Source organism: Taudactylus pleione, unplaced genomic scaffold (assembly GCF_031769625.1).
Source record: "Taudactylus pleione unplaced genomic scaffold, aTauple2 ptg001032l, whole genome shotgun sequence".
Classification (NCBI taxonomy): domain Eukaryota; kingdom Metazoa; phylum Chordata; class Amphibia; order Anura; family Myobatrachidae; genus Taudactylus; species Taudactylus pleione.
The window spans coordinates 2194055-2266143 of NW_028285433.1; positions in this window are offsets into that span (position 1 = coordinate 2194055).

The following is a 72089-nucleotide window of genomic DNA, read 5'->3' on the forward strand; positions in this document are numbered from 1 at the left end:
TCATATTGTCAAATTGCTCTGGCATTTAGAACATATTTTTATTTTACCAATAGGGCAACCAGCCCAGGGTTATACTGAGATTACTGTCAATATCTGGATTAATTGAGTTTACTCAGAGTGATAACCCATTAGGATTTGTTTGTCCTTTTTTTCTATGTTTGTCTGTTATAAGTCTGTAGGTCAAAACCTTTACTTAATAAAATGTAATGTCATAGACCTTGTAATATGCTATGATGTAATGTTTTGTGTGCTCCACTTTAGAAGCACTTGTCACACCTACAGTATGTGTGATTTTGTGTATACAGATATGTCCTCATACATCTAGCCTAAATATGCCGCACGGCATGAGATGCCTGGTGTGAGTGAGCCGCCAGGTTCCGTGAAACTCTGCTACCGTCAGATGACATTTTTGGGCTGAAAGTGCGTCTTAAGCACAATGCGACTGGGATGCACCAGGAGACTTACTGCCCTGATTAATTTGATATGAAACACAATTACTGTATATCAGTGTGCAACTGTATGTGTAAAAAGAACTTGGCATAGAAAAAAGCTGAGGCCACTGCACTGTAGCACTTCGTATTCAGAGACTCAGTCGCACACAGATATACGAGTTTTGCATAACAAATTAATCAACACAGTCTCTTGGTGCATCCTAGTCACATCACATTGCGACTTATATGCAATTACCACAACAAAAGACACAAAAAATATCTGGCACCATGGCCGTAGCTAGGGTAGTGCGGCCGGTTCCATCGCACAGGGCACCACAGGACAGGGGGCGCTGTTTGGGCCTGTCAAATTTCTGTTTATTATCATTCTTGCTTGTTGCTTCCTCTTATTTCATGCCCAGCATCTCCAGGCCTCCCTTATCTCTTCCCTGGCCCTTCCACAAGAAGCCATGGCCCTTTTTTGGGTGCATTATGTCCCTTTGAAAAATGAGGAGGGCACCAATGCTCTTTCTGGCACAGGGCACCAAAAAGTCTAGTTACGGCTCTGTCTGGCACTATAAGAAACTCACAGGAGATGGTGCGCTGAGAAGGAATGTTTGGCGTGACTGCAACACATCTGTATATCTGTTTGACTTTTATAAACTTTCTGGTATCTTCATAAGGTGGTAGACATAATACCCTATACCAGTGCCCCAGTGTAAGGTGTCATGTGCCCCTCAGCCAGAGGCAAATCCAGGTAGGGGGCGCGATGAGTTTGATCGCTCACCCCACACAGCCAGAGGAGACTGCTGCTGCTAATCAGTGGCAGCAGCCTACCTGGTTCCACCGCAAGCCCAGCCAACAGCAGCATGGTGCTCCGGTGGACTGGAGAGACACAGAATGCTGCCGCTGACAGGTAAGGGATGGGGGCGGACCCCGGCCCTTCCATCAAGCCCAGGCCTGGGTAATTAGTAGTTGCCTGCCTCCCCTCTTGGCGCCCCTGGATCTAATGGAATGCAGTCATAATATGGACTGCAGGGATTCCGGCACCGGAATCCCGATGCCTGTCAGAATCCCGGCACTGGCATCCCGACCACCAGCATCCCGAAAGTAAGTAGCGGGGTATTGGGAAGTGTTAGTCACTAAGGGGGAAGGGTTGGGTTTAGGGTGCGGGGAGGGGGAGGTTAGGTTTAGGCACTAGGGGGAAGGTTAAGTGTAGGCACTGGGGTGGGAGCATTAGGGGCAGGGGTAGGGAGAGGGGGATGGTTAGGATACCAACCGATGGGTGTTGGTAACCTAACTCTGTCAGGATGCCGGCATCAGGATTCTGACCACCGGGATCCTGGGTGCCGGCATCCCATACCCATCCCAATCTAAAGTGTGCTGTTACCATACCACACTGTGATTGAGTACTGTAAGTAACAATGGGGGGAATTCAATTGAACGCGCTATTGAATAGTGATGGGAGGGACTCCCAAAGCTATTCATTACACTGCGTTGTGTGGTCGGAGAATTGCTGGTTAACACGCCTATTGCGCCTTAACAAGGGTGTTCAGACGAGTTAACTGACATTCTCTGACCAAAGTGCCGGGCACGCAGCTGTTAGCGCAGCGCTATGCAGAAAAACTGCTGTGTGCCCGGCACCTTGGTCGGATTTCTCCTTGCAACCCCAGGGGGGTGCGAGAAGAGATCCTTAGCATGACCAAACAGCGCAGTGTATTGAATAGCTTCGGGAGTCCCTCCGTTCAATTGAATTCCCCCCAATGTTCTCAACAACACATCAGTGAAAATTCATAAGAACATTCTTCTTAAGAAATTAAGGCATTGCTGTGCCTACCCTACCAAAGAAGACATGTTTGATGACCATGATTAACTCACAAAGATGGGAACACCAAGGAATATAAAGCTACTCACCATCTCCACCTCCATGTTATTCAAGCATAGAGACTGCAGGTTTGAGTTCTTTAGCCTTTTGCTATTAAGGATCAAATGATTTGCCTCACCCTGGTTTTCATGTCAAATTGCCAGAATTGACTAATAGTTGGTTTTGATGTCTATACATAATCCATTGTCAATCCCTGGTGGATTACAAATGGCAACCCGCGGCATGTTCTATATGGGGTAGTTTCTATTGAACACCATTATGGAATGGAAGCTATTCTATTCATACAGTACTCACTTTCTTGCGCTATTCTGTTTGTTATAGTAAGCACCATTCCATTGATATCAGAAACAAACCACATTGAACTAGATTATATTCATATTAATCTAATGGTGCTTTTTTATAAATAAACATTCAATTGGGGGAGATGTATCAAACCTTGGAGAGAGATTAAGTCGAGAGAAATAATGGACAAGATTTATCTATGAGTGAACTGAACTGAAAACTTGAACACAGGAGTTGAACTGAATACTTGAACACAGGCAATGAACTGAATACTTGAACATAGGAGTTGAACTGAAAACTTGAACACAGGAGTTGAACTGAGTACTTGAACACAGGAGATGAACTGAATACTTGAACACAGAAGATGAACTAAAAACTTGAACATAAGAGTTGAACTGAAAACTAGAACACAGGAGATTAACTGAATACTTGAACACAGGAGTTGAACTGAATACTTGATCACAGGCGATGAACTGAATACTTGAACATAGGAGTTGAACTGAAAACTTGAAAACAGGAGTTGAACTAAGTACTTGAACACAGGAGATGAACTGAATACTTGAACACAGGAGTTGAACTGAATACTTGAACACAGGAGTTGAACTGAACTGGAGGGAAATATCCGAACTCGGAATGCAAATTCGAACCTATCCGAGCCTGCACATCCCTACTACCAACCTATGTTAATTTCTCTCTAAAAGGCCTATTCATCAACACTAAATGGCCCGGTAACCATGCGGACACACTAGCTTCCACATATTTTAGTTACCTGGCCATTCATCATCAGGGGTCCAAAAAAGACTCCTAATATTCAGCAAACTCCAAAAACTGAAAGTTTGCTTCGAGGAACAAGCACCATCTTCAGATGGCGCTTCTTCTCTGAACCTATGGGAAGGAGTTCTGGGGATGTGAAGAGGGATCCTAGCGGATCCCTCCGCTGTCCCCTCACTACCTTCCCGGAAGCTGTGCCCAACGTCACTCATGCATAGCCGGGACGACAGGGATGAGATAAATAACGCAGCTACATCTGTAGCTGCGATACTAACTGAGGGGACAGCTGCTTTTCGGAGCAGCTGTCCCTGTACCTGAGCAATAATTAATTGCTCCGGTGTCATGTTTCCCCTGCTATGAGTTGGATACTTAAGTATCCCTCGCAGCAAGATTATTACTTAATACATTATGCAGGCCGCACCACAAGATATTTAAAAATATGGTTTATGGAACAACACTGCAATATCATCAACAAGGTTACCACACATAGTTTATCATTACACTATTCGAAAACACATAATAGTGATCCCAAATCTTTAAATATTATAGGACTTGAACATATTTCAACCACATCAAGGGGTGGTGACAGATTCAAAATGTTCTGTCGCCAGGAGGTCTTCTGGATGTTCAGAGTGAATACCTTGCATCCAGAGGGCCTCAATGAATCAATAGAATTAAACTAATTTATATGAAGACAACAGGACAGAGGATTAGGTAGATCAAGTCCCATCATCTTTTCCTACGACCTGAGGAATTCTATATTTATAAAATGTAATATATTTATATAGGTCATGTTTTATTTTTTACATTTATTCTTCTTATTATTATCATTATTATCCTTTATTATTATTAATATTATTATTTTCAGTTTTTTTATTATTAATATTATTTTTTATTTAGCTTCATTTTCTGTTTTTGTCGTGGTCTACAGTCTTGAACAATATCACTATGATCATCAATTAGCAAAATATCAATTTCAATATTGTAAAAGACTGAGTGATTGTTTATCTGATATATTATACTATCATGTTATTAAATTATTGTTAAATTCAGAGAGATCTGCTCTTTATAGAGCATAAAAGATATGTGGTATATATCCATATATTCCCATTTAGTATTATTATATAACCTTTACTATAATTGATAAATATGAATAGTACTACCTTGGCCCTTGATCACAGATGGTGTAATGGTAGCATTACTGCCTCACAGCACTGAGGTCGTTGGTTCGATACCCACTACGGCCCTAACTGTGTGGAGTTTGTATATTCTCCCTGTGCTTGCGTGGGTTTCCTCCGGGTTCTCCGGTTTCCTCCCACACTCCAAAAATATACTGGTAGCTTAATTGGCTCCTAACAAAATTACCCCTATTGTGTGTATGTGCGTGTGCATGTGGTAGGGAATATAGATTGTAAGCTCCACTGGGGCAGGGACTGATGTGAATGGCCGAATATTCTCTGTAAAAGCGCTGCGGAATATGTGTGCGCTATATAAATAACTGGTAATAAATAAATAAATAATAAATAAATAATGTACTGCTGTTTACATTACGTGTCCTTTTTCTGCATATATATTTTTTATTTGGGTATTGTCACTTGTATGTTTGAGCCATTGTATACACTACGGCGATATGGCTATATTGATTTAGCCCAACTACGTTATCTACTATGTATGATACTTGCCCCAATATTGATGTAATACAGACCATTATTAGTATGTTTATATTAGCGTATGCTAAAAGCCTGTTTATAAGATTCTATAACAGGTTTCTGATAAAAAAACATCACGGGTTGCAATAGGCTGAGCCGGACCACATGTCTGTTGTTTACATCATGTGATGCGGAATGAACATCAAACAAATACACACTACTAATTTCAATAGGCTGAGCTAAACCACAAGATTAGTATTTAGATCACGTCATCTGGAGCCAAGAGTGTACCCAGCAGAGCCGGGTAGGTGTATTCCACACCATGTGAGCTCTGGGTAAACTTGCGTCACGAGTTCCAATAGGCTGAGGTGGATCACGTGATTTATGTTTACATCACATAGCCACATCTGGAGCCACGATTGCACCCGGCAGGACCAGGTAGGTGTTTTCTCATATGCTATAAAGATTTTTTTATTTATATCACTCCAATGTCACCAGCTCTTATAAATGAGCTTTTGTTATATAGTTATGCTTATTTCTCTGTAAGGCTTGGTTGTAGGGATTGAACGAGCTCCAGCTGCTAATCATTTACATTTGCATAATGGTATATAAAGCCACTCATTTGGACTTTGGGGATCATGCTACTGAGGAAGTTGTTGGTCATTCGACAACGAAATGCGTCTAGCACCCCACTGGCATCGACTACTGCATCATTGGAACCTCCATTTAACTTATTCTGGACCGGCACCATCAACCGATTCCAGTCATATACTCCATCCTACCCACGCCACTTGCAGTGACTCCTGCATGTCATTTGGGACGTGATCATCTGGATTAAAGACTGGTAAATACTTAATAGCTAGACTTTATCCCGGATTGATATATTGAAGCCAGTGACTGATATCATATATTGTTGTTTGCCATCCTTCTAAACTAAAACTTTTTGACAGATTCCAACATTACTTCATTTATTCACTTTTTATTATCACTATTGTGGTTGCGAATACCCTGATTGAACATTCATTTGATTTATATGTTTTTACCCTTTTTAAGATATGAACCATTAAATAGCTATTGATTATTCAACCAAGTCTTGCAGAGTCATATATTTTATTGTATGCATATAATTCTTGCATGTTAATATTCCTAACTTGTCTGCATGTTATTGCTGTATAAATTTCCAAATGACTTATCAATTCTGATTTATGACATATAACAGTTAGATCTATTTAGAGCTGTTCATCTCTTTTTTTGCTTAGCAATGTGTACTGACCCCACATGTTTTGGTTTTAGATCTGGATTCATCTTTGTGTTTTGATTTTGGTTTTGCAAAACCACCCTCAAGTGTTTTGGTTTTGAATCTGGATTTTAAAAAAAATGATAAAAAGTTTTTTAAAACAGCCAAAATTATGTCGTTTTTGCAATCCAAACCCCAAAATTCCGGTTTAAAATCCATTTCCAAACCGCTGGAAGATCAGAATCACGACTTGGACACGACATCTGGATCTCTTTAGGAGTTTAGAACTGTGAGTCCGATCTGTCCTGATTCACAAAATTCAAGTGGGTTCTGCAGAACCGAACCGCACATCTCTAGAATGTAGACCTGGGTCCTAAAGTGAAAGTATGCTTTGAAGTAATATTTTATTGTTTAAAAAGTTCAGACTAATTTTAAGGGGCAGTTCATAAAGCAGACTTTATGCATGCACCCAGGAACATTTTATAAATGTAGTGGGCCTGTGTGAAAGGTAGGAGTGTGAATAGAGCTGGAAAAGCCACGCTAATGTGCCCAAAGTGATTGTTGAACCTCAGAACACATTGGATATTATGCCTGGCTGTATCACTCTTGATGCATGGGGCTCACAAGTCAAGGAGACAGATTGGAGCAATCATGACTCATGGGTTCATGTGCACTGCACACCCTGCAACTATGGAGGATACACCATTACCTGATCTTATTCAAAAGTGAGCCTGGCAATAAGGCCTATTTGTGCAAATTAAAATGTTTTGCTTACCAAAGCATTTTGCTGTCTGTAAATAGAAAGAACCCTGTGAAACTGTGACCTCGTAGTGTATAAAATTTCCATTCTGCCATGCCTAAACAAAGCTCTTATGGTAATAACCCTGCCATGTAATCAAAATCTTATCGTTACGAAATATGAATTTTCATTAGTGCAAATGAGCCTGAAACACATAATTTCACCAATTTTTACAAGAATAAGCCTTTGAACCTCCGCATTTAAGTTACTTTTGTTTGCTGTTCTGATTATGTTATTATCAACTAATCAAGATCTCATAATCCTACTTCAAAGACTTCCTAGTAAACCCTGTTTAAATACTGTACACCTTCTGCAAAGTTTTATTAGAATCAAATACAGTGTGCAAATAAAATAATACAAATATTTTTTTTCTACTCATAACATCATTTGAAATATATGCCATCATTTTGTCATCTTTCTCCTATTCAATGCGAGGATCCTATAATTGGAGTAATCTGCAAGTTCTATGATAAAAAATTGATTATTTAAGATGAAAAATGTTCTTCTTTATAGTTGCATATAATACTTTTAAACTGAAATGCTGATTCAGTTGGGGAAGAAAGCAACAAAGACTATAGACCTGATTCAGAGTTGTAAGCTATGTCAATGTTTTACTCAGTTAAGAGTTAATTGGCTATCTGCGCATTCGTCTAAGTAGCACGACACATACAAGGTACATTACCTAATAATGGACAGGGTGATAAGCAGTCAGGGAGCATTTCAGGGAGGTACAGGGAGTTATGGAAGAGAAAGCAGATGAGTCACGAACAATTCAGAGGCATGTCACATCCTGTGACTGTGATCCCGTACATAGGCGAAACTAGACATTTGGTAGTGGGTGGTCCCAGTTCCAACCCATTGCCAGAACTTATGTTACCTTGGAAGTTTGCATGGCTTCCCTGCTCATGTCTCTTGTGGGCAGAGACACTGAGGGAGAGATACAAGGAGGGTGAAGACAGGAACACTGAGGTAATGTTAGAACGAGGGTGAAGACAGGTACACTGAGGGGGAGTTACAGGGAGGGTGAGGGCAGAGACACTGAGGGGGAGTTACAGTGAGGGTGTGGTAAGACACGTAGGAAGAATTACAGTGAGGCTGAGGCCAGAGACACTGAGGGGGAGATACAAGGAGGGTGAGGGCAGAGACACTGAGGGGAAGTTTCAAGGAAGGTGAGGGCAGAGACACTGAGGGGGATTACAGGTAGGGTGAGAGCATACACACCGAGTAGGCATTAAAGGAAGGTTGAGGATAGGGACACTGAGGGGGTGTTACAGGGAAGGTGATGACAGAGACACTGAGGGGGCACTACAGGGAGGGTAAGGATAGGGACACTGAGGGGGGTTACAGGGTGGGTGAGGAGCTGGGAAGCACTGCCCAGATCAGTATGATCTTTGCAGGCTTAATTATGTGTAAAAAAAAAAAATAGATTGATATTTTTCTTTAAAGAAAGTGAGTGCCCCAAATCCATAACCAACCCCAGACCTCTCAACCTGGTCTTCTTTTGGAAAATAGGGAGGGGAATGGTGTGGAGCTCCCCTTATACTCCAATTACCGGCATCGGGCTGAACTAGCCAGTGGGGAGGGGTTGATGCCATAACAGGTAGGCACACAGCGTAGGGTTCCCCTGACATAACATTAACAAACCCCAAACTGGTTAGCCCAGGGCTGGAATTCCTCAGAAAGTTGGGACCACATAAATAAAATTCCCCTCCAGGTTTCTCACCAGAGGAATTACCAGCCCTGGTGGCGGTGGATCCGGGGTTAATTGTTAAATAATAGATCATTTTATTATAGAAAAAAAATATTATTCAGACGCTAATAAAAGTATTGCTTATAATATCACACTCCTTGATCTCTTTGGACATTATTTACTCTGCAGCTCCTAAAGTGTACCTCTGAAAAGTACTCAACAAAACACAACACAATTAGAAGAAATTTTCTGTAAGAGCGCAATTATATGTAAATTTAAATTAACAATCATTTATTAAAATACATAGTAATAAATTAAAACATAGATATAGCTAATGCATATTTAGAGTAATCCAAAAAAATACAGCCATTCAAGTAAAGTTGTAGATATTTAATAGCAATTAGACTTAAAACACCCACAGACTAATAATCCGCTGCTTAATAGCAATGTTCCAATGGTTCCAGATTAACACATATAGACAATTGCTATAGAAAGTTATTTTGTGAAATGCACTTCACTTAATAGTAGTCAGTCACAGTAGTAATAAAGACTCCTAATAAAAGACTCCTATAGTGATCCTGTAGTAATTATAGTGTAATTGTAGAAGCTCTGATTCACCTCCCTCCTTGTTAAGGCAACCCCGTATGGCGTGATAATTACTGCTAGCCGACTCCCGGCACACAACGCCATGCGGTGAATGGAAGGTGTAATCCTATTAGTGCTCCCCGTAGCACAGTCCTCGCTGATATACAGAGTATAGGGAGAAAAGAGCAGCTCCAATGTCGGGAGGGAGGGAGTGTGCTAAAAGAGTAGAATACAAAATACGAACATTTTGTAAGAATATGTCCTATATGGACACATTTTATTTATTATCTATATGATAATATAATGCAAAGCTAACTTCTTGGGCCTCGGGTTACACAAATTCACATATTTTCACCTAAGGCACTACCTACCTATATTTTAGGAACATTTGCTGGTAGTAATCAGTCTTTCTTTGATAGGAATAATTCCAAGAAATGTATATACCTCCGGTGTGCGGTGTGGTGCAAGGTGCATTTGGAGTAATACTCCTCCTATTGCCTCAGGCTAGCTCTGCAGGTGCTGGGCAATACCTGAGAAGGGGGGCCCTTCTTTTTAAGAGTCACACAAATACAGATGGAGCCGTCTCCATCGTTGCTGCGATGCGCACACACAACGTCACGCATTGCATACGCATGTGCTCGCAAAGGACGCAGGCACAGTAGTCACACAATCCATGCCGCGATGCACTCGCATAGATGGGCGTGGCTACATCTGTAGATACATTATGCAGCAACAGCTCTTGTTGAATAACTTGGGTGCCAGACCTTCTCTTATAAAAATATACCACTTTATTTCTCTCCTCCTGCACATGACTTTAAAGAACATGAATATGGTTACAGCAGCTTCTCCTCTCCCTCCAGCTCATATACTTGGCATGTCAGATGGTATATGATAATCTCATGGATATGGTTACATTACATCTTATTCTTCTTCACCAGCACAGTTAAAATGAATGCTTTGCATTTTACACATACCGTACCACCTGACCATATGGTGGCTGGTGCCTGTAGTTCTCCACTTATACATGCAGGTCCACCTGGCCCTTTGCTGGCTGGTGTCTGTAGTTCCACAGCTTCATACATATCTCACATAAATTCTTTTGCACTCTGCCTCTTCTTTGTACAGTATCTTAGACACAGTCTGGGTAGGAGACACACTGTATCTCTGCTCCCCTTCTTGCTTTCACATGGGAGAGCAATATACAGCCTTTTCCATAGCAGCTATTACACTCTCAGCTGCAGCCCATTCCTCTCCTACAGGAATAGCTCCTATAGCCGCGGTGCAACCACAGTGCCCCCCCTTTAATGGTTACAAAGGGGCTTTTAAGCATATGGGACTCCTCTTGTCCCTTAACAGTAAGGCTCCTGGGAAAATCTCTTCCTCATCTCTCCAACATATATACTGGCATCTCTTACCCCTCTCATGAGTGCTGAAAACTTCACTGGGCTGCTCATACTGCAGGCTTCCAGCTCTTTCTCTGTGGTTTCTCACATACTTTATCTCTTTCTTTCCTTTGGCATTAGATAGGCATCGTAGGAGCCGCCACGGCCCTGCCATGCTCCCCTACCGGGGGAGTACAAGAGCTACATTACTGCTTCCCAGCTCCGTCTCTCCCCAAAGATGTCTGCACTCCTCCAACTTCTCTCTCTCACCCCTTTGTTCTCTCTCCTTCCTCCTTTCTATGCTCTGACAGTTACACACCCTGTCTTCCCACCCCTATGTGTCTATCTCTCCAGCACCTCTTTACCTGAAAACTTATCCCCAGGGTCTCAGTGTCAGGATTCGGCCTAGGATCGTTCGTTACTCACCCCAGGACTGGCTTCCCCTGACTTCTCGTGCGGTCAGACGTCAGGTGCGGCGGTAGATGACACACTGAAGATTTTGCCTTAGGTACTCTTGGACTTCCATGTGTGGCTCTGTGTGTTGGTTTCCGAGGTTGCCGTCATGAGCACCGCCATGTTAGTCTTTCTCACCTGACTGTTCCTTCAACTAATGGTAGTGTATTCTCGGTCGGCTGATGCTGATCTCTAATGAACTGCTACCATAGGGTATATAACTGGGCTCTGGACACCAGGAAGTTGCCTGTGCAATGTCGTCACTTCCAATGTATGCTAGTCATCATTCTGTTCCAGGTTCCTGTTCCTTGCTCTCAAGTGATTTCTATTACCATCTCAGTACCACTCTCCAGTGAGTCTGGATTAGCATGTTGTGTACTCGGGGCCTGATTCAGACCCGCTCGCTAGCATTGTGTACTCGCAAGCGGCCCGATTTGCATGTTGTGTATTCTGTACACACAATTGTGTACAATTGCTGAACCACTCTCCGGTGCATCCAGATTCACACACCGTGTACTCAGTACTTCTCCATTCTAATCATATCTCTCAGTCCACCTCCTGTACCAACGGTGCTCCAGTATCCGCACTTCGTGCAGCCAGTGCTCTCCCAGTCAGCTCAATCACCACCCTCCTCCAGTGCTGGCAGATCATCCTACTCCTCTGTGGATCTTCCCGTTGGTCTCCCATTGTGCCACTTCAGTAAACAGTTCCCTACTACTCTGTACCTGTGGGTATGTAATCCTTACTCCCAGTGGGCCACAGCGGTATACCTTTCTCCATTCCCACTCACATCGGATACCTAACCAAAGGACCGCGACCTGCTTGTTAGGAGCAGCTGAAACCCATATCCCGCTTGGAGGGGTCACTGGTGAACACCTTCCGGCAGGTAAGACTCCGCAACCTTGATCAGGTCTCATCAACATCTGATACTTGTGGATGAGGATAACGTACATCCAGGCCCCATGCCTCTTTCTCCCTCTACCAAGGTCCACAGATTTCAGCCCCTCAGTAGGGGATTCCACGAAGTCAGGCGTGACACTCAGGAATGTAGTATCTGCAACATCCAGCAATCTTTAATAGTGCGCAAACATGGTACAACCAGTCAGTGATAATGATATCGCTGACTGATCTCCCTGCACCTTCCCGGTGTGCAGGATGATCGATATCAATCATCCAAGATACCACCAACCCACCAATGACGGGGCAGTGACCCTCGATCAACGATCGCAGGACCCTATGTAACTTGGTTGATATCGTCAAGGTTAGCCAGCAAGCACGGCCGATGGACGATATCGTTATCGACCATACATGCCCGTGCATCACTGGTCATTTGAGGGTTGGAAGGCACCAAAAAATGAAAGCTCTGAAAGATAACGATATGAACGAATATCATTATCGTTCATATTGTGCATTTTTATCTTACCGTGTGTATGCACCATAACACTAAGAGGGGTGTATTTACAAATACCTATCCCTAGAGGGTGTTACACCTAAGTACATTACTACTCCTATCATTTTCTGAACTCATCATAATTTATGATAGTTCTGCATGAGTTATGTATCCTGTTTTGTCTTTTTAAAGACATTTGATTTTTGACCTATGCTGCAATATATTTTAAACAGATACTATTAAAAGTAGACAACCAGACCAGCCCAAACTTTGCGATCTGGTTTGGGTTTTCCCACCTGACTTGGATCCCAAAACGAGGTAAAATGTCATCCACCTGCTGTTGGATTCTCTGGGTTTTGAAATCTATAAAGGTCCCCGTTCATCGGCGCCATTTCACTCCGGCTGTGGAGAGTGTAGTGAACGGATGTCCATGGGTGCTGTGTCCATCCAGAGGTGCTGTGTCCTGCCAGGGGTGCTCTGTTGTCCATCCAGGGGTTGCTGTGGCTGTCCAAGGGTGCTTTGTTGTCCATCCAGGGGCTACTGTGTCCATCCAGGGGCTGCTGTGTCCGTAAAGGAGCTGCTGTGTCCTCCAGGGGTGCTCTGTCGGTTTAGGGGTGGTCTGCTAAAGGAGCTGCTGTGTTGGTCTAGGGGTGCTCTGTCCATCCAAGGGTGCCCAGTGTAAAAAGAAGCTAATAGTACCCCAGTGTATAGTACTATATTATTATTATTTTTTTACTGTGATACTGCCGTTCAGACCGCAGTGTAATATTCATACACATATTGTGAGTGACACTGTAAGTGGTAGTGCAGTGTAATATTCATACACGTATTGTGACACTGTAAGTGGTAGCACAGTGTAATATTCAACATTTATTGTGACACTGTAAGTGGTAGTGCAGTGTAATATTCATTAACATATTGTGGCACTATAAGGGGAAACAGTGTAATATACATAAAAAATATTGTGACACTGTAAGTGGAAACACAGTGTAATATTCATACACGTATTGTGACACTGTAATTGGAAACACAGTGTAATATACAAAAAAATATTGTGACACTGTAGGTAATTGATATTGCAGTGTAATATTTAAAATTGGTACAAATTGATATAAGTGCTGTATCCCACCGTGCTTGTGTTTGTTGATATGGAGAACGATCAGTTGAGAGGAGAGCAGGAATCACATACTAGTGCTGGAGCTGCTGCTAGTGCCACCAGTCATGATGATACTAGTGTGTCTACATAATCTACTAAAGCTGATGTTCAAGGGCATACAGGGCTTAAGTCAGGGCATCTAACATCAAAGAACCAATTTTTTTACAGTGGCAAATAAAAAAAATCAAAGGGAAAGTTAGCTGTAGATAGACATAAAATTGTCAATATGCCTTTCACCACCATGAAGTGGCAAGGAAATGCAAAGGCCTTTGCCTTTTATTTATGACTGGTGGTTCTGCCTCTTATGATGATGTAAGCACAAGTGACATGCTGATATAGAAATTGAAATTGAGGATGCTTCTGTGGAAATGTACCAGGATGAGCAGTATATTTGTGTAGCTGATGCTAAAAAGGATGTTGATGATGGTGATGTTGTTGATGAGGATGTTGTTTGTGTAAATCAGGCATCAGTGGAAGAAACAGTTGTTGCCCATGATAAGGTAAAGCCCATTGTCATGCCTGGGCACAAGACAAAAAATCCAATTCTTATGTGTGGGAATATTTATACCCAAATCCGGACAACAATTGTCAAGCCATCTGTACCCTTTGTAAAGCCAGAATAAGTAGAGGTAGGGACCTTAACCATCTAGGAACCTCCTCCATGTTACATCATCTGCAGCGCATCCATCAAATAAGGTTTTTGCAAAATTCAGTAACTTTGGCTAAAAAAGTAACAACAAGCAGTCCAGTGCCAGCTAGCTCTCTTCTATCTGCTAGATCCAAGCACCTGCCATCTTCACCACCAACATATCAACAATATCCTCAATCATGAAGTGATTGTTTTTTGGGCCCCCACAAAGCAAGCTACCAATGAGCAACTGACATTGATGGCAATGATCTCTACGTGCACAAACTGGCTTTACAGAGGCAAGAGGTTGTCGCCATTATCATCCAATTCCTCACCCTCATTAATGTGTACATAACCTTCACACAATACTTGCTCATCCCCATTGGAATCCATCATTACAAATTCCTTGTATATGTTATATACTTGGCCAATAAAGTTGATTCTGATTCTGATTTGACATACTGTATGTGCATTTGCAAGAGAACCAGCCTGGGGAATAGATGCTATCCTGCCCCAGCCCAGCCAGCTCCATGCTCAATAATTTTGATATAACCATCGCAAGTCAAGAGTATTTTGTGTTTTCAAAACAGAAAATGCTGTCAGCAAAGGTTTGCACAAGTAAAAATAGTATTATTGGTGTATTACACACGCTAAACCAAAGGTTGTAGGGAAGGTTAAGATTGAAGTTAATCACAGCTGATTTTCTCAGGTGCAGTATTGCAGATTCCAAGTAATACTGATTGATAGACAGATGGTTTTGTAATACAGGTAACAAGTCCAGAAAATAGTATTGATTAATGGAGGTCCACTGATGCAGGTAATATGAATCTAGTTGCAGAGAGTTCATAAATATTTAGCACAGAATGCCAATAAAACATGCGGAGATGTAGTCCAGAAACAGGGCAGTCGGAATGATTTTATGTTGGAGGGGGCAACATAAAAATGCTCCTCCTCCACCCAACCCCAACTTACCTGTTGCACCGGAGTACCGTGGGCATGAACCGCCTTGGTCATGGAACTTCACTTCCACCCTCACTTGACGTCATGTCACGTCCGACCCGGGCCCTCTGTAGCTGAAGGGGAGGATAAACGCAGGCCAGGACTGGAGCGGTGACTGCAGATGGTCAGGGGCTGTGCTTTTAAGTAATAGGCTGCATAGCCCCTGCACCGCACAGAGGAGGAGATGTAATGTGCAGTTTTGCAATGGTTTACCATTGGTATTGCATTCTGCAGATTTACTAAGCTCAAACCTTAAGTAAAACCACAGAAAATCACATTGTAAAATAGAACAGAACTGACAATCAATGTTTTTTTTTCATTAAAAGAATAGAAACCCCAGATTTGAAGTCGCAGCAAACCCTTAATCCTGCCCAAATAATTAACCTGCCTCTGGCAAGCGAATTTAAGGAGATCACTGCACAAATCAAAATGTTAAAATCATTTAAAATGAAAAAATAAAAAACAGCGTGGGGATCCCCTGCAATTTCATAATCAGTCTTAGGTTTTTAAGCCTAGTCTGGTAGTGAAACATTGGGAGAAATATGACATGGGTTCTCCTCTATTTATCACTACCAGCACCAGGCGGAATCAGCAGGGGGGGACACAGCATTAGGTTCCCCAAAAATAATGGCAACAAGCACTAGACTGGTGAGAGAGTGGAGACACTCTCCTATCTGTGCAGGGCTTACTGTAGATCTATTATTTGGGTGAGTTTGCTACTTTTTTTTTGTCAGTTTCAAAATCCAACACTAAGTAAATCCTGGGTTTCTATACACTTCTAATGAAAAAAAAAACATTCATGGGAACGAATGTTCAATTGTATTCAAAAGCTTGTTTTATCTGCATATTTCCATTGGTTGTGTCTTTAGCAAATCAGCAGAAAACACCAAACCAATGCTTAGTAAATTTATCTCTAGGGGCTAAGACCCAGAAAGACAATGGGCTCTATTTACTACAATCCGCATATTGAATGCGGAATGTAGTGTGATATTACAGAGTGAATTCGCATAGCGAATTCAGGCAATATCACAGGGATTTACTATAAATCCCTTGCGGTGATCTTCTCCGGGCTTCCCGATTCGGTGATCTCCCATACTGCACTGGGTCCCGATCACCTGATGACCGGGCCCCAGTGCACTGTGGGAGACCAGCTGACCGGAGAGGAGCCATCACCGGAGGCCCGAGCACCGGTCCCTGGATTCAGGTAAGTAAAAAAAAAATGTTTAAATTTTTTTTTCTTTTTTTTTACAGCAATCAGCTTGCGGTCTGTTTAGACCACACAGCTGATTACTGGTACCGGCTCCCGCCTCTGCTCTCCCCGTTAGAGCAGGGCAGGAGGCCGGTAACCGGGGGAGACCCTGGATAACGCCACCTCCAGGTGGCGTTATTATCACAGGGCTTCCCCCGGTATTTTTTTAGAATTTATTTTTAGTAACTCTGGTCGGATCACATTTCCCATTACAATTATGGGAAATGTGATCTGCTTTACTAAAAATAAGTGATACTAGGGGTTGGAGTAGAATTTTACTAATTCTACTCCAATTGCCCTGTAATAACTAGAGGTGAAACTAAAATAATGTGAAAAGGGTGTGAAAACACTCTTTTTCACTTTATTTAGTAAAAATAATGTTAATAAATAGAGCCCAATAAGACTGCAGGAAGGGCCAGGCATCAGGTTCAAGTGTTTTCCTTCTCCTATTATTATATCTATGGAAATTACTAGTTTTCACAACTTGCTAATGCCGGGAATACACTCTACAATTATCAGGGCGATCTGCCCGATATCAGCGGATCCCCCCGACAACTGTACTGTGTGTGCGAGCGACCGAGGGTAAATTATTGATTGGTCGGGCATGCCGGATTGTCCAGCATGCCCTTCCAATGCAATATTTTGTAAGTTAAATGTTGGTTGCATCGGGCAGTGTATGTTCAGCAGCGGCCGACCAACAGCCACTTCCTCTGTTCCTTTATAGGGAAAGAATGGGAAAATGTCTCCTCCCCGGGGGCAGAGCGCAGATATCGGGGCCAATACACTGTGAGATAACTGATAGTGTATGCCTGTGATATCTGCTGGGTGTCAGGCTGCCAGATAAAATGTCTGTCGGTCTGTCAGACAGTTTATCTGGCAGTGTATGCCCAGCATAAGTAATTACTTTTGGCTGTACTTATAGAACTCTATGAAGGCTGTGATTGATAGTGAGGGTTACCATTTTGTGTATAGCACAAGTGAAAAAAGTCCTATCTCCACCCAAAACTCTCACCCTTTCATAAATCTAAGTCTAGTTAAAAAAAAATATTCAGGTTTGCTGAACATGTAATCCATGTATGATACCTCAACATAACACAGACAAAATGTTACAATATCTCTAGTTTTCTCTCAGTAGTAAAGCTCACCTCTTTCATACATTATTTTTTCTGACAGATAATGTATTTTCAATTCACTTTCAAATTTTCACATTCCATGCAATAACTTGGGGGCACATCTGCTGAATGTTTACCCGTGTTACTTCAGATGTTCAGGTTCATCAAGAATATAATTTAAAATAGATTATAATTTACGTGCGTAGCAATATGTGTGACCAAACCATCCTTGCAACTTCCTTCAAATGCTCTGATTGTGATCAAGGAAACAGGAATTCTTTACAGCGGTGGTTTATAAATGTGCTGTATAAATTCATATGCTCATCCCTCTTGTGTGCTAATTCAGCTAGTACAGTATAGCTGGCTACCTGTTTACAATTGATGTAAATTATGTAAATGTACAGCAAAAAACTGTCAAGAGAAATATTCATTGTTTATGAAGACATGTTGTTATGTATTCTATGTAAATTAGCTAGTTTGTTTAGCAGCGACATAAAGGTTGTCAATCATCAGTAATTGTACTTAAAGTCAAGTTTCATTTTGTCCATTAAAAATGAAGAAATCTCTGACACTATACTGACAAGTGACACTTCTTTATTAAACAAGCATACAATATTGTTCCCTGTTCTCATTCAGATGTTGTAGTTACATTCACTTTTGTATAAAATATGTCTGTAAGAAAGGTCATTATTAAAATGTTGGCAAGAAATATTCATTGTTGGGTGACCTTAGCTTGTAACAACAAAATATAACAAAACTCAAGTCTCTTGCACAAAGAAAATTATTTTATGGGCCTGATTCAGCAAGGATCACTATTCTGCTAATAGGCAAGCAACTCAATTGCTAATATCAGCGGTGAAATGCAAATATTTGCAATCGCATTGCGATCACAGCCTAACATAAGGATGCCCACTTCCCCTTACACACATTCGTATACTTGGGCAACATAGCAAATTAATCTGTAACATTGAGTAACATCGGACCCATATGCACAGGTAAGGCAGGTCAGACCTCACTCAGGATTTGCTAGCTTCAGCGCATGCTATGAGGCCTCAGGCTGCGTTTGGTAGCGCATTGAATAATTTATGCACGCCCCTGCAACGGCGTTATGACGCACTGGCACGCCTGCATTCGCCTGACCACCCACTTCCTGTCAATCACTCTGCTCTGGGTCTGCGTAGCCTCTGCAGATGCAGTTCCCATCACAATTATAGTTCGAATATGCATACTGCAATGCATATGCATGCACAGTGCAAATTAATTGACCGATTTTGTGCGCATTAGCAACTGCGTTCCTTGCTGAATCAGACCCTATGTATTTGAAAACATTGAATGAATAAAGTCTAATTTAAAAATATCTGTACATTACAGAAGGTGAATAGTAGACCATTTTTGTTCTCAGCAACCCAGATTGTATTTTGTATAATATACCTGGGCCGGGTGTGGATTGATAGATGTACAATAAAAAGGTAGACAGTCAATATGTCAATACCAGGTCAACAGTCAATAGGTTCACAGGCCCAATAGGTCAACAGGGACATTAGGTTGACAGGTAATTGGTCGACAGTGACTTAGGTTGACAGAGCTAAAAGGTAAACCTATCATCCGGATACCTCCTTTACCACCATGAATTACCTAGACAAATTAATATGTACAGTAGCTCTGCTGTTACTGACCTCATCTCCTCGGGCTTTCTATTTTAATTTGTATTTATATATTTATTTTTTAAATCAATTAAAAAAATGTATGAATTATTTCTTCATTTTCATATTTCAATATATATGCATGCAGTATATAGATTGTTTTCAGGAAATTCAAAATGTAAAGATGGATGGATGGAAAGAAATAAAACTATGACTTTTTGTAAAAGAACTTCTAATTGTAATTTTGGTTCTTTTTCTCTCTCACCTATATATTTCATCAAGGCACTACCACACACACAGGAGCAATATCTCAGCACTCATAATAAGGATATGTCACCAGTGAGGCCAATTTCCTCACCCCAGCTTGTCCTGCACTTTCATCATATGTGCATCTCCTGGAGCTCATTGAAGAAAACATGCAGTAGGGATGAGAAACAATATGTTGAGAAAGTAACAAGATAATGTGCCGTATTCAATTAGGTTTGCCTCGGAGAAAAAGTTCCGCCTACCCGACTTTTCGCCACCTTCGCCTGTTTTGGAGGCGAAAACTTTTCGTGCATGCTCCCAATTTACTCCGTATTCAATTCTCAAACAGGCGAAAACGGGACGCGGTTAATGTGAACCAGGTGAAAAGTGCAGGTTGAATTGGGGGAATCACTCTGTACCCCAGAAAAAGATGGGCTGACTTCGGAAATCATTATGGTAGTTTAGAATTAGCCCTAATTGAACTAGTTAGGGTACTTAAGCGGTGGTAATTGTTTGCTATTAGCGTATAGGTAAAAGTGTTGAAGACTGGCATAAAGCAGTGTTTTTTTGAGAAAATAAGTAGTTCTATCAAATTTGGGGTGCTTGAAAATGAGAACTAGCATATCTTTATGTCCCTAAATTGAAGTTTTAAGAAAAGTGAAATTCCTCCGTCATACAAGCACCTGCAAACCCAAAAACATTTGGGCCCTTCTTAAAGCCCCCCCCGAAACTTATTTCACTAGTTTTTGAAGTTGTCCCCACTTTTTTCATTTTCGCCCTAAATTTCTAGGCATTTTTTGGGGTGTTCCGGGATTTTTTTTCCTTTTTTGGGGTGAATTGTCCTTTGGGGGAGGTGTACCAAGGGTTCTTGGTGGTTTCCCAACATCTGCACCCCAAAATATAGATTTTACACTTTTTTTCTCATGCCATTCAGTGGAGAAAAAGTTTCACCTATTTCAGTGCATTGACTTTTCACATAGGCGAAAAGGACTGGAATTGAATACAGAGATACATTTTCAGGCGAAATTATCTCCAAAAAAATGGGTGAAAACGGCTTTTCGCTCCTAATTGAATACGGCCCAATGAGCCTCAACCACAGGAAGCAGAGGCACAGCCATACTGTATCCTGTGCTATGTATGCAGAGGTGGAGTCTGGCAAGTAAATCTGATGTACAGTATGCATCATGTGAAGCTGAATCATTTACTGTTAGAGATCTTGATCTATTCTGACATATATCTGACTTAGCATGCACATGCAATAGCATCTTTATTTTGGATGCATTTTATTTCTGTATTAGGCCTCATTAACAATACATGAGGCCTATTCAGGGCCGGCTCTTGGGGTGTTCGACCAGTGCGGTCGAACAGGGGCGCCACCCCATAGAGGGCGCACCCCTCCCCAACATCCCGATTTCTGTCCCACTGTTCCACCAGTGGGCTGAAGTAGCCTGTGGGTGGTCAAATCGGGAGGTTGGGGACCCCCACTGCCGCAGCTGTGCGGTGGTGCCGGACCCCAGAGTAGCTGAATGGATGCCGCACGCATGTACGTGGAATCCATTCAGTGCCAGGAGAGGGCTGGGGGAAGCCCAGCTAGTGGCGGAATGCAGGGCTTACCCCCAGCCTGACGTTATTTGGAGGTGTGCCATGCAGGCACGCCTCTAAATAACGTCACTTAGGGGGCGTGGTCTATGGTAATTAGACCACGTCCCCATTTTCGGTTGTGCACGGCTTGGCCGCGCGCGAGTGTTGGGCGCTATTAACTGAGCCGGCACAGGGTGCTCCGACTCCTGGAGCCGGCCCTGGACCTAATGGACATTTGTTCACTGAACATATGTAGGAATAGACCAAGAAAATAAAACACAGTACTTAAGTTACATGGATTTAAATCAAACAATATAATTTTAAACAGATATACATCAAGCACATTTGCATACTAACACCTAATGATAGAGATGTGAGTTGACAAAGTAGCAAAAGCAATAGTGATAAAATTGATACTAGTTTGAAGCTCCCCAGCCCAAATGCAGCTTCATGAAAATCACCAAAAAACATGACCAAGAAGGACATAGATAAAAACTGTGAAGCACAAAAATGTGGAAATTAATAGTCAAATTAAAGAAAATGTATGGTAATATGGACGTTTGCATAAAAGTAATTTATTAATATGATTTACGTATAGAAAAATATACTGATATAAATGCTTGAAGTATCTTCCAAATAATATCTCAGATTCTACTGGATAGCGGAAAGTATCAATAGTGATGTAATAGATAAAAGTTCCAACAATGATTGTTGCAAGTCTGGGAATGAAGGGAAAAGGACGATTCTTAAGAGGTGCTCTTATCTCTGATAAAAAAAAAAGAAGGCATACAGTATGTAAAAACAAATAAAAAAATCTATTATATTACCTAGACATGTGCGGTTCGGTTCTCCAGAGATCTGAAGCAACCCGAGTTTCGTGAATCTGGACAGGGTCACGGGTCTGATATCCTGAGGAGATCTGGATAGATCTGAGATGCAGTTCTGATCTTCCGGTGGTTCGGAAATCAGACTTTAAATTCTAATTTCAGATTTTGGATTGCAAAAATTACATGGTTTTTAAAAACTTTTTATCAATTTAAAAAAAACAAAACCCCAGATCAAAAATCAAAACATAAAGATGAATCCAGACTCAAAACAAAAACATGGGGTTGACATACATCTCTAATATTACCTATATTGAATAATGGGAACAAAAGGTGTGAGGTTGTCAGCCCCTAAATTAAATTATCTACTGTATATCAAATTCCAGTGTGGTCCTCAGCAGGTATCAGTGGTGTAACTAGGGGAGTAGAGTAGGGCACATGCCCAGGGCGCCGCCGGGCCAGCAGCATGGAGGGGCGCTGCCAGCTGCAGTCCAGGACAGTGGTTTTAGTCAGTGTAGTGTGGACCGAACAGAGTGTGGTCCGCACTACACAGTCACATCACCGCTGGCACAGACTCTCATTGGCTGCTGCGCCCATGGCCAGAGCTGGGCTTGAGCTCTCTTATGAGCTCTGCCTTCCAGCTCCCACAGTGGGTGATGGGAGAGACTCTCCCATAGTGCCGAGCGGGAGGACAGAGGAGCGGACGGTGGTGGATGCAGGAGCGGGGAATCGGGTAACTGTTATTTTTTTTCTCTGTCTTTGTATTATATATGTAAGTGGCACTGCATAGGAGGGACCAATACTGGGGGCACTGCACAGGGGGGACCACTACTGGGGGCACTGCAAAGGGGGACTATTACTGGGGGGGCACTATATAAGTGGCACTACTGAGGGCACTGCATAGAGTAAAGACTACTGCAGCATTATATAAGGGGCACTACTGGGGTACTGCATAGGGGGACCACTACTGGGGGCACTGCATAGGGGGGACCACTTCTGGGAGCACTGTATAGGGAGACTACTACTGGGGGCACTGCATAGGGAGGACTACTAGCACTACTGGGGGCACTGTATAATGTGCACTGCATAGAGTGGACCAGTACTGGGGGCACTGTATAAGGGTGCACTACTGGGGGCACTGCATAAGGGTGCACTACTGGGGGCACTGCATAAGGGTGCACTACTGGGGGCACTGCATAAGGGTGCATTGTATAAGGGGCACTGCATAAGGGGAATTGCTGGGGCCACTGTATAAGGGGCACTACTGGGAGCACTGTATAAGGTTTCACTACTGGGGGCACTGCATAAGGGTGCACTGTATTAGGGACACTGTATAAGGTTCACTACTGTGGGCACTATAAGGGGCACTGCATAAGGGGCACTACTTAGGGCACTGCATGGGGGGACCACTACTGGGGGCACTGTATAAAGATCATTGAATAGGGGGGACCACTACTGGGGGCACTTCATAGGTGGGACTACTACTGGGGGCACTGTATAAGGGGCACTACTGGGGGCACTGCATAGGGGGGACAACTACTGGGGGCACCATATATGGGGCACTGTATTGGGGGCCGACTACTGGGGACACTGTATTAGGGGCACTACCAGAGGCACTATATTGGGATCACTAATGGGGGCACTGTATAATGGGCGCTACTGGGGGCACTGTATAAGCAGCACTACTGGGGGCACTGTATAAGGGTGCACTACTGGGGCACTGTATAAAGGGCACTGCATTAGGGGCAATAATGGGGGCACTGTATAAGGGTGCACAACTGGGGGCACTACTGGGGGCACTGCATAGAGGGAATCATTACTGGCAGCATTGTATAAGGGGCACTGCATAGGGGGGACCACTACTGGGTGCACTGCATAGGGGGACTACTACTGGGGGCACTGTATAAGGGGCAGTACTGGAGGCACTACATAGGGGGATTGCACAGGGGGGGCTACTACTGGAGGCACAGTATATGGGGCACTACTGGGGGCACTGTATAGTGGGGACCACTACTGGGGGCACTGTATAAGGAGCACTACCAGGGGCACTATATAAGGGTCACACTGGGGGCACCATATAGGGGCACTGCATTAAGGGCACTACTAGGGGCACTGTATAAGGGGCACTGCATAAGAAGCACTGTATAAGGGTGCACTACTGGGGGCACTGTATAAGAGTGCACTACTGGGGGTACTGCATAGAGGGGACCACTAATGATGGCACTACTGGGGGCACTGCATGGGGGGACCACTACTGTGTGCACTGCATAGGGGGGACTACTACTGGGGGCACTGCATAGGGGGAATGCATAGGGGGGCAACTACTGGGGGAACAGGATATGAGGCACTACTGGGGGCACTGTATAGGGGGGACCACTACTGTGGGCACTGTATAAGGGGCACTACCAGGGAACTATATAAGGGTCACTACTGGGGGCACCATATAGGGGCACTGCATTAAGGGCACAACTAGGGGCACTGTATAAGGGTGCACTACTGGGGGCATTGTATAAGGGTGCACTACAGTGGCACTGTTAAAGGGTGCCCTGTATAAGGGGCACTGCATAAGAGGCACCACTAGGGGGCACTGTGTAAGGGTGCACTACTGGGGGCACTGTATAAGAGTGCACTGTATAAGGTGCACTATATAAGGGGCACTGCATAAGAGGCACTGTATAAGAGGCACTGCATAGGGGGAACCACTACTGGGGGCACTGTATTAGGGGCACTACTGGGGGCACTGTACTAGGGTGCACTATTGGGGGTACTGTATAAGGGTGCACTACTGGTGGCACTCTATATCGGTGCACTACTGTTAGCACTGTATAAGGGGCACTGTATAAGTGTGCACTACTGGGGCACTGTATAAGGTGCACCGTATAAGTGGCACTGTATAAGGGTGCACTACTGGGGACACTGTAAAAAGGGCACTGCATAAGGGGCACTGTATAAGGGTGCACTACTGGGGGCACTATATAAGATGCACTACTTGGGGCACTGAATAATTGGCACTACTGGGGGTATTGAATATGGGGCAATACTACAGGGGGCACTGCTACTGGGGACATGGCATAAGGGGCACTACTACAGTGGGCATTGAAAGAGAGGCACTACTACTGGGGGCTTTAAGGTGCATATGGAATGGAAAGGAATGTTCCCAGAGTGACAAGAAATGGTTGTGTGCCATGTTGACACTCCCCATATTCCAGTGGGCCATGCCCACTTTTTTGTCGAGCGACAAATTCGATTGCACATACTTTGGGGGGGGGGGGCTTTATTTTTTCACTTGCCCTGGGCTCCAAAGTTACGTCACTGCCAGGTGCACTGTATAAAGGTGTGAGAACATCGGGAGTAATGATGTGAAAAAAAGATAGTCTCTAGTAAATCACATTAAGAAAACGTGATTCATTGATACAGGGCTTAAAGTTGTTCTGGAGAGGGGGTGGAACTCATCAGATGACCAGTCTCTACTGCCCCCCACTTTATATCTATTTTTTTTAATTTGGCAGTTGAGCAGACCCAGTGATCTCTGACCGGACCAAACACATCCCCATCCCTGCATCCCACCCCACCATCATTTTTTTAAATAAATTAAAGATAATAGTTCTTCTTTTAATGCTACACCCCAGCAGCACTCACACACACAACCCTAATTCACTAACACCACCCCAACAGCACCCACACCCTTCATTCTATAATAATACACCAGCAGCACTCATACCCACAACCCTAATTCACTAACAATATCCCAACAGCACCCACACCCATACAACTCATTACTAATAACACCCTGCAGCACCCACACACCTACAGTAATTCACTAATAATACCCCAGCAGTACACACACCCCCATTCACTAATAACACCCCAGCAGCACCCACATCCCTAATTCACTAATTACACCACAGCAGCACCAGCATACCTAATTCACTAATTACACCACAGCAGCACCAGCATACCTAATTCACTAATTACACCACAGCAGCACCAGCATACCTAATTCACTAATTACACCACAGCAGCACCAGCATATCTAATTGACTACCAACAACCTTCAGTCAACCTGAGAATACTATTCAGAAACAGGTAATATAAGTATACCGTTCCTCCTCCATCTCTACTTACTGTTGCTGATCAGCACAAGGCTTCAGGGACACCCCTTATGCTACTGTGTGCTCCATCCCCTGCCACATCCAGAACAGTGGTAGCAGGTCCCACTGCATACTGTATATGATAGGAGGCACCAACAGAAGATGTAGGGGCCTGGTAAGCACACTCCTTTCTGTGCACCTGTTCTTTATGTGTGCAGTGCCTGCTCCTTATGTGTCCAGCACAGTGGCTGCCAGGGGATCCACTTATGCCCTGCTCCTCTGCATGTCATGGGAATGAGACTGACCAGACATTATCTCCTTACATCACTGCGTCTCATTCCGGGCAGGCCATAGGAGGGGGGAGATGGGCCAGGTCACTTCTGCTGCCCTGCTGCAACATGTATTGATATGGGCAGTGTGGCGCACAGCGAGGCAGCTTCCTTCATCACCAGGCAACTGCCTGTACTAGTAAGTGACCTGCTGTGCAGGCTGGGCAAGGTGGGTCAGCAGAGGTGGAACGCGTTCCGCTTCAAATACAACTGACAGAATGTAGTTCCACTCTATTCAAGGCCCATTTTTAAACCTGCATGGATACATGCACATATAATGACATATAAAAACACTGGGCAAATAAAATCATGAAATCCATAAAGATAAAAAGGTTGGTACCCTACCAGAAATTGGTATAAAAACAGCCTGGGTATAAGGTTTCCAGATTAGGATAACTACAGCAAAAGAATCCATGTGACTGGGGGCACTCATTGTTTTATGAAAAGTATCTCTTCCGATACGTTACAGCAGCAATATTACTATATTATCAATAAAAACACAATGCTTTATCGGAAGAGGTAATTTACCTAGAACAGTGGTAGCCCATCAGTCACCTTGATTTTTTTGGCTGCTATTATCTGGACCTAGAAAACTTATACCCAGGCTCTTTTTCTACAACCTTTTATACCTATGGATTTCATTTTATTTGTCCTATGTTGTTATGTGTCTTTATATGTCCATGTATAAACAAATCACATATCCTCACCTGAGGTAATGCACTAGAGACCTTCTTCACTCCACATAATTACTGTCACAGTGAGGAAAACCTGGAGAGGACCAAACACATTTTCTAGCTTTATATCCTAGGAATTCAAGATTTTTATTAACAGGTCCATCTTATTGTACCATACATTTTCTTTCATTTGACTATTGATTTCCCTAGTAGTAAAAACAAAAGTCACATTACCCTCTTTGTACACATTATTATAATTTAATAAAGTATAATATTTACAAGACAGAATAATGAGTTATAATGTTACTGATTTACTGTAAATTCAAAAGTCACATTTTCCAAGTAAAATGGAAGTAAAATACAATATCTTAGATAATCCTGTCCCAGAGAACCTCGTAGTTTATAATTTTAATCCAATTGGAATCTTCTTTCCTATAGTACTCGAAATGGAAATGAGAAATAATCATACAGGTACACTAATGTAATTCATCAAAATGTAATTTGCAAAACAAAACCAGGGTAGAAACCAACTTATCATTGAAACCCATTGGAGCCACACAATCTAAATAATTCAGAATGTCAATAGGTTCTGAGTGACAACAGTCAAAATGTCTACATGAACTTTAGCTCAACAACCAATATGTCGACAGTCAAACATTTTGACATGGTTAAAACATCGACATGTTAACATTCTGGTGTCAACATTCTGACTGGATCCCTATGAATCCATCTCCCTTTACACTGTAATAATAAGCTTCTCTCTATCACAACCTCTTTTTATTGGTCCCACAGACTCTATTATTAGAAATCTTAATTACATTTACTGCAATTTAAGGCAAAAGGCACAATTCTTGGGAGTATGGGAAATAAAGTTGGCATAACATTTGTCTACATCTGCTCGGACAATCCTGTCCCTGAGTCTAGCTGATCTATGAAGTACAAAAATTTGTAGCTTTGAAAAAATTAATAATGAATCCTACTGAGGCATAAACCAATGTCTTCATTAGACTTTTAATCCTACAAGAGTACATTATAGGATGGTTAAGGATTTCCAGTCACAGTGATATTAATAGGACTTCTGATCGAGTTGTAATATCCCTGTTCCCAGCTGCCTTAATTGTTTTATTACTGTAGCCAAAATGAACAAATTTCTTTTCAATTAGATACAATATCTTTTCTTTATGTGCTAGCTACATCACAATCCACTCTACTCACCAACAATGTTAAAAAACTGTGTAGTACTTTATGTAACAAAGTGATAACATCAGTGGATTTACTGTGTACTGTCAGTTGTAAGATAAACATTACAGTTGGATATTGTGATAAAAAAACAACCTAAATTCACTATAAAATGCTGCGAATATAATGGTTCAGTGTATAGTATCAACATCTGGAAAAATTCTGTTTACATCACCAGCCCCAATGTAGCGAATATCATCAATACCTCGGCCAGGTATGTAAGCACCCTGAGAAGCTATTATTGTAGTTAGCAAAACCTTCATCATGATTTATCAGATTAAATTGGCATCATTTGATGACATGTACACTAGAACATAAGACCTTTTAATAATTATGGAGTTATATAGAAAAAAATATAATATTGTAGTACTGTATATGTTTGCTTAAAGCATTAAGGGGAAGATTTAATAAAGCTTGGAGAGAGATAAACTAATGAGAGATAGAGCACCAGCCAATCAGCTCCCAACTGTTACTTTACAGGCTGTTAGGAGCTGATTGGTTGGTACTTTATCTCTCACAATTTTATCTCTCTCCAAGCTTACTTACGGTAAATATCCCCTTTAAACCTGTATGTTAATTATGTGAATCACAAAGTGTCTGTTTATATCTCAGGGTATACAGATGTGTCCACATACACCTTTGCTCAAATTGTACCAAATAACCCCTTTTGGCATTCCCAAGTGGCTTTTTCTTTAAATACAGTATGCATCTTAGTTGCTTTTCGAATGCAACAAAAGTACATTCATGAAAAAATAAGGAATACTGTGTTTAAGTATATCTGCACACATCAATATCAGTCAAAGAACCCCATATTAATATTTGATTAGGGGGTGCTATCAAATGACACAAAAGAATAAATATTTTCAAAATACTAAGAAGGAAATAAAAGTTTTGTCTATTGTGTGGCCCACTATGTTTTTATAGTTATAATATAACATTTGAATCTTTGTTAGAAATGTATTAAAAATGTCCCTTTGAGGGACAAGGCCAACGAAATGTAAGTTAAAAATAGAAAGAGATAGGTGTATAATTAATTGAAAAATGTGAAATAAAATCGAGAAATGTCCTCGTTGTGTGTCCTCCTTATTACTTGTTACTTAAATCAATGTATTATATACTTCAAAGTTCTGGGTTAATTTATCCCTCTCCTAATTTATAGTAATGATCGTGTTTTTGACAAGTTACATCTGATTTGTGAGATCCCTCCTATTAGAGTAACTAGATGGAAGTTATGAGGTTATATTACCTTACTTGAAATTCGGTCTCTTTATACAGATGATTTGAATCTTGGCAAATTAATACTAGATAACCCTGAGTATTAGTAGGTGTTCATATAAATTGTATATCTGCGTACAGAAAAGATTGTGCACACTGCTTAAATATTGCTGTTTGTGATTGGATCTTCACACTCAGGTATGGGAATATTGATATACACTTCCCTCAATTGTTATAATAATAACACATACCAAGGTTAATTATATAGTTAATTTGGGAGTCTATTCATATTGTTCGCCAATGTGCAATAAATTATTATGAAGTGTTATTAGTCAAATTCACATTGACTCAATATAAAAATTATTTACCACAGCATCAGTTATTAGCTTAGGGGATGGGAATCCTGCAGCTTATTTATTTATAGTAGGATCTTTATTAGTATAAGGGTACATTCACAGCCTTTATTACACAACCTACAGTCAATTGCTCTGCTTCTCCCCATGTAGTCACACACTGCACCTTGTGTTAATTTTATGGATCCAAACAGTGTATCCTGGACAACTACATAGAAACAATGCTGCTGTAACGGCGATTATATGAGTTCTCTCATGTCCACACATTCGGGTACATGATAAATCGTAGGCAAAACGTCATCTTTCATGGATAAACATCATGTTCGTCCATGAAAGATGACGTTTTGCCTCTTTCTGAGACCCGATTTTTGGCGGCAAAAATTAGAATTTGGCGGGAAAATCTGAACTAATCCGAACCCACTCATCTCTAGTATAAAGAGACCGAATTCCAAGTAAGGTAATATAAACTCATAACTTCCATCTAGTTACTCCGATAGTAGGGGTCTCACAAATGAGATGTAACTTGTAATAAACATGATCATTACTATAAATTAGGAGAGTGATAAATTAACCCAGAACTTCAAAGGATAAAATACATTGATTTAAGTAACAAGTAATAAGGAGGACACACAACAAGGACATTTCTCGATTTTATGATACATTTTTCAATTCATTATTCACCTATCTCTTTCTATTTTTAACTTACATTTCTAATAATGATTAACATTTTAAATTATAACTATAAGAACATTTTCTTTCCTTCTTAGTATTTGAAAATAAAAGTACATTGCAAGGGTACATTGACTTCTGGGTCTTACACTACTTGTGTGTCTGTGTGTAACGAAGTTGCAAATCTGGGTAAAAATTGATACGAGTGGCCACACCATGACTCCCGCCACAAATCACTATGCTTAATCTGCGACTTTGTACACATTTTATACCAATTACTTTGTGACAAAAGTACTATTTAGTGTTCCTGGTACACTATAAGCGACTTTGTATGCAGCTACGATGGGAATAAGATGCAAAATTTTGGGAAAAGTATGTGCCATATGCCACGAAAACACCTGTTCAAGAGTTTACTTTGTTGGATATTGTTATGAAGATTGCCATGTACTCTAAACAATTGTATCCATCTATGATTATACATGTTTACATCTTCATGATTTAATACTTTAATTTAATAGTAACTGTGTTTAATTTTACTTTTTAATTGAGTTTATTTATATTACAGCTATGGGTTGGAACAGACATGTTTCCTCCTGGCTCAGAACTATATGATTCATATACAAAACTGGGAGATAAATCTACCCTAAGTTTGTATTAGATATTTATTGCAGATGAAGGGCTCGGTTTTGGCTTGGATCAAAATGTCATCTTTGTCCGTGAAAGATGACGTTTTGCATCGTTTTTTACCTTTATTCAAGGCACGTGGATTATTTTACTATCTGACTTGACAACCTGCCCGAGAGCATACATACAGTGTCAGAACTCACAGGAACAATAGTCTCTGTAAAGGATTTAAAAAAAAAAAAAAGTACAACATTAGCAAAATGAATCAGTCTGCAGAATAATTAGTCCCACTTAGTGCTGCTACATGTTGCTAGTAAATTGGAGGGATGATTGGATAGATAGATTTATAGACCTTTATGTCTAAAAGAGGAGAGAGGAAGTGGCTAGATCAGGGGTCAGGGAACTTTTTTACCTTTTACCCCAAAATATATTTAGATACGCCGACGTTACCCCCTTGATTTGAAGGGAAGAAAATCATATAGTAGTGCCCCCATATAATGCCCCTGTAGTAGTGCCCCCGTAGTTATGCCCCATATAATGCCCCTGTAGAAATGCCCCCGTAGTTATTCCCCTGTAGTAGTGCCCCCATAGTTATGCCCCTGTAGTAGTGCCCCCATATAAGGCCCCTGTAGTAGTGCCCCATATAGGGCCCCTGTAGTAGTGCCCCCATATAGGGCCCCTGTAGTTGTGCCCCCATATAGGGCCCCTGTAGTAGTGCCCCCATATAGGGCCCCTGTAGTAGTGCCCCCATATAGGGCCCCTGTAGTAGTGCCCTCATGTAGTGCCCTCATATAGGGCCCCTGTAGTAGAGCCCCCATATAATGCCCCTGTAGCAGTGACCCCATATAATTCCCCTATAGCAGTGCCCCCATATAATGCTCCTGTAGCTGTTCCCCCATATAATGCCCCTTTAGCAGTGTCCCTATATAATGCCCCTTTAGTAGTGCCCTCATATAGTGCCCCTGTAGTGCCGCTTGTACAAAGAAAAAAAAACACTTACCTTAATCTCCGCACATGCATCCGCCCCCATCCTGACTGCCCGGCTGCTCCTCGGAACTATGGGAGAAACGTCATGACGTCTCTCCCATAGTGCACATGCGGAGAGCCGGAGTTCAGAAGAGAACTCCAGCCTCCGGCTAACGCGGAGCTGCATGGAAGGCACCGGACGCCCGCTGGTAATAACATCTCAGTGGGCGTCCGGCTTAGAGCCTCCCTGCGGCGCTGGGCTGGAGGACGCTGGCCAGTGACCTCCATTCCTGGGGGTAATGGACGGATAGCTGGGCATGCAATGATTAATATGCATGCCCGGCTGTCCGTCCATTACCCCCAGGAATTAAATTTTTACCCCATTTGGGGTAATTTACCCTGTTCCCCGACCAGTGGGCTACATAAATGCAATCAAATCTCTAGTAATACACTCAAACTCTTTGGTGTAAATAGTTGGGAGAGGGAATATGGGTATGTGCTATAAATAAGGAGTTCTCCACCTGGTACACATAAGGTGCGTACAGACAGAGCGATCAGGAAATACGATTACGACATCATAATCATACCGTTATCGGCAGATTGATCTGCATGTTCAGGGGATGGACAATGTCAGAAACGACCAACGGGAGTGCGCATCGCTGGTCATTGCCGACATAAAAGTGCACGATTTGTGCACGATTACTGAGCGATTGCATGATTACGATGTCGTAATCTTGCAATCGCTCAGTAATATCGCCCAGTGTGTACGCACCTTTACCAAAAAATAGACTTTGTTGTTTGAAGCCATCGAGCACTACTTAGATGTTTATGTGGATAGCATCACCCACCATCACCCATCACACTCCAACACTACTTTGCTGCCTCTCAGTAACACACTATGGGCCTCATTTACTAACGAGTTTCATCACCAAAACAATTGATAAATTTTACTGTGCACGATAATGCTGCTCCAGCCAATCAACTCCCAACTGTCAACTGTTCGAAAAATGACAGTTGGGAGCTGATTGGCTGGAGCACCAATTATCATACACAATGACATTTATCACTTGTTTTGGTGATAATACTCATGTAAAATGGGGGCCTATATTTATTATTAACTTTCATCTGCATTTCTGTTCATCTTTAGATCTTATGAGTTTATAAATGAATTCATCCATGTACCTTTTTCATCCTGCTTTTACTTATAGATCTGTCTTCTTTTACAAAACTATATGCCATAATTCATGCTAGGCCTTATCGTACATCTAATTATCTACACCATTCACCATCTCAATTCTACTCCATGCCTTCTCTCACTATATGCAAACTCTGTGTAAAGAAGTTCATTTATACATTGCTACAATGAGCCTAATTGGAACAATTAAATTCTTGCATAAGCAACGTGGGGTTTTCTCATGCTTAAGCCAGAGGCAAACTGCTCTTCTGGCTATTCATAGACAGGCCACTTCTTATTCATTCTTATCACGCTCTGCTAGGAGCAAGTCTTCCATTGTCTATCAGTATTTTGTCATTTTTGTTACTTAGGTTACTTTAGGATGGAAAAAAAGAGGTTTAAATATTCAGGATTCTGATAAGATGGCACAGAGGAATCTAAGGAGTCTTAAAGTACTTCTTCACCATTTTTAGGTGGTTATAGGCCATGTGTAATTGCTGTTGGTTGCTGTTCTCAGCAGGCCCTTGCTGACAAGACTTGTTGGTGGATGTAGCTCTCTAAGCACCAGCACCAGTTAGTCTCATCTTTATAAACTGTGGTAGCTCTCAGCCACCATTGAGAGCAATATGGGCTGCATTAGAATATGAAATAAAGTGAAAAAGCTTAACATCAAATATTGGTATATGTAGTAAACAAACTACAATGCCCGGCGCTCAAAGATAAATATCTGAAATATTCCACCTGCTAGCTAGTAGCAATCTTTGATCTAGCTAAGACCAAATAATTGAGAAATCAACCTAAAAGCAACAACACGTGTAGCTACTGCGCAAGGTGGATGGTAATGGTTGGTGTCAATACAAATGTTATATGTGCTCTCTGTTCAAATGAATAGAAGACTGGATCAGTAAAATACTCTATTTAATAACAATTAAATGCACATAAATAATCACAATCCTATCACTAAAAACTCCAGATGATAATAAATATTGTAGCGACAATTGCAACTAGATAAAGAACACTGTAGTTAAACATAAATAAAATGATAAAAGGAATGCTGGCGTCCCAGCTATTAATATAAAATGCAAGAATTCACTTGATCTCTTAGTAAACAATATAGGGTGCTCTAAGCATGGCCACACTAATATACATACGGTCCCATGGAGATGTTCACAATTATGTCAAAGTAGTATCCAAATAGATATATATCTCACGGGATACAATGATGTAGATATGATGTACACATCGAAGGCACTAAATGGTATGCTCTTCTAATCTTCTAATGAAGACTGTAGACACAATTGACATATACCGCTGATATAAGACATGCAGGGCTTGCTGGGCATTAAGTCCTCCAGTGACTCCTGCCCTAGGCGCATGTTACAATGTAGCGGCTCTGGCCGCTGGATAATTCCAAGCAAGGTGTGCGCTGAAGGTCAGCTGATCGGCAAGTCCCGCTATGTGTGTAACGGGTAGGGCTTGCTGGGCAAGAAGTCCTCCAGCAGCTCCTAACCCCAGCACACCTGCGTTGGGACAATACCAATTTCTGGCTGGGTGATCCACAAGTCCTGCTAGGCAAATGCTCAATAGAGCAGCTGTAGTAGTGTTGAGTCCTCCTGGTAAGCACTTGGTGGCTCTGGTCAACGCGTTTCGTCCTATATCAAGTTAGGACTTTTTAAAGACTGAAGACATACCTCTATTTGGTCTCCTTTTAAGCTTCCAGGATTAATTTAATTGATTATTTAACTCCATGCATATGAGTTACCCTTATTTCTTCAATTAAAACATCAGATAATGAAAGGCAAAGAGAGATCAAGTAAACACCTGTATATGGATATAGATATAAATCCATATGCATAATTATTTTTCTATAATTCAGCATATTGAGAATATATATACACACACACTAGTTGATATTAGCAATTATTGCGATCTATATATAAATTAGTAATCAATAGGCCGGATTAAAAATCTGTTAACAATGTTAATACTATTCCAAGTCTCCCATATAAGGTTAAATATCTCCATAAAGGAGCATATATAAACATGTAGTGGATAATTCATTAATATATATTATACATATACACATGAACATATAATTTAATTAAAGAGTGATACATATCTATATGCTTAGTAAATATTATCTCTAAAGCACATTGAGGTATATAGGAGATACTACGGGGAAAGATCAAAATACAGAATACTAAGAAAAGAGAGACTCAATTTAAAGCACAGCTGCATATTTATGAATAATATCTTTCAGACATATTCAATTGAGAGAGATGCGAGAGGGAAGAATGGCTCTAACATGTTGTATATTGAGGTATCTAGGGATATAACACCTAATCTGACCAACATTGCAATAACATAAATTGGTTGATCCAATATGCAAAAATGTTTGAGTTGGTCAATGATTCAATTGTCTGTGTTGAATAAACAACCTTTAACAAAAATGACTAATACATATACTGGAGGGTATAACAGTAGAAGTGTGGCGACCGACGTCCCTCACACTACACTGGAATTCCCTCACTCATATCTGCAGATATTATGATAAATGAACATCAGAACTGTATAGAGCACTAAACATCCTAGCATATGTGGCCCGTATGGAATAAGTGGATAGACCATGGAAAACTATCTATGAATGATATGACCTACTATAGTGTTAGTCTAACGACATATAATCTAATGCCTCATTAAGACCTTTAGGGCTCAATGTATCTAATTTGAAGATCCAGGCTGCTTCTCCCAAACAAAGTTTGCAGAACCGATTGCCACCTCTTTTAGTTGATCCAAAATGTTCCACTGCTACCACTGTCAAGCCTTGTGGATTTCCATCATGACATTGAGAAAAATGTCATGCTACACTGTGTGTATGTACTCTATTGATAATGTTCTGTCTATGCTCCCTAAACCTGGTTTTGATTGACCTTGTAGTGCGGCCTACATACTGTAGGGAGCACGGACATTGGAGCACATACACACAGTGAGTTGTTTCACAATTCATGAATTGTTTGATTGGAAATACTCTTCCATTTGCAGTAGAAACAATATTTTTGGCTTTATTTAACATGTGTTTACACGTCAAACAAATAGGTCTATTACACTTATAATTCCCCAATGGTTTTGATGGTAGCCATGAGGTATCATTGTCATACCTCTTCGATGCAAGTTCACTAGGTGCTAGCACATTTTTTAGATTCATATTCTTTCTAAACGTAATTCTAGGCTTATCATTTATACAATTTTTTAATATAGGATCCTGTAATAAAATTGGAAAATTATTATAAATAATTTTCTTGATATTGTTAGATTTAACATTATATCGGGAAATAAATGTAACACCATTATTTGAAAATTTTTCTTTATGATCAGATTTCGATTCAGGTTCTCTATCATCTCGATTCACAAGAAGTTCCCTTCTATTAATTGATTTACCATAATCTATCGCACTTTCCAATAGATATTCAGGATAACCCCTTCTTCTAAAATGTGTCATCATCTCCATTTGAATATAAAAATCGTCATTATCGGCACAATTCCGTCTTAATCTTAATACCTGATTTTTTGGGATATTTTCTATCCAGGGTTTATAATGTCCACTTTTGTAGTGCAAATAATTATTTGCACCTACAGGTTTAACATAATTTGAAGGAACCATAACACCATCTCGTATTGAGAGAGTGATATCTAAGTAATTAATAGAGTCAAAACTAAAATTATAAGTGAAAGTGAGATTATAAGTGTTACTATTCAAATACTTAACAAAATCTTGTGCACGTGATTGTCCCCCTTTCCAAATAATAAATAAATCATCAATAAAACGGCCATAGAGGACCAGGTCATCTCTATATGGGCCGCTCCAGATGAACTCATCTTCGAAGCGGCCCATATAGAGATTCGCAAAACTCGGCGCAAACCTGGTCCCCATGGCCATCCCAAGTGCTTGTAAATAATAAGTTTTATCAAATAAAAAATAATTGTGAGTGAGTATAAATAATATAGAATTTAATACAAAGTCACGTTGTTTTACTGATACACTTTCATCAGTTTCTAGATAGTATCTAACAATATCCAATCCATTTTGGTGAGGAATGTTGGTATACAATGCTTGGACATCTAGGGTTAGTAAGCCCCACCCCTCTGTCCAACTCACTTCTGAAATCTTTTGTAAGAATTGTTTTGTATCCTTCAAATGTGATTTTAAATTAACGACGTGACTCTGTAAGTGAACATCAACAAAATGTGACAAATTAGAAGTAATTGAACCTATACCGGAAATAATAGGATGCCCAGGAGGTGAAATAAGTGATTTGTGAATTTTTGGTAAATGATAAAAAATTGGAGTGATGGGGTGTGCGCAGTGTAAAAATTTGTACTCTTCCTTAGATATCACTCTCTCATTCTTGGCGTCAACCAACATATTTTCAAATTCTCAAAATATTTAGGTAAAGTAATATAATATTTATTGTCACATAACTGTCTTTTAGCTTCACAGATATAGTCAATTTTATCCTGGATAATAATTCCTCCTCCTTTATCTGCTGATCTTAATATAAGTGAACTATTATCTTTTAATTGTTTTAGAGCTAATCTTTCTTCTTTAGACAGGTTTTGTTTAAATGACAAAGGACTATATTTATTTTTCTCTTTTTTCTCTACTTTTGAACAAAGAGTTTTAAATTCATTCAAGGTTTTATTATAAAAGAAGTTAATAGCAGGGCTTTTATGTTCAAGGGGAAAGAATTGTGATTTTTTTTCTTTAATTTAGTGAATTTTGCAACTGTGGCATTTTCTTTTTGTACTTTGCTGTCAAATAATAATACTTCCGTGTTATTCTCCTTCCATAATTCTTCTAAACAAGATAAGCCTTCTTCATCTGATTCGTTCAATATGATAGGTATATCTGTAGTTGTATTATTGGTATTTAAGGATTTGTAAGAAATATCATTTTCTACATAACTCCGATAAATTTATTTAAATCCAAAAATAATTAAAAAATATTTGGTTCTTTAGTAGGTGCAAAACTAAAACCCTTTTTTAACAATTTAATTTGATTATCAGTAAGTTCTTGTGAAGAAAGATTGTATATTCCTGTAGTATCTATCTGTATCTTACTTTCCTTATTCCCTTTTCCTCTACCTCTTCTTCCTCTCTTTCTCTGCGTTTTCCTCTTGGGGTTAAATTGGTGTGGATATCATTTAACTTCAAGTGATGGTGCTTGTTGAGCTGAAAAAAATCCTCAGTAGATGTTAACCTTTCCCTAGGTTTCTTGGGTGCTACATTGAGAGGTTTGTATGTTCTCTCTTGAGGAATGTTTCTCTTGTGTGAAAAGTGATCCATATGTGTCTGATCTCTGGATTCTATAGGAGAATGAGATCGCTGATACATAGGTTTTCTATAAGTTGATCCTTTATCTATATCTTTCCCAAATGTGAAATTTCTATCGGAAAGAGGTTGATCCCTCATATACACATCTCTCTTTTTCTTATTGTAAGATCTAATTTTGTCATTCCTGTAATCTTCTTGATCTCTTATTAGTTTCTGTTTTTTAGTTAATATTATTTCTCTTTCAAATCTCTCCACTCTATTATTAATTTGTTCATCCTTTTCTTTAAATTAAATATGTTCCTTGTGTTTAAGTAGATCATCCTTAATAACCTCAATTTCGTTAATTATTTTTGTAACTCTTTCATTCCTATATTTAATTAGGAGTTTTATAAGGGAAAATGAGCAATTATCCAGTATTTCATCCCATTCTTTCTGTAAGTCTGTAAAGGTTGTTTATTCAACACAGACAATTGAATCGTTGACAACCTCAAACATTTTTGCATATTGGATCAACCAAATTATGTTATTGCAATGTTGGTCAGATTAGGTGTTATATCCCTAGATACCTCAATATACAACATGTTAGAGCCATTCTTCCCTCTTGCATCCCTCTCAATTGAATATGTCTGAAAGATATTATTCATAAATATGCAGCTGTGCTTTAAGTTGAGTCTCTCTTTTCTTAGTATTCTGTATTTTGATCTTTCCCCGTAGTATCTCCTATATACCTCTATGTGCTTTAGAGATAATATTTACTAAGCATATAGATATGTATCACTCTTTAATTAAATTATATGTTCATGTGTATATGTATAATATATATTAATGAATTATCCACTACATGTTTATATATGCTCTTATATGGAGTTATTTAACCTTATATGGGAGACTTGGAATAGTATTAACATTGTTAACAGATTTTTATTCCGGCCTATTGATAACTAATTTATATATAGATCGCAATAATTGCTAATATCAACTAGTGTGTGTGTATATATATTCTCAATATGCTGAATTATAGAAAAATAATTATGCATATGGATTTATATCTATATCCATATACAGGTGTTTACTTGATCTCTCTTTGCCTTTCATTATCTGATGTTTTAATTGAAGAAATAAGGGTAACTCATATGCATGGAGTTAAATAATCAATTAAATTAATCCTGGAATCTTAAAAGGAGACCAAATAGAGGTATGTCTTCAGTCTTGAAAAAGTCCTAACTTGATATAGGATGAAACGCGTTGACCAGAGCCACCAAGTGCTTACCAGGAGGATTCAACACTACTACAGACGCTCTATTGAGCATTTGCATGGCAGGACTTGCGGATCACCCAGCCAGAAATTGATATTGTCCCAACATAGGCGTGCTGGGGTTAGGAGCTGCTGGAGGACTTCTTACCCAGCAAGCCCTACCCGTTACATGCATAGCGGGACTTGCCGAACAGCTGACCTTCAGCGCACACCTTGCTTGGAATTATCCAGCGGCCGCAGCCGCTACATTGTAACACGCGCCTAAGGCAGGAGTCACTGAAGGACTTAACACCCAGCAAGCCCTGCATGTCTTATATCAGCGGTATATGCCGATTGTGTCTACAGTCTTCATTAGAAGATTAGAAGAGCATACCATTTAGTGCCTTCGATGTGTGCATCATATCTACATCATTGTATCCCGTGAGATATATATCTATTTGGATACTACTTTGACATAATTGTGAACATCTCCATTGGACCGTATGTATATTAGTGTGGCCACGCTTAGAGCACCCTATATTGTTTACTAAGAGATCAAGTGAATTCTTGCATTTTATATTAATAGCTGGGATGCAAGCATTACTTTTATCATTTTATTTATATTTAACTACAGTGTTCTTTATCTAGTTGCAATTGTCGCTACAATATTTATTATCATCTGGAGATTTTAGCGATAGGATTGTGATTATTTATGTGCAATTAATTGTTATTAAATAGAGTATTTTACTGATCCAGTCTTCCATTCATTTGAACAGAGAGCACATATAACATTTGTATTGACACCAACCATTACCATCCACCTTGCGCAGTAGCTACACGGGTTGTTGCTTTTAGGTTGATTTCTCAATTATTTGGTCTTAGCTAGATCAAAGATTGCTACTAGCTAGCAGGTGGAATATTTCCGATATTTATCTTTGAGCGCCGGGTATTGTAGTTTGTTTACTACATATACCAATATCGTTGTTTCCAATTTTAGTGATACCCTTGGCAGCTCATTTAAATTTATTATATTTATTAAATTACAATCTACTATTGAGTTTGTACTCTCTGTTCAAATGGCAGATTTTAGAAGTTACTATGAAAGAAAAACTAGACGTGATATGTATTTATCTTCTATGAATGTAGATTTAATCAATGAACCAGAGCCTAAAAGGAACCCTGATATGAATAAATTATTCTATTTACTTAAAGAGGAAATGAGGAATTGGTGGGACAGTATTTCTTTGCAAAAATATTTGGATGAAAAAATTGTACCTAGAGGTTTAAGGATATTTAAACATCTATCAATTAATGATAACCTAGACTTACAGAAAGAATGGGATGAAATACTGGATAATTGCTCATTTTCCCTTATAAAACTCCTAATTAAATATAGGAATGAAAGATTTACAAAAATAATTATTGAAATAGAGGTTATTAAGGATGATCTACTTAAACACAAGGAACATATTTCATTTAAAGAAAAGGATGACCAAATTAATAATAGAGTGGAGAGATTTGAAAGAGAAATAATATTAACTAAAAAACGGAGACTAATAAGAGATCAAGAAGATTACAGGAATGACAAAATTAGATCTTACAATAAGAAAAATAGAGATGTGTATATGAGGGAACAACCTCTTTCCGATAGAAATGTCACATTTAGGAAAGATATAGATAAAGGATCAACTTATAGAAAACCTATGTATCAGCGATCTCATTCTCCTATAAAATCCAGAGTTCAGAGACATATGGATCACTTTTCACACAAGAGAAACATTCCTCAAGAGAGAACATACAAACCTCTCAATGTAGCACCCAAGAAACCTAGGGAAAGGTTAACATCTACTGAGGATTTTTTTCAGTTCAACAAGCACCATCACTTGAAGTTAAACGATATCCACACCAATTTAACCCCAAGAGGAAAATGCAGAGAAAGAGAGGAAGAAGAGGTAGAGGAAAAGGGAATAAGGAAAGTAAGATACAGATAGATACTACAGGAATATACAATCTTTCTTCACAAGAACTTACTGATAATCAAATTAAATTGTTTTAAAAGGGTTTTAGTTTTGCACCTACTAAAGAACCAAATATTTTTGAATTATTTTTGGATTTAAATAAATTTATGAGGGAGTTATGTAGAAAACGATATTTTGCTTACAAATCCTTAAATACCAATATCACAACTACAGATATACCTATCATATTGAACGAATCAGATGAAGAAGGCTTATCTTGTTTAGAAGAATTATGGAAGGAGAATAACACGGAAGTATTATTATTTGACAGCAAAGTACAAAAAGAAAATGCCAGAGTTGCAAAATTCACTAAATTAAAGAAAAAAAATCACAATTCTTTCCCCTTGAACATAAAAGCCCTGCTATTAACTTCTTTTATAATAAAACCTTGAATGAATTTAAAACTCTTTGTTCAAAAGTAGAGAAAAAAGAGAAAAATAAATATAGTCCTTTGTCATTTAAACAAAACCTGTCTAAAGAAGAAAGATTAGCTCTAAAACAATTAAAAGATAATAGTTCGCTTATATTAAGATCAGCAGATAAAGAAGGCAGAATTATTATCCAGGATAAAATTGACTATATCTGTGAAGCTAAAAGACAGTTATGTGACAATAAATATTATCTTACTTTACCTAAAGATCTCACTATAAATTATTGTCGAGAATTTGAAAATAGGTTGGTTGATGCCAAGAATGAGAGCGCGATATCTGAGGAAGAGTACAAAATTTTACACTGCGCACACCCCATCACTCCAATTTTTTATAATTTACCAAAAATTCACAAATCACTTATTTCAACTCCTGGGCGTCCTATTATTTCCGGTATAGGTTCAATTACTTCTAATTTGTCACATTTTGTTGATGTTCACTTACAGAGTCACGTCGTTAGTTTAAAATCACAATTGAAGGATACAAAACAATTCTTACAAAAGATTTCAGAAGTGAGTTGGACAGGGGTGGGGCTTACTCACCCTAGATGTCCAAGCATTGTATACCAACATTCCTCACCAAAATGGATTGGATATTGTTAGATACTATCTAGAAACTGATGAAAGTGTATCAGTAAAACAACGTGACTTTGTATTAAATTCTATATTATTTATACTCACTCACAATTATTTTTTATTTGATAAAACTTATTATTTACAAGCACTTGGGACGGCCATGGGGACCAGGTTTGCGCCGAGTTTTGCGAATCTCTATATGGGCCGCTTCGAAGATGAGTTCATCTGGAGCGGCCCATATAGAGATGACCTGGTCCTCTATGGCTGTTTTTTTGATGATTTATTTATTATTTGGAAAGTGGGACAATCACGTGCACAAGATTTTGTTAAGTATTTGAATAGTAACACTTATAATCTCACTTTCACTTATAATTTTAGTTTTGACTCTATTAGTTACTTAGATATCGCGCTCTCAATACGAGATGGTGTTATGGTTCCTTCAAATTATGTTAAACCTGTAGTTGCAAATAATTATTTGCACTACAAAAGTGGACATTATAAACCCTGGATAGAAAATATCCCAAAAAATCAGGTATTAAGATTAAGACGGAATTGTGCCGATAATGACGATTTTTATATTCAAATGGAGGAGATGATGACACATTTTAGAAGAAGGGGTTATCCTGAATATCTATTGGAAAGTGCGATAGATTATGGTAAATCAATTAATAGTAGGGAACTTCTTGTGAATCGAGAGGATAGAGAACCTGAATCGAAATCTGATCATAAAGAAAAATTTTCAAATAATGGTGTTACATTTATTTCCCGATATAATGTTAAATCTAACAATATCAAGAAAATTATTTATAATAATTTTCCAATTTTATTACAGGATCCTATATTAAAAAATTGTATAAATGATAAGCCTAGAATTACGTTTAGAAAGAATATGAATCTAAAAAATGTGCTAGCACCTAGTGAACTTGCATCGAAGAAGTATGACAATGATACCTCATGGCTACCATCAAAACCATTGGGGAATTATAAGTGTAATAGACCTATTTGTTTGACATGTAAACACATGTTAAATAAAGCCAAAAATATTGTTTCTACTGCAAATGGAAGAGTATTTCCAATCAAACAATTCATGAATTGTGAAACAACTCACTGTGTGTATGTGCTCCAATGTCCGTGCTCCCTACAGTATGTAGGCCGCACTACAAGGTCAATCAAAACCAGGTTTAGGGAGCTTAGACGGAACATTATCAATAGAGTACATACACACAGTGTAGCACGACATTTTTCTCAATGTCATGATGGAAATCCACAAGGCTTGACAGTGGTAGCAGTGGAACTTTTTGGATCAACTAAAAGAGGTGGCAATCGGTTCCGCAAACTTTGTTTGGGAGAAGCATCCTGGATCTTCAAATTAGATACATTGAGCCCTAAAGGGCTTAATGAGGCATTAGATTATATGTCGTTAGACTAAAACTATTGTAGGTCATATCATTCATAGATAGTTTTCCATGGTCTATCCGCTTATTCCATACGGGCCACATATGCTAGGATGTTTAGTGCTCTATACAGTTCTGATGTTCATTTATCATAATATCTGCAGATATGAGTGAGGGAATTCCAGTGTAGTGTGAGGGACGTCGGTCGCCACACTTCTACTGTTATACCCTCCAGTATATGTATTAGTCATTTTTGTTAAAGGTTGTTTATTCAACACAGACAATTGAATCGTTGACCAACTCAAACAATTTGGCATATTGGATCAACCACATTATGTTATTGCAATGTTGGTCAGATTAAGTGTTATATCCCTAGATACCTCAATATACAACATGTTAGAGCCATTCTTCCCTCTCGCATCTCTCTCAATTGAATATGTCTGAAAGATATTATTCCTAAATATGCAGCTGTGCTTTAAGTTGAGTCTCTCTTTTCTTAGTATTCTGTATTTTGATCTTTCCCCGTAGTATCTCCTATATACCTCAATGTGCTTTAGAGATAATATTTACTAAGCATATAGTTAATATGTATCACTCTTTAAATTATATGTTCTTGTGTATATGTATAATATATATTAATGAATTATCCACTACATGTTTATATATGCTCCTTTATGGAGATATTTAACCTTATATGGGAGACTTGGAATAGTATTAACATTGTTAACAGATTTTTAATCCGGCCTATTGATTACTAATTTATATATAGATCGCAATAATTGCTAATATCAACTAGTGTGTGTGTGTGTATATATATTCTCAATATGCTGAATTATAGAAAAATAATTATGCATATGGATTTATATCTATATCCATATACAGGTGTTTACTTGATCTCTCTTTGCCTTTCATTATCTGATGTTTTAATTGAAGAAATAAGGGTAACTCATATGCATGGAGTTAAATAATCAATTAAGTTAATCCTGGAAGCTTAAAAGGAGACCAAATAGAGGTATGTCTTCAGTCTTGAAAAAGTCCTAACTTGATATAGGATGAAATGCGTTGACCAGAGCCACCAAGTGCTTACCAGGAGGATTCAACACTACTACAGTCGCTCTATTGAGTATTTGCCTAGCAGGACTTGCGGATCACCCAGCCAGAAATTGGTATTGTCCCAACACAGGCATGCTGGGGTTAGGAGTTGCTGGAGGACTTCTTGCCCAGCAAGCCCTACCCGTTACACGCATAGTTGGACTTGCCGATCAGCTGACCTTCAGCGCACACCTTGCTTGGTATTATCCAGCGGCCAGAGCCGCTACATTGTAACACGCGCCTGGGGCAGGAGTCACTGGAGGACTTAACGCCCAGCAAGCCCTGCATGTCTTATATCAGCTGTATATGCCGATTGTGTCTACAGTCTTCATTAGAAGATTAGAAGAGCATACCATTTAGTGCCTTCGATGTGTACATCATATCTACATCATTGTATCCCGTGAGATATATATCTATTTGGATACTACTTTGACATAATTGTGGACATCTCCATGGGACCGTATGTATATTAGTGTGGCCATGCTTAGAGCACCCTATATTGTTTACTAACGATCAATTGAATTCTTGCATTTTATATTAATAGCTGGGACGCCAGCATTCCTTTTATCATTTTATTTATGTTTAACTACAGTGTTCTTTATCTAGTTGCAATTGTCGCTACAATATTTATTATCATCTGGAGTTTTTAGCGATAGGATTGTGATTATTTATGTGCAATTAATTGTTATTAAATAGAGTATTTTACTGATCCAGTCTTCCATTCATTTGAACAGAGAGCACATATAACATTTGTATTGACACCAACCATTACCATCCACCTTGCGCAGTAGCTACACAGGTTGTTGCTTTTAGGTTAACATCAAATATTGTTAGCACTTTACTGCCAGCTATGACACCTGTACATGTGCATACACAAAATGTGATAGCCTGGAGGTGAGGAGTATGAAGGCTGCCGGTGAGGGACAGGAGGTTATTATAGGGACAGTACACCTAATGCCTTCAAAAAGTGAGCTCAGCTTTTTGGAGCTTGGTGAATTGTCCCTGATGTTAGTCCCCATATAGAATAATGGAAACTGCAGTTTGCAGGGTTAGTTTGCCGAATGTAAGACATACAGGGTGTTTCACTCGCTATTGGCCCCAAATTATTTCTTATAACTTTTAAAGTAATTGACATAATTTAGTGAAATTTGGCCCAGCCCCACCTCTTGTCTATGTGTTACATGCTGAGTCGATAAAGGTTCATATCGGCACTTAATCTACAGACACAATGAATATGGACGTCTCAGTACACAACACCACTGTCAGCAGCAGGAATATCTTCTGACTAGCAGTGGCTCAACCAGGGGTGGGGCTGCAACGCAGTCCAAAATTCAAATAGGGGAACCACACCAACTGCCATCCTCACTGGCGTTTTCACTGGCAGTTGGTGTGACTCCCCTATTTGAATTCTGAACTGCGCTGCTGACTAGGGTTGTGATCAGCTGGCCCTCACTTCGCACAGGCGTGAACAGCTGTTCTGGATGTTAATGGCGACCCATTTCCACACTTGCTGTGACTTACTCATGTTTCTCATAGACCAAGGTATGTCTGTGTCACATTTCACTAAATTATATCAATTACTTTAAAAGTTTTAAGAAAAACTTTGTGGCCAATAGTAAGTGAAATACCCTGTATCTCTGGTATCTCCTGTGTTAGTGTCTTCTTAAATGGGCAGGCTGCTTAAATCATGTATGCTTCATAAATAGGCCCATGGTCTTGATTCTCCGCTGGGTAAAATAGAATCTGTGAATCCATTTAACTTGTATGAGTTGGTTTTAGGTGCTAATTATAGAAGAGAGAAGGCAGGAATAAACTTACTCCTATTTATAATAATCAAGCTCTCACATATTTATCATGTTGTTTTCAATGGAAATGAACAATAATCTCATAAAATTATGAACATGAACATTCCATAGTGCATCTCTTCATGCCTCATGCATATTAATACTCTTTTAGAATTAGAAATACAATCTGTGGCAAGCTAAAGTCATTTGGGAATAAAAAATACTTATTTTTATGATGTATTTCCAATAAATGCACCTTAACATAACTGAAAACTATTTTCACATTCCATTTGCTAAACACAATTTTTTTTTATTTGTTGTAGAGTCATAAGTCACATATTATAATGCAAAAGATAGGGGTCTATTTATTAAGCAGTGTTAGGAGACAAAGTGACAAATTGAAAGGAGATAAGGTACCAGCCAATCAGCTCCCAACTGTTATTTTTCAAACACAGCCTGTGAGATGGCAGTTAGGAGCTGATTGGCTGGCATCTTATCACTTTGCACTCTGGGTCTCATTCAGACCGCTCGCGAGCGCAGGACGCTCGCAAGCGGGTCGATGTTACCCAAATGCGCATGTGCACGATGGAGGCTGCTCCGTCGTGCGCATGCGCGAGACCCGGCGAGCGACGGGGAAGCCGTTGCTCGGGGTCTCGCACCAAAGGGGGCGTGCTGTCGATGGTGAGTGACAGCACGCCCCCTTTGGTGGGCGTGCCAGGGCGTGGCTGCCCAGACGGAGGCGTTCCCATGGGAACGCCTACCGTCTGGGTCCGGCCCCACTGACATCACTAGTGATGTCAGTGGGATTGATTTTGGCTCTGATAGAGCCAAAATCACTCCAGGGCTTGCGGCAGCGAGATCCTACCGCAGGGTCTCGTTGCAAGCCCAATGGTCGCGATGGTCTTGACCATCGCGACCATCATCATGGACGCTCGCATAAGGAGGACGCACCAAAAAAAAAAAAATGCCCTGATTCAGAGCGGGCGCTCGTTCAGAGCATCCGGCTCTGAATCAGGCCCGCTGTCTCCTAACACTTCTTAGTAAATAGACCCCAAAATGACTGTTCCCATTTCTGAATACAATCAGCTCTAAATTTTACCAGCTCTATATTTAAATTAAAGGAAATATCCACAGCACTCGTGAGACACAAGTCAATGCTTTGTTTTCTAAATACTCATATTAGGATTTAATTATAAGAATTTATGGTGCATACACACGGTCAGATTTTTCTTCAGATCTGAACGATAACGATTTCAAAAATTATTCAATCGCTCATATCTGAAGGAGAATCTGACATATATGACATGTTTGAACGATGCGCGTTCCCGATGGTCAGATAACAATATCTGACATCTGATGTATTTGCAGTCAGTTTTGGACGATTTCAGTCATTTTACTGCAGTCAAAAATCGTTCGTGGTTCAAATTGTTCAAATCCTTTGCAAAATCTTTCAAATCATTGATCAAATTGTTCAATCGTTCATCTGACACATCTGACCGTGTGTATGTTCCATTAGGGGTAAATTTACTAAGATGGGAGTTCTATTTAAGAAGTGATGTTGCCCATAGCAACCAATCAGATTCTATTTCTCATTTATCTAGCAGCTTTTAGAAGATAATACCTGGAATCTGATTGGTTGCTATGGGCAACATCACTTCTTAAATAGAACTCCCATCTTAGTAAATTTACCCCTAAGAGTGTTTAGGGAATAAGAGCAGTACAACACCACAACACGCTGACTGGGAGATCATGTAGCAGTGAGGAGAGCAGCGGCTGCTTTTCGATCCCACCAGATAGTTTGAATTGAATACTATAGATCATAAGTAAAATTTTTGATGACTTGATTTCACTTAGGACAATTCGCCAAAGCCTGAATTCACAGTTCTTCATGGATTCATCCTTTAAATAGCACTGTGTATTCTTAAATCATTAGCAATCCAGAAACAGTATACAGTAGCCATTACTTTTATTTCTACTTGCATCACAAGTAAAAATGGGCAGTAAAATTATACACAGTAAACATAATTTACAATAAATATCAAGTCTATCTATGTCAAATGAATGTCATGTCATGCAAACAGCATGTCCAATAATAATCATCATTCCATGCAAACTTCTTACCCAATGAGCATCATGCCCAGCAATTGCTATTCCCAGAAAGTATTATGTCCAAAGACATTAGCTAGCTGTTACGCCAACCAGGGCGTCAGGGAGTTGAGACAATTTTTTTGTGAGGTGGAGTTCCAAACAGACCTTACACTGTATTCAATGTTCATTAGCAATCTTGCCACAATTTATTCCGCCAAAGTGATGATTTTCTGTAACTGCATTCTCCGCCAGGCTGTGCAAAGTCTTACCAATTAAACCTTTACTGACAATACATTACCAGGGCCGCAACTAGGGGGGGCCGAAGGTGCATGTGCACCGGGTGCGCCACTGTACCCGGTGCCAGTGACCTTCAGCCCGGAGCTGCAGAGAGGCTCCAAGCCGGACGTCAGCTGGTAATATTTATTACCAGCGGGCGCCCGGCTCCTTCTCTGCAGCGATGCGGTGTAGCCGGAGCCGGAGGTTGGAGTTCTCTCCCGAACTCAAGCTTCCGGCTCTCCCCACGGGCAATATGGGAGAGACGTAATCACGTTTCCCCCACAGTTCCGAGGAACAGCCGGCGGACCGGACGCGATGCTGGATGCAGGAGCAGGGTTCAAGGTAAGTATTTTTTTTTAATAAGCTGCACTACTGGGGCATTATTATGGGGTCATGGGCATTACCATGGGGGCATGGGCAATAATGGGCATTACTAATGGGGCATGAGCAATACAGGGGCATTACTATTGGGGCATGGGCACTACAGAGGCATTACTGTAAGGGCACTACATGGATATTACTATGGGGCATGGGCACTACAGGGCATTACTATGAGAGCATGTGCACTACAGGGGCATTACTATGAGAGCATGGACACTACAGGGGCATTACTATGAAAACATGGGCATTACAGGGGCATTACCACAAGGGCATTAATATGGGAGCATGGGCACTACAGGGGCATTACTCTGAAAGTATGGGCACTACAGGGGCATTACCACAAGGGTATTAATATGGGAGCATAAGCACTACAGGGGCATTACTATGGGAGTATTAACATATGGGCATTAGTATGGGGACATTACAATATGGGCACTACTACAGGGGCATTGCTATGGGGGCATTATCATATGGGCACTACTACAGGGGCATTACTATATGGGCACTACTACAGGGGCATTACTATAGGGGCACTGCTGCAGAGGAAATTACCAGGGGGGGGTGCCAAATTACTGTCTTGCCCCTGGTGACAAAAATCCTAGTTTTGGCCCTGACATTACCTAGCTGAGCAAAATATTAGAAGCATTTTGACCACCTCACTTCACAGCACTGCATATACCTGTGTTTTGGGTTTTTTGTAGATTGAGTGGAGGGTGAGTACGAGGCTGTGAGAAGGCTAGAGAGGTGGGATTGCAGCGCAGTACAAATTCAAATAGGGGAGACACACCAACTGTCATTTCACACGCTGCCAAACATAGATGGCCAGGACTCACTGGCAGTTGGTGTGGCTCCCCTATTTTACTTTTGGACTACTCTGCAGCCCCACCCCTGGAGCCACCACTGTAGACAATGGTACCATAAGCCAGTGGCCTGCCAGGGACAAGCCACCTCATTAAATAACCTGTTGTTAACAGTGAGGATCATACTCTGCCTGAGTGGATCAGCTCTTTGTCTGTCAGCCTATAGCTAAAACAGGTTATTGTTGCCTGTAATATATGTGTAACACCACCCCCTTAGTGCAGTTGCACCTCATGGGCTGGGTGATCCCACTCTATAGGCTGACCACTACACCTAAACAGCAATACATACTATGAGGGGCCTGATGAGCCCTTCATACCCTATTCTGACCACTACCATGTAATCAGGGGAATTACATTAATTTGTAAACCTACATATCGTATTTAACCCTCACCCACTGTACTTCCTCTTAGTTCCCCTCAAGTAAAACCTCAAACTATTTACACATAGAAATGCATCTTTGAAGTAGAAACAAAGCTGCTTGTAGTTATATTTCAAATTATTTGTACTGCAATCATCTCGGTGAGGAAAGTATCAGTTTGCTTGGTTTTACTGATTACAATTAGCAAAGGTATTATATATGGTGACTTTTTTGAAAAGTTAAATTGGCACATGTAGGTTTCCTAGCATCTTTTACAACATAGCAAAGTGCTACTCCTAAATTCAATGCTGTACGGTTGGAACTGATAAACATGTCAAATGAATTGCACATTATTTTTGGGTTACTGATTATATTTTCTTTCCTGTTGAGAATTCCCGAAAGGATACTTTTGCATACTTTGCCAAGTTGGCTCAGTTCATGTGTTTTATCACATGCTGCAGCATGAAAAGAAGGACTCATTTATCAAGGTAATCTGACACAACATGGATCACTTCAATTGTCATTCACAGCATATTAAACTTGTTTAGTTATGTAGTCACAATAGGATTAGCCTGATTTACCTCCTCATTAAGATGATGTACAATATTAATTAGCTGACTAATAGACAAGGATAGTTAAATTAGCATTAGAAATAATGTTATGATTGTATGGTTCACTTATGTAGGTTTTGCTACGAAACCATTTTGCAATAATGATTGAACATATAAATATGCAGAAATAATCTAAGGTTTTGTTGAATTTTCATAGATAAATTAAACAACAATTATTTCACACATGCTATTTCTGTTTTTTTAAAACTAAATATTCCTTAGCTGTCATAAATGTTGATCTCATGATATTTTCGCATGTGTATGGATGTTTTAGCAATATACGGATCTGTCCCTTGTGCAGAAAACTATTTTCTAGTCTAGAATAAAAGTTTATTTTTGTGACTGACAGAGCACTCAGTCACAGTCATGTTTTATTGTGTGCTCTCCTATTTAATCTCTTCATCTCTGAAGCAATTAAGGTAACCTCTGAGCAATGAAAACCCAAATGTTTGTATTTTTACAACAATTCCTCGTTCTGTGAAGAAGGATGCAAAATAATCAGAACAGAGTATAACTAGTACAGTAGGTTGAGCCAAACCTAGAGAAACCACTACATAAAACAATGTAGAAAAAGATGCAGGTGCATCATATTTACATACATATGTGCAATGGAACGTATCTTACGGTCCATTAAGTAAAAAAAACAGTAGTATATCCAACCATAAGGAAGAGAAAGTATAGATATGTTGCAAGACAGAGGTACTAGTAAATGATAAAGTAGCATTATCATTTGTCCACAAGAGTGTTACTAATAAAAGTAAAAGTTGCTGTTTCTATATAACAAAGGAAATTGGGTTCATGTGCTAAAGGATTGTCTTTAATAAAACACTTGTACCTTCAGTAGTAACTGAAAGGAATTTACATTAGACAGTATATATACAGTAGGGGACCGAGAGATATCCACAATTGACTACAGTTAGTATGTTGGCCACTTACATCAAAGGATGTATTTTCTCTTCTCTGCTATTTATACATTTGTCATACAGTTCCCGATGATCGGGATGCCGCTGTTCAGAATACCGACAGTGACAGCCTGACAGTCAGAATCCTGACATCCGTAGGTAAGTATTCCTAGCGCTAACCTGTACCCCTCCTCTAACCCTACCTCCCCGATGCCTGAACCTATCCTTCCCCCACTAGTGCCTAAACCTAACCTCCCCCTCCCCACACCCTAAACTTAACCCTCCCCGCTTAATGCCTAACCGTAACCCTCCGCCTATTGCCTAACCCTAAACCTAACCCTCCCCTAACCCCCGATAGATGATGTCGGACAGGATTCTGGAGCTGGGATCCCGACGCTGGGGATTCTGGCACTGATATTTAGACCATCAGCATCCCTCACGCCATGATGCTGACTACTGTACATCCTGTGTGTAACATCTTTTTAGCCTGAATCTGGGGGACTAACCATACAACTAATGATTACAGGTTGCTGCCAAATGGACTGCTCTAATATAAATATTCCAGTGTTCTTATAATAATCTTTTGTAGTGGACATGTTGAACCTGATGTTCATAATTCTGGCACAATTTTATTCAGCTTAATTTAATGGTTTAGCAATACTCTGCTATCTCTGTTGTTGCCAGAGTGTATTGCCATTTGCATTTGCATGTGCATGTTATATTGTTTTATCATGTATAAAATTCATTTGTTTTAATTACATTTTTATTGAGCTTTTTATGTTGTTTACTGCCAATTAAAAGACCATATAAATTCCATCATATATAAATTCCCAAGAACTCTGCAAGGCAGATTAATGTAATGATGTCTTTTGGTATTGCTGTGCTTTTACATTTTCAATATAAAACACAATAAAATAGAAATGCAAATAAAAAAATACAGATAACATTAAATGTGGTTTGTAGTTATTGCGGCCGCCGGTCACAATTCCGATGGCAGAATGCCAGCTAGAGATTCATGATAGGCGTCGAGATGCCTATCATAATCCCGACGCCGAAATCAAGGACAACGCAGGCCCGAACAAGATAAGTCCGGGGTGCCCATCTTCTTAGCTGCAGGGGGGGATGGTTAGGTTTAGGGCACCCCGGGGGGACTTAGGGTAAGGCACCCCCCGGGGAGGGTTAGGCTAGGGGAAGGGGGAGTTAGGGTTAGGCACTCCCCTGGGAGGGTTAGGATTAGGGGGGGTTGGGTTTAGGGACCCCTGGGGGAAGGTTAGATTTAGGCACTGGGGGGCAGGTTAGGCACCCCTATGGGAGGGTTGGGGGGGAGGTTAGGATACCTAAGTGTCGCTGTCAGGATTTCCTCCCTTCGGCCAGCCGCCATTTCAATCCCATTCCATTAAATGCATGTATCTATTTTTATTCCCTTTAAAAACAAATGGAAATTGTTTTTATAAATCATATGGAAAACTTGTGTCTTAAAATAGCCCAAATGGAAATTAGAAATAAGTAATGGGAATAGATGGCTGCAACTGTTGTTTATCAAATACTAAAAAACTAAGGGCCTGATTCAGACCCGCTCGCGAGCGCTATGCGCTCGTAAGCGGGTCGATGGTGGCCCAGTGCGCATGCGCACGACAGAGCCGGCTCCATCGCGCATGCACAAGACCCAGATAGTGACGGGCAATGCCTACCGTCTGGGGCCAGCCCCACTGACATCACAAGTGATGTCAGTGGGAGAGCTTTCGGCTGTGTTTGAGCCGAAAGCTCTCTAGGGCTTGCGGCAACGAGACCCTACCACAAGGGTCTCATCGCAAGCCTGATGGTCGCGAAGGTCTTGACCATCGCGACCATCTTCCTGGCCGCTCGCTATAGCTGTGGGTGGTAACCCACAGCTATGCGAGTGGCCAGGAGGCCGCTCTAAAAAACAAGAAGGCCGGCCCTGATTCAGAGCGAGCGCTCTGTCAGAGCGTCCGGCTCTGAATCAGGCCCTAAGTACTTCAGCTGGACTGGATCAATGCACAATCAGACAATTAAAAGCAGCTACATCATCATCATTGAGTACCATTTCACCTGCACTCCATCATCAAAGAGAGATATGCTTCCTAACAGGTATATCTGCAGATGCATTGTGTCAAAATTACATGAACATGGCCGTCTGTATACTTGCAGGCCCATACCTACCACTATTTCAGCTCTAAGAAGTAAATCAATGACATTCAAAACTGAATAACCATTAATACTGTGCTGATGCAATGTATGTAATTATATATCTAAGTCTAAATGAGGGGTTGGATATGGTATCTCAGCAGTAGGGATGCCCACAGTCAGAATACCATCAGCGGCATCAGGGCCGGATTAAGGGGGGCGCGACAGGGGTGGTCATGCCTGGGCCTCCACACACGGAGGGGCCCCCACTTGCAGCGGTGCGCTGTCTGCACCCACCACTAGTGTCCCCTCCACTGGTGTAGTGTAGACCGCGCAGTGAGCGTGGCCGGCGGCAGCTGTGTGTATGTTACAGCAGCCGATGAGAGTCACACAGACTCTCATTGGCTGCTTCATCACCCCCGCAGCAAGTGATAATGGGAGAGACGTCATGTCGCTGATGTCTCTCCCATAGTGCAGTGGAAGAGCCGGGACTCGGAGGCGGGCAGCGGCGGTTGCATCAGGTAAGTTGTGATTTTTTTTGTATGTGCATAAGGAGGGGAGGGAGGGGTGCTACAGGGGGCACTGCATAGGGGTTCCGCTATAGGGGTCACTGTATAGGGAAGCCGCTTCATGGGGGCACTGGGGGGGCGGGGGGCATTTTCTAGGGTCAATGCATAGTATGTACTACTGGCCCCACTGTATAGGGGTGGACTACTACTGGGGGCAGTGCATGGGAGGGGGCTACTACTGTGGGAAATAGGGGGGGCTACTACTGGGGGCAATAGGGGGGAACCACTACTGTGTCTGATGGCACTATATAAGGGGCACTATATAAGGGGACCACTACTGGGGGCATTAAATTAGGGGCACTGCATAGGAGGGACCATTACTACAGTGGGCACTGCATAGGGGGGACCATTACTGGGGGCACTGCATAGGGGGGAACCACTTCTGGGTCTGGGGGAACTGTATAGGGGGACCACTACAGGGTGCATTATATAAGGGGCACTGCATAAGGGGGGCCATTACTGGAGACACTGCTACTGGGGACATTGCATAAGGGGCCCCCACAAGTTTGTTGCCCAGGGGTCCCCACAGACCTTAATCCGGCCCTGAGCGGCATCAGAAGTCAGTCAGAATCCCTACCTAATCATGTAAGTGTTGAAACCATAACCCCTAACCCTCGCAGTCCAATCCTAACCCTATAGTTCTATCCAACACTGTTTTAATATTATACTGGTTGTTGTTTATGTAACTTATTTGTTTCTGTTTATCTGTATTAAACAGTGTTATGTTGATACATGAGTTGGATTTTTGAATTACAAAACTGGTTAAGGCGCTACTCATTTTGCTTTTAGTATATAGCCAATTAGTTCTCCTGTCAGTCCTACTTAGCAATTTCCATTTGTATAATTGACCTCTCTCATACCCTGTGCTTAACTAATTAATGAACCCAATGCAATCCTTTTACTGAAATACTATTCATAACACATATCATCTTCCTGCTCATCACCCCTCCACGCATGCATTAATTCATAGTCCACTTCCACTCTTTTCAACATGTCTTCAAAACTCCTCACTGCATAACTTACACAAATTGGAACTACCCTCCCTTCTCCCTGGTCCTCTTTCTCTCTCACTTCCTCCTTCTCGCAACATCTGCTTTCGCACTAGGCCTTAAGAAAGAAATCTGACTACTGTACCTGCACATGTTCATACTTCCACCCAAAGTTTCCAATGCACTATGTACTTCCAAAGTTTCCAATCTGAATCTATTCTCTTCCCTTTACTCCTTCAATTTTTATGCATGGTCTGCATTGCTAGATATGTCCAATAGAAACTTACATCCACTAATGACCTATTTAATATAATTTCCTAAGACTCTTTCCCTTACTATACTTACACCGAATCTGGATGAAGTACCAAACTGGGAGAGAGAAGGTTTCTTAAGTGACAGCTGCAGCTGTGCCGTGTCAAGGCAAACATTTTCTTTGTATTGGTTGATGTAATTGTTCAACTGGTTTTGTGTTTGATCCTTGGTTCTTACATCCCATACAACTTGTGCAGTAGTGAAAACCTCTAGTCTTTTTGATGTTGATATATTGATTGTCATTTATTGGTAGGAAACTTCTAGATAACTCTTGTTTCAAATAATTTTTTGCTCTTTTGTAAATGACTTTTGTCTACCAATACGAAGAAACATTTTTCTATCAAAGAAGAAATATCCTGCAAAACCCAGGGAGCAATATATTTATTAGAGTGTCCCTGCGGAATCCAATATGTTGGACAAGTAAACAGAATAGTAAAAGTTCGGATATTGGAACACATCTTCAATATTAAAAGAGGAGTCACAACTCATAGTCTATCCACACATTTCCTCAGTCATCATAATAAGAACCCAAAAGGACTAAGATTTATTGGTATTCAAAAGATCAAACCTAATTGGAGAGAAGAAGATATAGTCCAGACTCTGAAGAGGAAAGAGACTAAATGGATATACTTATTGAAAACCTTAGAATCTTATGGCCTGAACATAGACATTGAACTAAAAGCATTCCAATAAAATCTAAAATTCAGAGATGACACTTCAGTCAACATATATCAATTCTCACCTCCTCTTTTTTGATTCTCCAATTTTATTTTATTTTTAGAATTGTACATCTTTTATATTTTTATAATTTTTTAGATTTAATTTACATTTTTAGATTGTATTTAGTTTTTATATTTTTATCTCATTGGTTTTATTATTTTTTATTTTTTTATCTCAATTTTTCAGTCAGATAAGAATATACCAGGCCAATATGTAGGCCCTTATTAAGACATGCTTCCCGCTGTTTTCCTTGAACTTCCTGTTTTAATCATTCAATTAATCAATAAATGTTTTCCTATCTTCCTATTCAAACCTATCATGGAAGCAACGTGTTGGAGGAAAGTGGAGGAACAGCACTGTGATCAGTGTACAAGTCGCAATACTGAAGTCCACATTGCGAGGTCCCAGTGGCGTCTAAAGTCTTTGCCACAACCACCAACAAATTCTGGAGCCATCGGGAGGTGGCTGAATAGACGCCTTAAGGGAGAGAATATAGCCACCGCACCACCGGCCTGAAGGTAGGGTCAGATAGGGCATTAATTAGGACCATGAAGCAGGAGTTTATCAGACCATCCATCCCCACTTCCACCACTTGTTTGCTAAAGAGCTTTAATCATTAATTGGTAATCTGTTATGCACACGTTTTTGAGATGTTTATACTTACTTATTTAATTCTTTACTTTTTATTTTAGCATTTTTATTTTTACTTCAACATTATTTTATCTTCCTGAGTTTTATTGTGATTATTTAAAAATTTTTACCATAGATATTACCTTCATTCTTATTTTGTTTATTCCTTTAGCGCTTGTTCATTCACACAAATTGACTATTTACTTAAACAAGCTACTCAATATTATTCAGTTAGCACAGTAAACTATATAAATTTTACCAATAATGATCTTTGCTTTTGTGTTTGTGTTTCAGCAATTTTATTCCTTTTACATGTGGTGTTTCATATTTATTATGGAAAAAATACATTTCATTGAAGCCTAATAGGTAACATATATAGTATTTTGCAAACAAAACAAATGGTTATAAATATTGGCATAAGTGTATGAGACATATGCCTGATATAATTCAAACACATATGATACTGATGCAGGTAGTTGCAGCTTTGTGTATACACAATTGCTGCTTTTATCATTGGACACAAATCACTACTTTCTATATTTTGAAGTGAAATTGCTCAGCATCAGGCCTACTGTGTATATCTTTAGTGAAGTTGGTTGCATTTTAAGACTAGCAATTTTTTTAAACCAGAACAACAGCTTAGGGGGAAAAGGAAAAGATTGAGAAGATGAAGGTAGAGGATGTGACCTGTAAGTCATGAAATATTTAATATTATAATATATTTTCTGTTTAAGTATAGTATGAAGATGAAAAAAGCTATTTGCTGTATGCAATATTTGATGAGAACGCAGCTGGGTTACTAAATATGTCACTTGTCAATGTAACATCAGGCTTTTGACAGACCCTCAGGCCTTTTTCAGAAATGCACAAACTTTTATATTTACATAAATTTTATTCATATCAGACTTCCAAGCTCTCTCCTTTCATGTAAAATGAAATATCAATTTTCTTCTTTTTATGGTGGCTTAGGGAATTGCTAGGAACCTCGCTTTTCATTGCCTGAAGATTAAAATGATTTTTAACTCTCTGTCACCATAAAACACTGACCTGCTTATGACTTTTATTCACTGTAGCCACAAAAGTATTTTTTTTCAAGTGGAACTTACCCAGTGAACTCCTGTGATATATTGTAGAGGATCATTAACTTTCTTTAAATTGTAAAATAACTGTGTAATCGGAGAATCCTAAAATATTTTAGACATTCTTTATGATATAATATGTCATTATTGGAAGGTCCGTCCCTATGTATTCCTTTAAGCCTCTGACTCCAGCTGACCACACACAGAATATCACGTTTTGCCCATTTTGCCCCCCAACTTCCATCATGACACTGGCCGGTTGGAGATTTCCTTCCAACAGAAACAGATAGCTGCTTTCCAGCTTCATGAAACTATCTGGGCATTGGTCATTGACAGGTCACACACGGATGACGGCAGCGATGTTGCAGCATATGCAGATAGTTTTAGTTGAATAAAGAAACTGTCCTTTTAGCAGCAGTGCTCACTGGATCAGACTTTTACTTGTTAGCATATTAAATGGTTTCCAAGACTATTACTTTAATTTTCCTTGTTCTGACCATAGCAGAGTTCTCTCCACATTGTGAAAGATCATCATGACAACTGAGAAGGTGAGGGAAATTGCTGCGAAACAGGATATGTCGCAGAGGTGCAGAGTTTGGGCAATACAATCTTTAAATTTATATATTGCCATACCTTTGTACAGGATGGCATTCACACTGTATTGGTAAATTACACATTTTACTAAATCATTAGTCAATAAATACAGTGGGACAAGAAATTCTGTTTAAGGCCAAATTCCACCAGAGAACTACACAAAATTCTGCAATCAAATACAGAACAACACAAATATTGCACTGAACAGTCTAGAACAGTCTAGAAAATGTCTCTTATCTCAATTTCACATTTAATTTAAGATACCTCATACAAGTCCATTTATTAGACTGAGAAAGACCCTCTCTCACATGTTTTCATGTTTCCCGTGAGTAGGCCATGCCCCCTTCCCTCGGGCCCGGCATGGCTCTCAACGCCCCTGACTGTAATTTAACAATTTATCCTACAGATTGCAATTTACCCAACAGCTTTTTAGTTTGACCATGTTTCTAATTAATAGACCCCATAATTTTAGAATACATTATTACATTATTTGAGCTTCCCACCACTTTAAATATGTTTATACATTTACTCTATAGTTAATTTATAAGAGGATTAGAGCCAGTGTAAATCATTGGCACTGGATGATCCTGTTAAGTTACGTATTTTACACCCATATATACTTTTATTAAAATAAAGATTAATATAGAATTATGATATCATCACCACTATGCTATGTACTGTGAACTGCTATCCATGGGAAATAGAATGACAATTTGGCATAAAGCAAAAAAAATAAAAAATCAATAATCAAGGAGCAGACGCTTTAAAAATGATTTGTTTGGGCTTTATTTATCAAGTATAGTAGAGGTTTTTTAAATCTTCAGTTTGCTACTTTTTTCGTTGGTTTATTTAAAATAAAACCATTGAGAAAACATTGAAAACCTTTATTTAATAAAACTACTGGTTTATAATTCACAGAAAAAACTCCCAGTGAAATTGGTAATGTTGAAAACTTTCGCTACTTAATAAGTCAGGCCTATGTATCTCTGTTTCTGCATTACATAAAGTGTGTATTTTAAATCATAGAAAAAAATCCTCACTTGCCTCCTGCCCATCAGCCTTTTTCTCACATGCACGCCAGCTTTACTCGCAAGACAGCTTTTTCCTCATATGACCCCTGCTGCCAATCAGCTTTTTCCTTATACAGTATGTATCCAATCTGCTTTTTATTCACACATCCCTATGTCAAAACATGACCCTCTATCCTGCTACTATAATTTCTAACCCCTGCTACTATCATTTCTAACACATGACACAACCAGTCTAATAGATTTTCTCCAAAATGCCCCTTATTGACAACCTTTACCTCACATGCCCCTCTGCCAACCAGAATGTCTCACATATGCCCCTCTGTCCAGTTTTTATCACACATGCCCTTTGGCATGTGGCCTATAAGGGCTCTGTTGCAGGAGGCCCTGCAATGCTATGCCCAAGCAAGTGGCACCCCTAGGCACATTCCTCAAATATCTAATTGAAAATCCAGCAGTGGGGTAGGGGATAAGGGCGTGTACCTCATGTGCCTAGTGTGAAGCTGCCTAATGCTACCTAATGGTAGCTGCCTCCTAATAGTGCTCTATTATTACTACAATCAAATGTGATCACAGTTTTATGATTGCATACATATTTACTTATTTTTAATAACATTTAATGTTACTTTTATATGTGTAGTTGGGATATGGCTAATATCACATTTGTATGCTTATTTATTTTTGTATATTATTTGGATGTATGAATATTTTTGCAGATGTAGAGAGTCTATCATATTTATACACACATATTAATTATATATGTCAAGCTAAAAATGTGTTAATTTGGAAATGTCAGATTTATATAGAAATAAAAACAGATTATATTGTATAAGCTTTGCTGTTTCTGGTTTCTTATATGGTATTTATTGCAATGTTTCCTTATTGACAGTTACAGGCGTCCCTGGTTGCAGCTGTACTTTTTTTTTGAAGTAGCTTCTAAAGATATATAGGTACTAGATTAATTTTACAAACCTTGTAGTTCAGTCAGGGGCTATCTTCCTATTGGCCTGGATGGCCCTCGCCAGGGGCACCGGCGGAGGGGGGGCACCGTTGCCACCCGACATAATTAACAAATGATCACTGGTCTCCTGTTTGCTCACCGCAGTGTGCCACAGACAGCTGTCATTAGTAAATGATCGCTGGTCTCCTTCTGTCTCCTCCGCTCTTATCAGCATCCGCCATTGATTGTTAATGTGTATCAGGCTTCTTATATGTCCCTTTATATCAGAAACATTTAAAATTAGAGAGAGTAATTTAAAAAAAAAAAATTTTCTAATATAGCTCTTCTCCCACAATACCAACTACATACTAGAGATGTGCAGGTTCGGATTTACTCGGTTCTTATCGCCATTTTACCGCAAGTTCGGATTAGTTCGGATTTATTTTATTGGCTATCCAAAACACGTGATAGCCGACAGCCAATAAAATGCCGTTTTGAGATCCGAGTAAATCCAAGTAAAACCGAGTAAATCCGAACCCACTCATCTCTACTACATACCAATCACCACTCACTAATTCCCATATGTCAACCTTGCAGGAAAAGAGTGTAAGCACCACATCAACCACAATGCTCTATTCGCAAGATAATTTGCATATATTCAAATTATCTTGCCCACAATGCACCTTGTTTGTTATTGATGCCCTCTTTTCCTGTGTTGTTGACATATAGAAATTAATAAACAGTGCTTGCATGTAGTAAGTGTTATAACTGAAAAAATATAAAAATATATATATATTAAAAAAAAAGAGTATATATATATATATATATATATATACACATATATATATATATATGTCTCCCTATTTCTACAGGCGTGTAAGTTGAACTACCCCCAGTGTAAGTACTAATACATTTATCTTTTCCTCAGTATGGGGAATTGTCCATGATCTTTATAGATTGTGGTTACTCAAGTGTCAGGATTAAGAAATAATCCTTATGGGCTGTTTTTATTATTGTGTGTGAGATAGCAATGGACCCATGTGGACGGTTTTACCAGTGAATTATATGGCAGAGTTAAAAAAGCATATTGCAGGGTACAGTCCAATTTGAATATATGTAAATTATTTTACCCATAATGCATGTTTGTTTTTGATGCTATGTTTTCAAGCTTTTCCTGTGTATTTTGGCATTAGTAAATAGTGGTTTGCAATAGAGTAAGTTCTGTAAAAGATATATATATATATATATATATATATATATATATATATATATATATATATATTAAAAAGAAAAAAAAAAATATTGTCCCTATTTCTACAGGTGTCTGAATTAAACTACCCCCAGTGTGTGTTATTTTATTTTTTCAAGTAGAAGCAGTCATTGGAGGGGGGCGCCAGTCCCTTAGTTTGCCAGGGGCGCTCGGACCCCAAGATACACCCCTGAGTTCAGTCTACAGTGTTCTGCTCAATTGCATTTCACAGTTTATATCAATAATTTGAATGTAAAATGTGTATATTTATGTATGACATAAAACTTATTTTAATTTGGACACTGGCAAATGCTGCTATAGTTGTGCAGCTGAACAGTGCATACAATATCTCTTTCTCTGTATATGAGAGGAAAATATATTAAAGACAGAAGATGAAGCCTGCTGGTACTCTATCTTCCATTTTGCGATTTTAACAGCATCTTGGAGTCAAAGAAATCTTTTGCTATAATACTTGGAGTGTTGTGAAGTAGAATATTGGCTTCCAAAACTTACTACTCACCACCCAAACGCCTGTCAATTTCATTTTGTGAAGTGTGTGTATACCTTTCATGTTTAATGAACTTTCAGTTGACTTGAAATTCATTTCTATTCTCAGTGTTCATTTTTCATGGCAAATCACATGAGCGCTGAGTACTTTCTAAGAGGTAGAAAAAACCATTAGTAACAAAAAATAAACTCCTGGCATGGAGACATTCTGGCATAATGGATTATTGACTGGCCTATAAAGGTGTAGAAACCTATTTCTTTATGTCAGCCACTATACTTGCAGAATCCAATTTGCAGAACAATCCAAATAATCTCCCTAGTGTACCATGGGTAGGTTCAAAACAATGAGGTGGGGGGAGGGGGGAGGCTGCATAGACATGCTGCAACTGTAAACTGTCTTTAGTGTTCTTTCAGCAGTAATATAATTATAAGAACATAACCAATTTGCCAAATACAGTAAAATGCATTTTCTGTAAACAACTTAATAAAGTACTGATTGATAATGATGGAGAAAAGTGAGACATCTAAAGTCTGATATGTACAATTAGGACTGCTGCTAGTTCATATGGAATAGATGTTCATTTATCTTTTCCATGTGCACCATTTGCCGGCTACTGCAATAGTTCATTGACAAGAAACAGTGTATGTATGTCAACTTGCAGGCTATTTCAGGCAGCAAATCACCTTTAAACTATGCATAAACTAATATATCTAATTATACATATACACAGTTATTCAAAAGACAGCAAAATAAAAAATGGAGCCCGAGGGGCATAATTATCCTGACTCGGAGACCAAGAAGTAGAATCCATTCACAGCAAGTAAGCCATGAAATCTCCATGCTCTGGTGGTGATTTCACTTCAGAGGATAGGCCAAAAATACGTTTCTTTGGAAGTCCTATACAGTAGTTGAAGATCAGCTATCCTCTGACAACCATATAATAAAAGAAATAGGAGCGCTTGGATACGGTTGCTTATTTAAAACATGTTTTTACTTGAAAAAATCTATTAAAAATACACATATACACATTGATAGCAAGTGGAAAACAACGTGACATTAATAAATAAATATATCGGTTCAAATTAGAATCTTGCACATAACCATCATCTAGTACACAACATAAATTCACAGTAGAGTTAGCTGATATTAGCGGATATAATGAGACACATATATGTGGTTAGTAGCTTAATGGATCAGTATTAGTACGCACATGCATGCATGGATATGGGATTAGTCATAAACCAGCTGGTATTAAGTGTTAGTAATGAAAGTCATGCACTCCAATAAGACTGGTGCTTAATTGGATGACATGAATGCTGGATGAAGCCACAAATGTAATAAAAAAAGGTGTCTTAGACCTTTACCTTATCAGGGAGGATATGGATTGTAGTCTGGAAAATCATTTCCTCTACCTTCGTGATAGGGAGGAACTTGACAGGCTTACAATATCCGACAGCCTATGGAGCTGGGTGCCGTGTCGTGGTGGATGAATGTTGCATGCTCAGCGATGGTCAGTGCCGAGTCCAAGCCCAGAGGGCCCTCCGTTTCCATTTCACAGCCTGTCCAATCGGCCCGGGTGGGGATGAGAAGGTCGGCATGCAATGTGGGTTAGCGGCTCCTTGAGTCCATCTTGCAACTTCCGGGTATCACGTACCACTTGCGTGCCAGTGATGACAGACAACCTGATGCGTTTCTCCACCTACAAGTGTAGCGGTTTCTTTAGAGCTATCCTCTGAGTCATTGTTTTCATTATTGTTACATATTATACTTTTTTAGTTAGCCCTTTCTCAATTCAGTGTAACAGTCATACATGTGGTAATAGAGGAATGATATTCTGTTTTCTTCTTCCATTTATTTAGGTTTTTAGCAAGTGTTGTGGTTCTTCCTGTGTTTATCTGCTGTAGTCCAACTACAGTATTGTTATGTTAAATACCTTATGACTACATTGACTCTTACAGTACATGTGCTGAAAAAAATATTAGATTGTACAGCACTATGTCACATGTGAGCTCTGTATAATTAAGTGACAATAATTTAATCTCAGTGTCTTGTCAAGAAAACATACAGTATAGCTGGCAATATTTTCAAGGGACATCTAAACAAATTAGATTTCAAGCTCCTAGGAGCAGGGCCCTCACTGTTTCCACATGTGTGTCCTTGCATGTTCTGTATTGCACTTGTTTGCTATACTGTACTGTATGTGTAATTTAGAGTATTATGTTTAGCTTCTTGCTGTTCTTGCAGTTATGCTTCTTGAGTGTAAATTATTTTGCCTTTTCTTGTTTTGTACTTGCGTCTTGCTATGTACTAATAATAAAAATAGTAGTAGCTATTGTGGTAATGTCTAGATGAAATATCGTACACGTGAACACAACAAATGTCATTTTTTATTTTTTTTCTAAACAGTAACCTTTCACGTTCCACAGTATATACACATAGACAATGAAAATGCCACTTCATATACAAAATATGAGGAATTGTATTGTGCACTTTATCAACATTAGGGACATATTCAGTGGTAAAATGTCTAGGGAAAATCCTTAAAACCAGAGAAACTCCCTGGAATTAGTGACAGTTGGCAACTATGAAAGATGGTGATGTAGTGTATTCATATACTGGAAGGGGTCATGTGGGAATTAATTATATCAAATCAGACTCTACATACTGTGCTCGATTAGTGCTTTACTGCCATGCCATAACTCAATGTAGTGTTCTTATTGAATTTTATTTAAGTAATGTTATATCCAATATCAAAGTAGAACATGTATCACCTAATAATGATAAATAAAGGCTTTATAAAACTGACAGTATTGTACCACACATTAAAGATGATGTAAAGTGAAAGGAAAAAAACATAATGACATACAGCACTTATTACTCATCACTTTGATTTATAAATGAGTTGGGGTAGTCCAACATTAGTTAACAATATTGAACATAGCTGAATATTATAAACATTTATATACTTTTGCCCCTGGCTAGTTCCAATAATAACAGCAGCAATAATTAAGAGTATAAATAATACATAAAATGACATTTAATGTGATCAAATTGCTTATGAAACCTAATGCTTAACTGCTCATTATATTTGTATGAATTCATATTGAATGGGATGTTTTGAAGAAGTTTTACTGCATAAAACATTTTATATAACTGTTCATGGCTTATTAATATGAGGATGAATTCACCTCGGAGGGTTTCCGCTTCGATACAAGATCTGGCGTCTCAGAAAATCATACATCAGGTGAGCTAGTAATTGGAAAAAAGAGCAGGCTAGTATTCATGGATCTGGAATAATGGATTTTACTCACTGACATTTCATTTTTATTTCTCAATGTTGCTTCCAAAAAGTTTTTATTTTCATAGCATAGATTCAGTTTGCTTAATGTTATTGTAATAAAGCCTTTTAAAAGTAATTACTCAAACTAGAGGCAAGACATTTATTGTTCCCATTACTTGCTAATTAATAATACAATTTCTAATAATAATTACTGAAGATATATTAGATTTAGCACTGTTATTCACCCATTTGAACATTTTAAGACTGATGTAAAGCAGCGCACAAGGTCATTTTGCAGATGGGTCTTGTGTATTATCACAATGTGCATGCTCCACAGCTGAGTACACATGACTATGAGTGATGTTGATTTCACACAGTCGCATTTCTACTTTTGGCTCAAGGGGCATAACTGGCTGGTAAGTTGCGCTGTCACCTAGGCAAAGTTTAACGAAGACGGATCTAGTGGGATGTAGTTGTCATCCAGATGGTCAGGATGCCAGTACTCAGAATGCCGGCGCTGGAAACCCAACAGGAGTCAGAATCCTGGCACTGGCATCCCGACTGCTGGCATCCCAATGGTAAGTATTAAGGTTAGGGAGAGAGTTAGGCACTAGGGGAGGTTTAGGGTTAGGCTGCAGGGGGGAAGGCTTATGGTTAGGCAGCGGGGAGGAAGGTTAGGGTTAGGCTGTGGGGGGGAGGTTAGGGTTAGTCTGCGGGGGGAGGGTTAGGGAAAGGGTTAGACAACTTACCTTCGGCATCCTCACCACCGGTCACGTGTGCGCTGCCATCCCATACCCAACCCTACCTAGTGTATGTATACTATGGGCGATGCAAAGTTGGGTGTATGCAGTGATCCCCTGGTGTTTTTTACATTTATTATATGGGTACACTAGTTCATGAATCCATCCTGCCATTATATATAGATTTCTATTGTATTCACATACCAATTATGTATTTCTCATTTTAGGTAGTTATTATGGTCTGATTAGCTGTCGATAACTTACTGCCTGAGTAATATGATCCATGAATATATGTCTGATCCTTTGACAAATTAACAATGCAATGTCTTTTATTTGCCTTCATTGGTTGTTTACATCTTATACTTTACTATAAAGAATAAAATCTAAAATCTTTGTAATTTCCTTATCATTTACATTTTCTATCTGTGTGTATCAGATTGCCATTAAACTTTTAGATATAGGTTTAGCTATGAAACAAGCTCGCTCTTGGAGATTGCACAGCAAACAGTAAGAATGGAATCAGAGTATTATGTTGGTCAACACTGAGGTCCTGATTTAGTGGTGGATGTTAATGCATGTGCGGCTGCAAATTAGTTGCGGAGTCGTAGTGGTGGTAGTATGCAAATGCTAGTTTCAGCATTCCCCTTGTGCACTAGTGTACAATGGACTGTACAAGCTCTGAGATGCCCACTTTTAATGCTCATGGACAGTACAACTCTGCCAGTGGTTGTAAACACTCCACCATCAGTGCATCATCTATTTTACCATCGACACAACAGCCTATGGCTGGCATGAAGTCTCCTTCTTAACATGGCCTCTGTGGTTTTGCATTTGCATTTAAGAATGCAGCCGTGTTCACTGACATGCCCGTGAGACTACCATTACATGCCTATGAGCTTTTTTATTGCATTCACTTCAGACCACCACCCAGTCACCTACAAGGAACACACATGGCCTACTGCTTGTGATTCCACAAGCAACAGCATATGGAGCTATACACCCAGGGTGAAGCATGTGCTGTTCCGGTTTTCAGGACTTTTTTGCACATGCACAGTAGCAAATACTTGTTCAACTGCTCAAACATTGGCACTGTGTCCACCTATAAATCTGGCCTAGAGTGGAACTTTATAGTCAACAATGTTTTCATTTTTTTGTTGAAAAAATGTGCGCTTTATTTGAATAAGGTATACAAAAAAGGAACATACAGTAAGACAATACCTTCAAGCTTACTGCATTGCAGCACAGCCAAAACACAATACACCATGAAACATAAATCAGTCATACATTATATATTATATAAGCAGGCTATTTTTTGTGTAGCACAAACTCTGTAGAGAGCTGCAGGGAGCCCAATGCCAACCATCCCCTCAACATCTCTACCTGGATGCCAAAGAGGACACAGTTCACCCAACCCTCATTGAAGGAAGAAGGTCCCAAACTGGGAGCCACTCTTCTACCCCATTCCTTGCTAGATGAAGAAGGCCCCAAAGGAGGCACCCCCTCCACACCCACTTATGGATCTCTCTTTTTCCAGTGAAGCCTCTGTATGTGTGTGCTTGGTGTCAAGCATTGGCACCCTGCCCAGCTGTCTGGTCTGAAATGGCAGTCAGTGGAGGTAAAAGCAAGACATGGAGCTTCTTGCAGAGCTGTTAAACTTCTCACATAGGGCTCTATTTACTACAATCCGCATTTTGAATGCAGATTGTAGTGTGATATTACTGACTGAATTCGCATTGCGAATTCAGGCAATATCACAGGGATTTACTAAAAATCCCTTGCAGGGACAAAGCTTGCGATAAAGCTCTGTCCCTACGATTCCCCTCCGCACACTTATCACGGTATTTTCGCAAAAAAATACAGTGACAAGTGTCCACACATGCACCGACCGACCGCCATTAAGCCCCACCCCCATCACTAAGCCCTGCCCCCCTGCAATCATGATCCTTCCCCCGTGACTCACCCCGCTTTCCCCCCTCACTTAATTACACTTACCTGCAGTGATCTGGGCTCCGGTGATGTCCTCCATGGCTCTGGTCAGCTGACATCCCATCCTGCACTGGGACCCGGTTACCTGATGACTGGGTCACAGTGCAGGATGGGAGACCAGCTGACCGGAGAGAGGACATCACCGGAGCCCCGAACTCCGGTCCCTGGACTCAGGTAAGTTATTTTCATTTTTACAATTTGTTTTTTTTTTTGCAGTGTATCAGTGTGTGGTCTGTTTAGACCACACAGCTGATCACTGGGGCCGACTCCGTGCTCTGCTCTGCCCGTTAGAGCACAGCAGGAGTCCGGTAACCGGGGGAGACCCTGGATAATGCCACCACCAGGTGGCGTTATTATCACAGGGCTTCCCCCGGTATTTTTTTCACTAATTATTTTTAGTAACTACCAGGCAGATCATATTTCCTATTACAATGATGGGAAATGCGATCTGATTACTAAAAAGAAGTGATACAGTAATTAGGGGTTGGAGTAGAATTTTACGAATTCTACTCCAATTGCCCTTTAGTAACTTTTGGTGAAACTAAAATAATGTGAAAAGGGTGTGAAAACACCATTTTTCACTTTATTTTAGTAAAAATAATGATATTAAATAGAGCCTATAGAGTATGATGTATCAAAAGTAAAACTGTGGTACATACTCTGAAAACTGCCATTTTCAGAAGATTACCTCATGACTATGAGATCCACCTGTATGTATTAATAGGGTCCGCAGAAGATATTGGCAAGATCTGCTGCAATCCCACAGCACAACAATCCCCATAGGTTACTATGGGGCCATGATATGGCTGCATGCATCTTTCCGGAGCTTGTGCCCGACAGCTTTCACCATCACTAGATGGTGTTGGCTATTGTAGTCTATGGGCTACTTTTTTGCAAAATTCACCAGAGAGGGTCCCTTTACATTGTTTGTCCATTGTGCATGCTGTTGGTCACGCATATACATTTCAATCACCGGATCAGAAACCTGGAAATGAAGGCATTGTCGGGACAGTTGCTTATTGCACAGCTATCCAGACAAGAAAAGCTTGTTACATGCAAGTGGAGAAAAAAATCAGGTAAGCCGCTGCTGTGCTGAGGATTTCATTGCACTTATATTGCTCCATCTTGCTCAAAACGTGGTGTGGAAACAGTTCCAAATGAAGAAGGGTCACAGAATGGTGGGTATATCAGAGATCACCTTCCCATTTACATAAGCTCCTCTTATAATGTTTGCATTAACATCCATAATTAACAGGGTCATAGAGAGAGCCAGCCCAGGCCCAAAGGAAGGGGGTGTGGCCTAAACATGGTAGCTGTGGCCACGCCCTTTAGAAGAAAAAAAAAATCTTTTTGCATTGTGTGCTGGGGTGGATGGTGCTGTGAGCCCCTCAGCCCGGTGCAAATCCAGAGGGGGGGATACTGCTGATACTCAGCAGCAGTGAGCAGTCTCCCACTGAAGCCCAGCACACAGCAGCGTGTGCTGGGCTGTGGTAGGAGGGAGGATGAGGGGTAGGAGGGAGGGAGGAGGGGTAGCGTCAGACCCAGGGTCCTGCTGGGCCCCTCCAGCAAGCCCGGGCACGGGTAATTAATACCCGCTCCCTCCCTCTCTTGGCATCCCTGATAAAGAGATGCATAAGTAATATATGGTTCATTGCTGCAAGGGGCTGCCATATGAATGCCATTATCCAGGAGTCTATTCTCCTTTTGGAGTGATTTATTTGTATATTATCCCTTAACTGTTCATTGAGGCCAAAAAAGGACAAAGACTGTCGTTAGGTTTGTTTTCTGTGTGTATCAGCACAATAAATTGCAGCACTTGGGACAATAACTCAATTAACAAGCTTGTAAAGAGAATTACCCAGCAGTCTAGTCTCCTTATGGAGGGGATTATTGCATACTGTATAGTCACTTGGAAGAGTATTGAACCCTTCACATTATTTAAATACACATTATATATATACTGTATTACTAAGGTGTTTTTTTCAGCTTTGGGTAAATCCTTTAAATGTGCTGGTGATTTTATTTCCATTGCTTCATTCAATGAATATATCGTGCAGTATGTGCAGTAATTAAAAAATGTGCAAGTAAATAGAAACTGTAAATTGGGTGAGGATGATAATTACTGGGTTGATTAAATGCCTCCGTTGTATAGGAGAATGTTTTATGAGATTTGAAAATATGGCCTTGGGTTGTATTTCAAATTAAGCTAAATGAATTAGTGCTAGTTGTATACTGTGGATTATTGGAAGTGATGTTTGTTGTGTCAGTAATATATAATAACTGATGAATGGTTTATTACAGTATGCAATCCATTGTGAGATAAGTATAATTAAGTATCTGTTTCAAACTTATTAGAGCTATACTTTATTTTTATTTATTTTTGCCAGATTTCATTTATCAATTGTTTCAAAGTAGAAATGTATGTACCCTCTGAACTGGTATATCTTTGAATGGATATACAGAAACCCCTCCTAATGATCATAATTTGAAATTTCATAGTATTCAATGGTGTGGGACCAGTGACAACTAATCATACATGAAAAAATGAACGAAGAAAAAGTATTATCTTGTGTGATGCATAAAAAGTGTATTACATCTTACATTTTTACTTTTATTGATATGTATTTATGAGTATATGTTTGTAAACATCAGCAAAATATTTAA